This window comes from Dendrobates tinctorius, unplaced genomic scaffold (genome assembly GCF_039654945.1).
Source record: "Dendrobates tinctorius isolate UK_male_01 unplaced genomic scaffold, ASM3965494v1 ptg000158l, whole genome shotgun sequence".
NCBI lineage: Eukaryota > Metazoa > Chordata > Amphibia > Anura > Dendrobatidae > Dendrobates > Dendrobates tinctorius.
In genome coordinates, this window is record NW_027361825.1 from 38,014,996 (window position 1) to 38,087,084 (window position 72,089).

Sequence of the window (72,089 nt, forward strand, 5' to 3'; positions counted from 1 at the left end):
GCAAAAATAATTATTTTTTATATAAAATAGTTTTCATTGCATAAAACCGACAAAAACATAAAAAAACGACCTATATGAGGTATCGCTGTAACCGTACTGACCCGAAGAATAAAACCACTTTATCAATTTTACCGCATGCGGAACGGTGTAAACGCACCCCCCCAAAAGAAATTCATGAAACGCTGGTTTTTGTTCATTCTGCGTCCCAAAAATAGGAATAAAAAGCGATCAAAAAATGTCACGTGCCCAAAAATGGTACCAATAAAAACGTCAACTCGTCCCGCAAAAAATAAGACCTCACAAGACTCGGTGGGTCAAAATACGGAAAAATTATAGCTCTCAAAATGTGGTGATGCAAAAACTATTTTACAATAAAAAGCGTCTTTTAGCGTGTGACAGCTGCCAAAAATAAAAACCGCCATAAATAGTAAATCAAACCCCCCGTTATCACCCCCTTAGTTAGGGAAAAATAATAAAACTAAAAAAAAAGTATTTATCTCCATTTTCCCGTTAGGGTAAGGCTGTGTGCACACGCTGCGGATTAGGTGCGGATTCATCCGCGCGGATTTTGTAAAATCCGCAGGTCAAAAGACCTGCGGTTTTACCTGCAGATTGCTCTGCGGTTTTGTCCTGCGGTTTTTCATCTCCTCAATAGAGGAGATGGCAAACCGCAGGAGAATCCGCAGAAAGAATTGACATGTCAATTCTTTCTGCGGATTGAAAACCGCAGATAATCCGCACGGAAAATTCCGCACCGTCTGCACTGCGGTTTTTGATTCCCATAGGGAATCATGGTACTGGGGTCCGCAGCAGCCAAAACCGCTGCGGAACCGCAGCAAAATCCGCAGCGTGTGCACACAGCCTTAAGGTTAGGGCTAGGGTTAGGGCTAGGGTTAGGGCTAGGGTTAGGGCTAGGGTTAGGGTTAGGGCTAGGGCTCAGATTAGGGTTAGGGGTGTGTTGGGGTTAGGATTGGAGTTATAATTGGGGGTTTCCACTGTTTGGGCACATCAGGGGCTCTCCAAATGCAACATGGCGTCTGATCTCAATTCCAGCCAATTCTGAGTTGAAAAAGTCAAATGGTGCTCCTTCCCTTCCAAGCTCTGCCATGCGCCCAAACAGTGTTTTACCCCCACATGTAGGGTATCAGCCTACTCAGGACAAATTGCAAAACAATTTTTGGGGTCCAATTTCTCCTGTTACCCTTAGGAAAATAAAAAATTGGGGGCGAAAATATCATTTTTGTGGAAAAAAATGATTTTTTTATTTTCACGTCCGAGTGTTATAAACTTCTGTGAAGCACTTGGGGGTTCAAAGTGCTCACCACACATCTAGATAAGTTCCGTGGGGGGTCTAGTGTCCAAAATGGGGTCACTTGTGGGGAGTTTCAATAGTTTAGGTACATCAGGGGCTCTCCAAACGCACATGACACCCGCAGACCATTCCATCAAAGTCTGCATTCCAAAACGTCACTGCTTCCCTTCCGAGCCCCGACGTGTGTCCATACAGTAGTTTTGTCCCACATATGGGGCATCAGCGTACTCAGGACAAATTGGACAACAACTTTTGGGGTTCAATTTCTCCTGTTACCCTTGGGAAAATAAAAAAATTGGGGACTAATTGATCATGTTTGTGGAAAAAATACGATTTTTTTATTTAAATGCCCTGGCATTATAAACTTCTGTGAAGCCCTTGGGGGTTCAAAGTGCTCACCTCACATCTAGATAAGTTCCTTAGTGGGTCTAGTTTTCAAAATGGGGTCATTTGTGGGGGGTTTCCACTGTTTAGGTACATTAGGGGCTCTCCAAAGGCAACATGACACCCGCAGACCATTCCATCAAAGTCTGCATACCAAAACGTCACTACTTCCCTTCCGAGCCCCGACGTGTGCCCATACAGTAGTTTTCACCCACATTTGGGGTATCAGCATACTCAGGACAAATTGGACAACAACTTTTGGGGTCCAATTTCTCCTGGTACCCTTGGGAAAATAAAAAAATGGTGACTAAAAGATCATGTTTGTGGAAAAAATACGAATTTTTTATTTTCACGCCCGGGCGTTATAAACTTCTGTGAAGCACTGGAGGGTTCAAAGTGCTCACCACACATCTAGATAAGTTCCTTGGGGGGTCTAGTTTACAAAATGGTGTCATTTGTGGGGGGTTTCCACTGTTTAGGTACATTAGGGGCTCTCCAAAGGCAACATGACACCCGCAGACCATTCCATCAAAGTCTGCATTCCAAAACGTCACTACTTCCCTTCCGAGCCCCGACGTGTGCCCATACAGTAGTTTTCTCCCACATATGGGGTATCAGCATACTCAGGACAAATTGGACAACAACTTTTGGGGTCCAATTTCTCCTGGTACCCTTGGGAAAATAAAAAAATGGTGACTAAAAGATCATGTTTGTGGAAAAAATACGAATTATTTATTTTCACGCCCGGGCATTATAAACTTCTGTGAAGCACTGGGGGGGTCAAAGTGCTCACCACACATCTAGATAAGTTCCTTAGGGGGTCTAGTTTCCAAAATGGTGTCATTTGTGGGGGGTTTCCACTGTTTTGGTACATCAGGAGTTTTCCAAACGCGACATGGTGTCCGATCTCAATTCCAGCCAAAAACGTCAAATGGCGCTGCTTCCCTTCCGAGCTCTGCCATGCGCCCAAATAGTGGTTTACCCCCACATGTGGGGTATCAGCGTACTCAGGACAAATTGCACAATAACTTTTAGGGTCCTGTTACCCTTGGAAAAATAAGAATTGAGGGTGAAAAGATCATTTTTGTGGAAAAAATATGATTTTTTAATTGTATGGCTTTATGTTATAAACTTCTGTGAAGCCCATGGGGGTTCAAAGTTCTCACCACACATCTAGATAAGTTCCTTAGGGGGTCTAGTTTCCAAAATGGTGTCATTTGTGGGGGGTTTCCACTGTTTTGGTACATCAGGGGTTTTCCAAACGCGACATGGTGTCCGATCTCAATTCCAGCCAAAAACGTCAAATGGCATTGCTTCCCTTCCGAGCTCTGCCATGTGCCCAAATAGTGGTTTACCCCCACATGTGGGGTATCAGCGTACTCAGGACAAATTGCACAATAACTTTTAGGGTCCTGTTACCCTTGGGAAAATAAAAATTGGGGTGAAAAGATCATTTTTGTGGAAAAAATATGATTTTTTAATTGTACCGCTGTACGTTATAAACTTCTGTAAAGCCCTTGTGGGTTCAAAGTTCTCACCACATATCTAGATAAGTTCCTTGGGGGGTCTAGTTTCCAAAATGGGGTCACTTGTAGGGGGTTTCCACTGTTTAGGTACATCAGGGACTCTCCAAACGTGACATGGCGTCCGATCTGAATTCCAGCCAATTTTGCATTGAAAAAGTCAAACGGCGCTCCTTCCATTCTGAGCTCTGCCATGCGCCGAAACAGTCGTTCCCCCCACAAATCAGGTATCAGCGTACTCAGGACAAATTGCACAATAACTTTTGCAGTCCAATTTCTCCTGTTACCCTTGGTAAAATAAAAAAAATTGAAGCTGAAGTATTTTTTTTGTGAAAAAAAGTTAGATGTTCATTTCTTTTTAAATATTCAAAAAAATTCCTGTGACGCACCTAATGGGTTAATAAACTTCTTGAATGTGGTTTTGAGCACCTTAAGGGGTTCAGTTTTTAGAATGGTGTCACTTTTGGGTATTTTCTATCATATAGACTACTCAAAGTGGCTTCAAATGTGATGTGGTCCTAAAAATAAAATGGTGTTGTAAAAATGAGAAATCGCTGGTCAACTTTTAACCCTTATAACTTCCTAACAAAAAAAAATTTTGGTTCCAAAATTGTGCTGATGTAAAGTAAACATGTGGGAAATGTTACTTATCAAGTTTTTTGTGTGCCGTATCTCTGTGATTTAAGGGCATAAAAATTCAAAGTTGGAAAATTGCGAAATTTTCAAAATTTTTGCCAAATTTCCATTTTTTTCACAAATAAACGCAAGTTATTTGAATTAAATTTTACCACTAATATGAAGTACAATATGTCACGAGAAAACAATGTCAGAATCACCGGGATCAATGGAAGCGTTCCAGAGTTATGACCTCATAAAGGTACAGTGGTCAGAATTGTAAAAATTGGCCCGGTCATGAACGTGCAAACCACCCTTGGGGGTGAAGGGGTTAAACAAATTTTTCAGGAGGTTTGAAGTGGTGATGAAGAGGTTCGAAGTGGTTTTGAGAAACGTTTAATGTGTTTTTTGAAGAGGTTTAAAAGGATTTCAAATTTTTTTTTAAGTGATATTAAAAGGTTATGAAGCTTTTTTTGAGGAGGTATGAAGGGGTTTTAAAGATATTTTGATGTGTCTTTTGCGGTTTGAAGCAGTTTTGAAGAATTTTTGAGGTGATTTTAAGGAGGTTTGAAGCAATATTTTTTCATAAGGTATGAAGTGGCTTTTAAGAGTTTTTGAGACGTTTCAAGTGGTTTGGAAAAGTTGTTGAGCCACTTTTTGAGGTCATTTTTTTTTTTTTTGGTAAAGAGCGGTTTTGAAGAATCTTTGAGACTTTTTAAAGGAGGTTGGGAGTAGTATTATTGAGGCTTTTTTTTAATGGCTTGACATTGTTCAGAAACTTTTTTTGGGAGGTTTGGACTATGCACACACACTTTTTTTGAGGAGGTTTCGAAGCAGAACAGAAACTTTCCAAATCCTCACCGAAAACTTGGGGGATCTGCTTAGTTTCTGCTCTGAAAACTCAGCAAAAAGGACTGTGTGCACATAGCTTTGAAGAGTTCCTTTTAAGCATTCTTTTTCCTGACATTGCCTACTTTCCTAGTTTGAAGTGGATTACACTAGAAAACCACTTTAAAAACGGGAAAGGTCCCTCATTTTTGTTCCTATCCTGCGTATTTGAAAACCTCTTCAGCGATTTTTGAGGCATTTTTTTTCTTTCATATGGTTACGCTCAAAAAAATCTCCTAAAAACCCCCTCTGTGTGATTATAGCCTTACAGGGTAATAATAGGGGTATAGTGTAAATTCAAATGAGCATTAAAACATTAGCCCATAAAAAGGAAGCGCTCCTTGTATATTGTGAACATCCAAGAAGTACAAGGTAGCTCATAGATTAATAAACTAACCATCAGGGGTGTAATACATGCAGCACAACGTTTCCTGTTGAGCAATGCCAATAATAAAACATACTTTACATGGGAAAATCGCCCCCCAAAAAGAACTAAACATTTTTCATACATTTTCTCCATTCCCAGTTAGCAGACACGTCCAATAAGGAATCCGGAACCAAAGCTCGCTAACGTGTTTCTGGTCGTTAGTGGTTGCAAACGCACCCAGAGCGCAATGGGCAAATGACCGGATTATCCAAGCCTCGCTTTGGAAGACTAATCCGTGGAACGCAAACCCGGAAGTATGTGAGAGCTCGGAAGATTGCACGTGCACAGGTAAATAATATGATGCAGGAAGCGGAGTTTAGTGTTTGCAGGACTTTCTGTCAGATGCTGCACTCTGTGCAGATGATAATCTGGTCTAGTCGTAGTGAATTTTATGATATAGCCAAGCAAGTCCTTTCAGAAGTAGTGACATGTATCTGATTAACCTCTTAGTGACCTGCCTGTATCTATTTGCACGTCTACCTGCATTGCAACCATATTTTGCACCATCTTGCAGTGCTGTTCTGCATTTAGTGCAGCATTCACTATGAGCGCTGTCTCGAGAATGAGGGGGCTGCACAGTTGATGTTATGATTTTTGCAGGCACTCGGGTCTGCAGCGCAGAACTATCCAAGGGAATGGGCACAGGTGCAGACCCCCACTGATCATAAAATAAAGGCACAGGCTAGTGGATACTCACTTCACTGGGGAACCTTTATCATCGCGTTTGCACCCAAATTTTAGTGATATTTTATTGTTGTAAATGCTTAAGCCAAATTTATCAATTCTTTATGCCATTTACCAGTTTTTAGTACCTATGCCAACATTTAAAGAGAATCTGTCTCTGCAGTCATGCTGTCTGTGGTTCGGGTAGCATGAGTGAGAGCCTGGCTGCCTGATAGCAGCCATCTGTGTATTTCTCTGAAACGTTTCATAAAGCTATAAGATCCGGCAGGAAACTATAGGGATCAAAGAGACTAGTCCTGTGTAGCCCCAGGTCTCTTCCTATGTATACATGTGAGAATCCTGTCAATCAACAGGGGTGGAGAGGAGCCAGCAAGGAGCTCCTCAGATTTAGCCATGTCCCCTCCCTAAAGTCCCTGAATGGCTTTTCAAACATAACTAGTAGTGATGAGCCAAGTGCTCGGATAACATATCCCAGCATGCTCCGGTGCTTTCCAAGTGTCATTGGTGTGCTTGAATAATATGTTCGAGTCCCTGTGGCTGCGTGTCTTGTGGCTGTTAGACAGCTAAAACACATGCAGGAATTGGCTGTTTGTTAGAAAATCCCTGCATGTGTTGCGCCTGTCTAACAGCCGCGAGACTCGAACATATTATTCGAGCATGCCCAAGATATTCAGTGTAACACCCAAATATGAATTATGACATATTTAAGATTATAATTTCTACAAAAAAAGTTGCACGCTCTAGAAAGGTCTAGCTGTTGTAAAAATGCAGAGAGAAAATAAAAAAAGAGAGACTATTTGTTCTCTTGATATTTTTTTGTGTATAAGTTAGACTGACTTCTCCCATCTGACATTCGCGGTTCGAGTATGGAACATTTTTTTCATATTAATCGCAGGTCTCCTCCCCTGAACTTAGCAGTATCATAGGCATACATGAGGCTGTTGAGTTCAGGAGAACCATGGCTGCTTAATACATGACGATCTGCACTTGGAACGTGAATGTTGGAAACTGGGGCATACACTTGGATCCTAGTGTCTCTATATAGAAAATTTCGAGTCCTTTTTTGTGTGTATACTTTTAAAACAACCACCACTGTATTTTATTATTTACTTTTTTAGGGCATGGCCTAATAATTTCCTAGCCTGGATGAGATGATTTGGCCTCATGGAGAGGGACCAAAGAAATGATCAGTGGGACTGGGCTAACCCCCAGAATCGTACTCTTCTAGAGGAGCTATTCTTTGATCCTCGTGGCTACATCAAAGCTAATTCAGAAGAGAGTAAAGAATTTTGGTCATTTTTCGAACGTTTCCAAAGATTTCAAAGTCTTCAAAAACAAAAGCGTAAAACAAATGAACCGAGCCATCATGAAGGACAAAGACATGAGCTTATGGACCTTCCCAAGGAGTATGATGCAAGATATCGAATCAACCAGACCATTGTTCTGAGTAGGGATATTGAAAAAGTTCTGCAGGGACATCAGGACAAGGGACATAAATCTAGACATGTCAGTGGTGCGCCCAAAGAGAAGCTGCATGAATTTAAAAAAGCCATTCTTCACTACCTGGACTTCAGCCAGAGGCAGAGTTTCGGAAAGTTGGCCAAGCTTCGGAAGGAGAGGTCAAGCTTGCCCATCTTCCAGTACAGACAAAAAATAGTCCAGATGGTGAGAGCTCATCAGGTTGTGGTGGTTGCAGGAGACACCGGGTGTGGAAAGTCTACACAGGTTCCTCAGTACCTGTTGGCAGCAGGTTTTGGGCATATAGCTTGTACCCAGCCACGTAGAATTGCTTGTATTTCATTAGCTAAGAGAGTTGGGTTTGAGAGCCTCAACCAGTATGGATCTAAGGTAAGATCTAATTTTCATACTTAGACAACAATAGCAAAGCAATGTAGAACATAATGCTAATATTTTCATTGCTATCATCCATTAGGTTGGGTATCAGATCCGCTTCGAGAGCAGCCGTTCTCCAGCCACAAAAATAGTGTTTCTGACAGAAGGTCTGTTACTTCGTCAGATTCAGAGAGATCCAGAGGTTCCTCAGTACCATGTCCTTATAGTGGATGAAGTGCACGAACGACATCTTCACAGCGACTTCCTGCTGGGAGTCTTGCGTCAGCTTCTTGCTTTACGGTCAGATTTGAAGGTCATTCTCATGTCGGCCACCATAAACATTAAGCTCTTCTCTGGATACTTTGACCAGGCTCCAGTCCTACAAGTCCCAGGGAGACTTTTTCCTATACAGGTAGAAGACTTAAAGCGATATTCTAATCATAGACATGTATGACTTATCCTCGTATGTGCCATATGTATGTGATAGATGTAGGCCCCACCTCTTAAAACCCATGCCCTGACCCTCATCCTGTCCGGTGAGGTTTCTGCCATACCTATGCAATGAATGAATGGAAGTGAATTCACTTTTATGGAAGTCATGTAAACAGCCATGCATACTTGTTCAGTTATCTTACGTAGAAGTGAATGGAGAGCTCCTCAGACAAGAAATACAGCAAGCAGCTACCTATAAGCAATGATCGCGTTAAACATGGTGATGAAAAAAGGAGATAAAAATACCAGAATTACCATTTGTCAGTTACAACAAAAAATGCAATAGATTGTGATTAAATGTTGTTGATACCTCAAAATGGGGCTTATAAAATTATAACTCGGCTTGCAAATTACATGCTCTCAGACAACTCCAATGACAGAAAAACAAAGTAGTTAAAGGTCTTAGAAATTGGTGAAATCAATTTTCTTTTTTTATTTCACAAACGTCACATTTTTTTTTTCATCACTAAAAAAATAAATGATAAAAAGCAGATAAATTCGGTATAGCTGAGATTGTCCTTACTGGATGAATTATACCGCTACGTTCATTATTACCGCACAATGATTGCCTTTACAAAGACACTCAAAAATCAGTTTCAGCATAGCATTTTTTTTGTACCATTTCACTGCTCGTGAAATTGTTTCCCCCACTTTTTGGTGCATTTTTATATTTAAAACTACAATTCGTTCTGTAAAAAACAAGTCCTGATACACCTATGTTAGAGGAAAAATAGAAAAGCTAGGAAAAAGGGGAGGAAAAGCAAAAAACGCAAAAAAAATGAAAAATGGCTGCATCTTTAAGGCGTTAATTGCATATCCTAGGGGTGTACATAAATGTCTAAGATTGGAAAGCTCTTTTATACAAATGTATGTTATGCAAAATTCCAGATACTTAGTGGTCTTACTGAATTTCGTGTCCTAGGTAATCTACCAGCCAATCCCCCAGGAGGAAAAAGCATCAAAGTCCGAGAAGATGGACCCCAGACCTTACCTCCGTGTGCTACAAGGCATTGATCACAAGTATCCAGTGGATGAGCGCGGAGATTTGCTCATCTTTCTCAGTGGGGTGACAGAAATCAGTAGCGTGCAGGAAGCAGTACAGATATACGCCACCCATACCCAGCGCTGGATTGTACTTCCGTTGCACAGCACCCTGTCCATCGCCGAACAGGATAAGGTGAGTTTTCTGAGAAGGGTTTCTTGTAGTATTTCATGGTGCATCTCAACTCTCTCTGCAAATATGTGATATGATTCTCTTATATAAAGATCCGAAGACTGCCCTGCAGGTTAAATACAGGCAGACTTTAAGGGTGTGTTCACACATAGTGCAAACGCTGCAGATTTTTCTTATGGATTTGAGAGCAGCAAAGTGGATGAGATTTTCTTGTCGGAAAATATTCACACGTACATTTTCATGAGATGCGTCAATTTTTTGGTGCAGATTTTTATTTATGCATTGAAAGGGTAAAATCCACAACAGAACCTGCATGTAAAGCTGTTAAAGGAGATGTTCACTACTTAGGCAACCCCTTCTCAATCCCTATGCTTCCCTCTTGGAAAATAACTACATCTATACTTGCCTCTGGTGCTGGTGCCGTTCCACCTGTGTCGGCGCTAGTTCTGGGACAACAATGTCACACTATCCCTGTGGCCAATCAGCAGCTGCTTAATTTACCCCACCTTCAGACAAATTACATACATCCTGAGGATGTCAGAGCAGCCGCTGGGATTGCGTGACATAACAATGTCACGCAATCCCCGGGATAGCCAATGGCGATACCGCTGGGACAATGCCGACACCAGAGGTGAGTGTAGGCATTGATATTTTGCAAGATGGAAGTATAGTGATTGAAAAGGGGTTGTCCGAGAAGTGGACATCCCTTGTAATGATTGTTTTATGCTCTATATGGACTTGCTCTTAGACCTCATTCACGCATCAGTTTTCTTGTATGCAAAAAAAATGCAGATCAATTTTCACCATTCTGCCGGGTCTGATTTTCATCTGTGTCAGTTTTTATCACCCATGGGACGGTATAAGTGATTTTGATCTGTAAATCGTATTAAAATTATTTTTCAAACTGCGAGTCCACCAAAAAAAAGATGGTCACATGGAAAGGCTCACAGTCTACCACTTGTTTGTGTTTTATCTGCAACCCTTTCCCTAAAAATGGATCGAATATATATGGGGCTTTATGGTTAGGCCACCTTTGCAATCGCATTGTTTCTGTCAACCCAAATTTAAAAATGGCTTAAAAAACCTTATTAATTAAGCATTTGTGCCCATTTATGGCAAACTTTCTTTGATTACTCCCCATTTATACCCATAATGCAGGTATTTGACTTGGCTCCACCAGGTGTCCGGAAATGTATAATCGCCACCAACATTGCCGAAACCTCCGTGACTATTGATGGCGTCAGATTTGTGCTTGACTCTGGTAAGGAGTTTGCGCTACAATCCTCTTTTCTACAAGTAAACTGCTTTCCTAGGAAGTAGTGATGAGTGAACATGCTATGATAAGGTGTTATCTGAGCATGCTCGGGTGCTAACCAAGTGTCTTTGGCGTACTCGAAAAATATGTTCAAATCCCCACGGCTGCATGTCTCACAATTGTTCAACAGCAGCAACACATGCATGGATTTTTTTCGAATATGCCGAAGTCACTCGTTAGCACCCAAGCATGATAACACCTTATCCGCGCACATTCGCTCATTACTACTAGGAAGGATAGTGATATTACGATCTAAGTCCTCCACTTCGCATTTCCCCAGCACCATCACCACTAAACTAATGTTCTGTGCCCTCACTGCAGGAAAAGTCAAAGAGATGAGTTTTGACCCCAAAGCAAAGATGCAGCGACTGCAGGAATTTTGGATTAGTCGTGCGAGTGCCGAGCAGAGGAAAGGTCGTGCTGGTAGGACTGGCCCCGGGGTGTGTTATCGCCTCTATGCAGAATCTGACTATGATGCTTTTGCGCCGTACCCAGTGCCGGAGATTCAGCGTGTGGCTTTGGATGCATTAGTTTTGCAGGTACATGCGTTATTTTGTTATTTCTGCAGAAATGTTTTTTATCTCTTATTATAACATAACTAAGAACTGTGTATTTGTGTCACTGACAGATGAAGAGCATGGGTTTAGGAGATCCGCGCACCTTTCCTTTCATAGAGCAGCCCCCAATGTCAAGCATTGAGACTGCCATTTTTTACTTGCGAGACCAGGGTGCGCTTGATGGAAGTGAAGAAGTCACACCTATTGGAAATCTGCTGGCACAGCTACCAGTGGATGTTGTTATTGGTAAGACCTACAATTAAAGTAATTTGCCCAAGTTTATTTTTTTCCAGAAACAGTGCCACACTTGTTTATAGGCAATGACTGGTATTGCAGCTCATCTTAATTTAATGCAACCGGGACTGAGCTGCAATATCAGACAAAACTCATGTACAAGAAATTTGCTGATTCCGGAAAAAGAGCAGACACATTTCTCCTACGCCTCATTGGGTTACACAGGACCATGGGTGTTATGCTGCTTGCCACTAGCAGGACACCAAGTGAACACAGAAAATGTTAACTCCTCCTCTGCAGTATACACCCTCTCGCTGGCTGAGATTTCCCCAGTTCTTGCTTAGTGTCTGTAGGAGGCACTTGGCTCTGGTTTCAGACCCCATCGTTTTTATTTTCAATTTTTGAGTTGAAATTCTGTAAATTTTCATTTTTTAATTAACGGAATGAAGGGGGCGACGGTTCCTTTCAAGGGTCCGCTCTCCCCCGAACCAACAACAGGCAAGATCGCGGAGTATACCTCCCCGTACCCTCTCCTGCGACGACTGGGGCATACCTGAGTCCTCTGGGCCACGGTTCCTTCACAGTCCCGAAACTCCCCGCACGGATAAAAGGGCAAGCGCATGGAGCACACAGAGTGCACGGAGAAGACTTGAGGAGCGCTTCGGATGCCCTAAATCAGCCCCATGGCCTCTCCATCCCCCTGCCTATAGGGAGGATCGATTGAGGTATACCCCTTTAAGAACCCCTCCGGCTCTGCTGCATTGCCTGGGAGGATGAGATCTGCAGGCTGGGTCCTGGCCAGCGCAGCCTGCGTGAGCACCGGATTGGAGGCATGGGGTCGGGTCCTGGTCCCTTGGAGAAGCGCTGACCTAGTGTCAGCGGCGGTACTTAGGCACCCCGTCGCGGCCCCCCGTTCTCCCCTTCACCCGGCGCTCAGGTTGGCCAGAAATTTAGTCCCCGGCTTTTCGTCCGTACTAGGCCACAATTTACATAGCGCCGCCCACCGTTTAGCGCCGCCGCCCACGTCCTTGGGGCTTCTCGCTCTGAACGAGAAGCGCCCTGTTAGTCTCGGGGGCCATATTATTTACCTCAGCCTGCTCTGGGACGGCTGCGGGGGGCGCGCACTGACTGACAGCACCTGTCAACGCTGCAGGGCCACCGTTATTTCTCCTGGGGACACAGCATCAGGACCGTGGGTAAGCTGCTTCTGCCTTAGCAAGAAAGCTTAACCCCTTCTTTGCACTCACCTGATCTGCAGCCCAGGCTCTGCCTGTAACACTTTCAGGGGCACTATGTCTCAATCTAAGGAAGCCAAAAGGGCTACTAAAAAGCACACTGCGTTCTTTACCTCTTGTGCCACTTGCAAGACTGCCTTGCCCAGTGCCCAAACTAATCCGTTATGCATGGATTGTGACCCGGCTTGTGCTAGAACGGCATCTGCCACCGGGCCTCCCCGTATTTAGTCCCCCTGAGTAGGCTGCATCCCTGTCACGGTCTGTGGAGTCACTGACCAAGGCTATAGACTCCCTCCGGGAATCCTCTTTAAGTCAGAACGCGCCTTCGCCGACCGAGGAGGGCTCTGGCGACGGCCGGGAACTGTCCACCATCAGGGGACGTACTCGTTCCAGGGATGGACAGGTATCTAGAAAGCGGACCCGTGACGCTTCCCCCGGTCACGCCTGCGCTTTGGCATCTGCAAGCTCTGGCTCTGGCTCTCCCTCTCCTAATGTTCGCAGCGAACACGACTCTGCATACGAGTCTGACACGTCAGTACCTCAGAATCCCCCAAATGATCAAGAATCGCTTGAAGCGCTTGATTCTCATAGAATCAGTCAACAGGATTCTGAAGTTGGATGAGGAGAATACTCCCGCTCCAGAACACGTTGTTTCTTTTAAAAAGTATAAACATGTGCGCAGGGTTTTTGCCAGCCATTCAGAGTTTAAGAGCATTGTCCAGAGACATAGGGAGCGGCCACATAAACGGTTCTCAGGTGAAAAGCCTATTGAGGCTAAATACCCTTTTGCTCCAGACCTAATGAAGGATTGGTTACAGTCCCCTTCTGTGGATCCTCCTATATCGCATCTTGCTTCCAAAACGCTCCTATCCGTTTCTGAAGGTTCTTCAGTCAAAAACCCCTATGATCGTCAGATTGACTACCTTCCTCGCTCAGTCTTTGAAGCTTCGGGAGCTGCACTTTTTCCATCTTTCGCGGCGACTTAGGTGGCTAAGGCTATGGCCGCTTGGGCAGATGTGTTAGTTACTGCCATCCAGAATAGCAATCTTCCTCCGGAGGCAGTCAGCGTCGCCAGGCAGATAGATCACGCAGGAGAATTTGTGGTGGATGCTTCTTTAGATGCCGCCAATTGCACTGCACAGGCAGCTGCAAATGCAGTCTCCATTAGAAGGGCCCTATGGTTCCGCGACTGGCGGGCAGATTCCACCTCCAAAAGATCGTTGACTTCTCTGCCTTATCAAACTGGTCGCCTGTTTGGAGAGAAAGTGGACCAGCTCATTTCTGACACTACCGGGGGGAAGAGTAAATTCCTTCCCCAACAAAGGGCTGTCCGGCCATTTCGGAATCAACAGCCGACTCGTTTTCGGCCTTTTCGCAACAATTCCAGTTGGTCCTCCACAACCTTCTCTTCTGGATCAGGTCGGTCCCCGCGTGGAGACAGAGGTTCCCATGTCTCATACAGACCTGACTGCTCTTGGAAACCCAGGCCAAGGGCATCTGGATCTATGGGAGCCAGATCCCATAGATCCTCTACACAATGACTTGTTGCGGTATCCGGCGGACACCGACAAAGTAGGTGGTCATCTACTTTCATTCAGTCACACCTGGCTCACGGTTGTCCACGACGAGTGGGTCAGGGAGCTGGTGTCCTCCGGACACAAAATAGAATCCCCCCCCTCCGACACGTTTCTTCCGGTCCTCACCTCCCAAGACAAAGACAACAGCCTTCCTTCGGGCTGTTCATGTGCTGCAAAGGGACGGAGTCATCATTCCGGTCCCTCAAGACGAAAGGGTCAAGGGTTTTTATTCAAACCTTTTTGTGGTTCCAAAGAAGGACGGAACGATGCGACCCATACTGGACCTCAAGCTGTTAAATCAGTTTGTTAAGGTACGGCGATTCCGAATGGAATCTCTCCGTCCATGGAAAAAGGAGAGTTCCTAGCATCCATCGATATCAAGGATGCTTACCTTCACATCCCAATTTGTCTGTCCAACCAGCAGTTCCTGCGCTTTGCAATTCGCGAGGACCACTTCCAGTTCGTTGCCTTGCCTTTCGGACTCTCCACCGCTCCCATAGTCTTTACCAAGGTCATGGCGGCTCTCATGGCCATTCTTCACGCTCGGGGAGTGGTGGTAGTGCCGTATCTGGACGACCTACTAATCAAGGGTCCGTCCCTTCCAGCCTGCGTGGAATCCGTAGATATCACAGTAAATACACTTTCTCGCCTGGGTTGGAAGATAAACTTCGAGAAGTGCTCTCCAACATCGGCTCAACAGATTTCCTTTTTGGGAATGATCTTGGACACTTCCCGCGGGTTGGTCATTCTCGCTCCAGACAAAGCACGAGCCTTACAACAGGGAGCGCGGACTCTTTCCCGACCTGTTTCTCATGCCATACGTTTCAGCATGAGAGTTCTCGGAAGGATGGTAGCAGCGATGGAAGCGGTCCCATTCGCACAGTTCCATCTCCGCCCTTTATATCATGCGTTGCTGTTGACTTGGGACAAGAACCCATTCTCCCTGGACCGTCGGTTCCTTCTGTCCCTGCGAGTCAGACAAACCCTCAAGTGGTGGACACTGAAATCCTCCCTGAATCAGGGAAAGTCATTTCTCCCAGTACGATGGTCGGTGGTGACCACCGACGCAAGTCTTCTGAGCTGGGGTGCGGTTTTTCATCACCACACGGCACAGGGTCGCTGGTCAACTCGAGAGTCACGTCATCCCATCAATATCTTGAAGATACGAGCAACCAGACTAACCCTACTCAGTTTCCACCATCTCGCAGGTCATCCCATCAGGATCCAATCCGACAACGCCACGGCTGTGGCGTATATCAACCGTCAGGGGGGTACTCGGAGCAGGATGGCAAAGCACGAAGTGAGTCATATCCTCCATTGGGCCGAGGCCAACCATTCGCCCATCTCAGCAATCCACATCCCGGGGGTAGACAATTGGGCAGCAGATTTTCTCAGTCGCCAAGGCCTTGCCTAGGTAGAGTGGTCTCTTCATCCGGACGTTTTTCTGCAGATTTGCCATCGCTAGGGGACTCCGGATGTGGATCTCATGGCCTGACCTCAAGACTAAACAACAAGGTTCCTCGATTCATTGCCCGATCACGCGATCCACGCGCCATCGGAGAGGACGCCCTAGTTCTGCCGTGGCACCGGTTCCGGCTCCCGTACATTTTTCCCCCTCTTCCCTTGCTCCCAAGGGTCATCAAGAAAATCAGAGCAGAGGGAGTACCAGTGATCCTAGTCGTGCCAGATTGGCCACGCCAGGCATGGTATGCAGAACTAGTACAACTGGTCGCTGACGTTCCCTGGCGACTTCCAGATCGCATGGATCTACTTTCACAGGGCCCGATTTACCACCAGAACTCCGGGGCCTTGTCTTTGACGGCGTGCCCATTGAATCTTGGATTTTAGCACAGGCTGATTTCTCTCACAAGGTGATCTCCACCATTATTAGTGCTAGGAAGCCCGTGTCCATGCGCATTTATCACCGCACCTGGAAAACCTTCTTCTCGTGGTGCAAGGACCATGGACGATCCCCTCTGGTGTTCTCCATTCCTTCCATATTGTAATTCCTACAATCCAGATTAGAGTCTGGTCTCGAGCTTAGCTCGCTCAAGGGCCATATTTCAGCCTTGTCAGTTCTATTCCAACGAAAAATTGCCACCAAATTGCAGGTGAAGACATTCATTCAGGGAGTTTCCCATGTGTCGCCTCCCTATAAAAGGCCATTGGAATCATGGGACCTTAACTTGGTTCTCGGAGCCTTACAGGAGGCCCCTTTCGAACCACTGCAGGACGTACCACTTACTATTCTCTCTTGGAAGGTGGTCTTTCTAGTGGCAATTACATCAGTCAGACGAGTTTCGGAATTGGCGCCCTGTCCTGCCGTCCTCCGTTCTTGAATTTTCATCAGGAGAAGGCAGTTCCGAGAACATCCCTGTCTTTCCTGCCCAAAGTCATGTCTTCCTCCTTCCATCTCAATGAGGAAATTGTTTGGCCTTCCTTCTGTCCGGCACCAGTTCATCGCATTGAGAAGGCCCTCCACACCCTTGATGTGGTTAGGGCTCTTAGACGGTACATCTCGCGGACGGCTCCTTCCGCAAGTCAGATGCCCTGTTCGTACTTCCATAGGGTCATAGGAAGGGTCTAGCCGCTTCAAAAGCCAAGCTAGCCAGGTGGATTTGCTTGGCTATTCAGGAATCCTACAGTGTCGGGCACGTCTATTCCAGCACGAGGCGACGGCAGAACAGGTCTGCAAGGCTGCGACTTGGTCCAGTCTGCATACCTTTACAAAACATTACCAAATTCATTATCAGGCCTCTGCGGATGCAGCTCTTGGCAGACGCATCCTGCAATCAGCAGTACCACAGCGTTAAGCCTGTGGTACATTGGGTATTAGCAGTTGTATGCTCCCCACCCAGGGACTGCTTTAGGACGTCCCATGGTCCTGTGTCCCTCAATGAGGTGTAGGAGAAATAGGGATTTTTGTGTGTACTCACCGTAAAATCCTTTTCTCTAAGCCAATCATTGGGGGACACAGCACCCGGCCTGTTTAGCCTATTGGCTTACGTATCGTTGTTAGGTTTTGACATAGTTACTGTTATGTGTTTAATGCTCCTACTGCTTTTTCACCGAACTGGGGAAATCTCAGCCAGCGAGAGGATGTATACTGCAGAGGAGTTAATTTTTCTGTGTTCACTTAGTGTCCTCCTAGTAGCAAGCAGCATAACAACCACTGTCTGTGTCCCCAATGATTGGCTCGGAGAAAAGCATTTTATGGTGAGTACACACAAACATCCCTATTTTTCTGATCCCACACAAACATCCCTATTTTTCTGATCCCGGACAACCCTTCTAAGTTTTTTTTTTTTACGTACTAAACTGCAATGACTTTGATTCATTCCTGACACAAACTTTAATTGATTTATTGTTTTCCTATGTAGGAAAGATGCTGATATTAGGGTCGTTATTCAGCCTGGTGGAGCCAATGTTGACTGTTGCAGCGGCCCTTAGTGTGCAGTCGCCATTTGTCCGGAGCGCCACTAACAACCCAGAGAGCTCCACAGCAAGGAAACCTTTAGAGAGCGACCATGGAGACCCCTTCACTTTGCTCAATGTCTTCAATGAGTGGATCCAGGTGAGAAGGCTGAGGGTAACCTGTAGGTGGTCCTGAAAAAGGGAAATCTTAATGACTAAATTCACACCTGATATAGTACTGTATGTATGAAAATAAAACATTTTTCACAGTAATTCTTAGCCAAGATATCAAATATAGAACATTGGGAACTAAGTTTTTGCATGTTATAAGAGTTGGTTGTGTAATCTAATTCCATACAGGGGTGTTTCATAGGATTATAAAGGGTACTGGCTTCAGCGAGTCCTTGGCTGCCATCTTCAATTACGTCGCAGTGGGAGGAATAGGCAAACCTTCTGTCCATCCATCCAGCTAGCTTTTTATCTAGCCTTCCGTCGATCCTTCCATCATCCTACTAAAAAGTAAAGTGAAAAAAAAGTAAAAAAAAAAATTAAACAGAACCAAAAGATACATGGATTTTTATGAGAACTCACCGTAAAATCCTTTTCTCCGAGACGCTCATTGGGGGACACAGAGACTGTGGGTGTATGCTTCTGCCGCTAGGAGGCTGACACTAAGTGAAAAAAAGAGGTTACCTCCTCCTCCGCAGTATACACTCTCGCCCCTATTGCCGGCGGAAATCAGTTTGGTGCCAAAGCAGTAGGAGGACAACAAAATCAGCCTTAATACAGATACAACATGTCTATCGAAAAACACCACCCCTATATCAAATAAGTAAACATATATTAATTTAAACAAAACAAGAGCCAACTGGCTAATAGGGTGGGTGCTGTGTTTCCCAATGAGCATCTCGGAAAAAAGGATTTTACGGTGAGGTCTCACAAAAATCCATGTTTCTCCTTCGCCTCATTGGGGGACACAGAGACTGTGGGACGTCCAAAAGCAGTCCCTGGGTGGGAGATTGACTCACCAATCCAAGCTACATGCACCTCTTGTTTAAAGGTGTACCACCGCTGCTTGGAGAATCCTTCTACCCAGGCTCGCATCCGCTGAGGCCTGAGTATGGATATTGTAATGTTTGGCAAATGTGTGCAGGCTGGACCAGGTTGCTGCCTTGTAAACTTGTTCCATCGAAGCTTCATGCCAAAGCACCCAAGAGGCGCCCACAGCTCGAGTAGAATGCGCTCCGATCCCTGCTGAAATCGGCGTACCTCTAATGCGGTAGGACTCCTGAATAGTCAAACGAATCCATCTGGCTATGGTCGATTTTGAGGCAGCGAGTCCCTTCCTGCGCCCTTCGGGGAGCACGAACAGCGTGTCCGTCTGACGAAAGGACGCTGTCCTCGACACGTACCTCCGGAGGGCTCTTACCAGGTCTAACGTGTGAAGAGCCTTTTCCACACGGTGCACCGGTGCTGGACAAAAAGAAGGCAAGACAACATCCTCATTAATGTGAAATGAGGACACGACCTTTGGGAGAAAAGGAGGGGCTGGTCTGAGCACCACCTTATCCTTATGGAAAGTGAGGAACAGAGCTCGGCAGGATAGGGCCGCCAGCTCCGAGGCCCGCCTGATAGAAGTGATGGCCACCAGGAACACCACTTTCCAGGAAAGGTACCTCAAAGACACATCCTGCAGTGGTTCAAATGGAGCTTCCTGCAGAACACTTAGTACCAGGTTAAGGTCCCAGGCGTCCATAGGCGCCCTATAGGGAGGTACCAAATGGGAGACTCCCTTGATAAAAGTCTTCACCTGCAAATTGGTAGCAATTCTGCGCTGGAACAAAACGGATAAGGCCGATATTTGTCTCCTGAGGGAACTCAGGGGCCAAGCCTGAGTCTAGGCCCGACTGGAGAAAAGCCAAGATGTTCGGGATCGAGAATCTCAGCGGAGAAACACCACGGCCTCGACACCAAGCGAAGAACACCTTCCAGGTGTGGTGGTAAACTCGTGCTGAAGCAGGCTTCCGGGCGCTAATCATTGTAGCGACCACCTTGCTCCCGAACCCTCCCTGGGTTAGAATCCAAGATTCAACGGCCACGCCGTCAAACACATGGCCCCTGAGTTCGGGTGGCAAATCGGCCCTTGAGAAAGTAGATCCGGGCGCTCTGGTAGACGCCAAGGGACGTCGGCGAGTAGCAGCATTAGATCTGCGTTCCACGCTCGACGGGGCCAATCTGGGGCCGGAAGTAGTGGCAGCGGGGGAAAGAGATACGGGAGGCAAAACTGGTTCCATGGCAGAGCCAACGCATCCACCGAGATTGCCTGCGGGTCCCTGGCCCAAGCGACATTTGTGGGCACCTTAGCGTTCACTCTGGAAGCCATCAGGTCCACATCCGGTGTTCCCCACTGCTGACAAATCTTCTGGAAGACTTGGGGATATAGAGACCACTCTCCGGACGCAAGACCCTCCCGGCTGAGAAAGTCTGCTGCCCAGTTTTCCACTCCCGGGATGTGAACTGCTGAAATCACCGAGTGGTTTGCTTCAGCCCACTGAAGAACATGCCCTACCTCGCGCATGGTTGCTCTGCTGCGAGTGCCCCCTTGGTGATGTATGTAAGCCACCGCCGTGGCATTGTCCGATTGAGTTCGGACAGGGCGGCCTGCTAGGAGGTGATGAAACTTCTGGAGTGCCAGCCGAATTGCTCGTATCTCCAATAAATTGTTCGGGAGGCGTGCCTCCTGTGGCGGCCACCATCCCTGGGTTGTGTGGTGATCAAACACCGCTCCCCAGCCGAGGAGACTGGCGTCGGTTGTCACCACCAGCCAATGGTCTGGGGGAAATGGTTTCCCCTGTGTCAGAGAGGAACTGGTTATCCACCATCCGAGAGACTGTCTGACCTGAGAGGACAGACGACACTGCCGATCGAGCGTGAAAGGGCACTTGTCCCAAGCTGACAGGAGGGCATGCTGCAGGGGGCGAAGATGGAACTGAGTGAAAGGTATCGCTTCCATTGCTGCCACCATTTTTCCTAGAATCCTCATCCCAGATCGGATGGTATGAGGGACTGGTTGGTGAAGTGCCCGGACTCCCTGCCGGAGAGCCAGTACCTTTACCTGAGGGAGAATCACCAACCCTCGGCAAGTGTCAATCATTCCCAAGAAGGAGATCTTCTGAGCTGGCACAAGGGATGACTTCTTCGCATTGACCAACCACCCTAAGCAGGCAAGAGTATCCAGCGTGATGCTGACTTTTTCCTCGCATGCCCATATTGAAGGGCCTTTGACCAAGAGGTCGTCCAGATAAGGCAAGATGACTATGCCTCGAGAATGCAGTATGGCCATGACAACTGCCATAACCTTTGTGAACACTCTGGGAGCCGTGGCTAGCCCGAAGGGTAGCGCTACGAACTGAAAATGTTGATCGTTGATGGCAAAGCGTAGGAACCTCTGATGAGGAGGAAAAATGTGAATATGCAGATATGCATTTTGGATGTCTATTGAGGCCAAGTATTCTCCCTGCTCCATGGCGAATATGACTGAACGGAGACTCCATCCGAAAATGTCTGATCCTGACGAATCTGTTCAGAAGCTTCATGTCCAACACAGGCCTGGCCGACCCGTCCTTTTTGGGAACCGCAAAGAGGTTGGAATAGAATCCCTGAGCTCTTTCGTGTTCCGGCACTGGAATAATGACTCCGTTGTGCTGGAGCGATTTGATGGCTCCCAATAGAGCCCTTGCCTGGGCATCTACCCTGGGAAGCCGGGAAAGAAAAAACCATCTTGGAAGGCATCTGACATATTCTACCCATGCATCGTGAGAGGCGTTGGCCCAGACGTGGTGAAACCAGAGTAGGTGGCCGCCCACCCTGCTGGTGTCGTCTGGTAAAGGCCTCAAGTCATTTGGCTGATGATGTTTGGGATCTGGATCCTCTCGATCTGGCCTGTTGAGCACGCATTCTCCCTAATGGGTTGGCTCTATATGAGACCTGCCGCTCCCTATCCTGGGTGGGGGTGGCCTGAGGCGGCGGAATTGGGCCCTGTAGTCCACCCGGGGTTGCGAAAGGCCTGAACACGTGCCTGAAAAGGGTGACGAAAAAGCGGTTTGACCTTTTTGTTGAGGGAGAAACCCGCTCTTTCCTCCTGTGGAGTCGGAGATAAGTTGGTCCAACTTTTCCCCAAATAGGCCGCCGCACTGATAAGGCAGGGAAGTCAAGGACTTCTTAGAAGTAGAATCGGCTCTCCATGTCTTCAACCACAGGGCTCTTCTGATAGAGATTGCATTAGCGGCAGCAAATGCCGAACAATTGGCCGCATCCAAAGACGCATTAATTACATAGTCTCCGGCCATCGCCATCTGACCTGCGACCTCCGAAATCTCTGCAGGTAGATCCTGTTCCTGTGCGATCTTGTTTAATGTTTCTGACCATGATATCATGGCCTTAGTTACCCAAGTTGCTGCGAACGAGGGAGCGAGTGCAGACCCTGACGCCTCATATACTGACCGAGCTAATCTCTCAATAAGGTGGTCCGTGGGATCCTTAATCGAGGAAACACTAGAGACAGATAACAGGGTCTTAGTGGCCAGGCGTGAAACCGGCGGATCCACTATCAGGGATTCCATCCATTTTTTACGGAGGTCCGGAGCAAACGGATACCTTGTTTCAAGTGCCTTTTGACCCGAGAAACGCCGGTCTGGACGTTCTCTATTCCGGTGCACTATGTCCTCAAACTGAGGGTGAGAGGAAAAAATTCTGTGCGGGCGCTTCACTCGCTTAAATGCCACCTTATGCCCCGTAGCCGCTGCGGGATCATCAATCAACAGGGTTTGATTGACTGCTTCTATGAGGCTGTCCACTGATTCACGTGAATTCACGTGACTCTGGAGTATCCAGGTCAAGGGGCTCATCTGAGTCGCAATCCGAGGTCTGCTAGCTATCAACCACTGGTGACGGGGACCGAGAAGCAGAGCTTACGGATGCTAAGGCACCGGATGGACTGGGCGACACCGTGTGGATTTGTTTCCTCCGGATCTGCCTGGAGTGAGAGCGGCTATCTGGGGCTTGAAGGGACTCTATTGCTCTCGTAAGCAACGCCATGGATTGTGACAGTGATCGGGCCCACTCCGGGGGATTTGACACATTGGTCGCGGTCGCAGGGGAGGGCTCCTGGGCGCGTTCGGAATCGCAGGCTTCGCATAAACGCTTGCTCTGCTCCCGCGGAAACGCAGCCCGACAAGAGATGCATGCAGCGTAAAAGAACGTGTGCGTCTTTTCCTTCTCGGACATGCTGTTACTGTCCGCTTCTGGGTCTATGGGGAGGAGGAAGCACCTCGTTTTTCCCTGTAGCGTGGCCTCTCGGGCACTTACCCCAGTCCTGCGCCCCCCCAACGTGGGTCTTCCTTCAAATCGTGCGCCGACATCTGCGGTGCGCGCCAGCCTGTGAAAACGGGCTTAGGGGCGGTATTTCCACTTTGCGGCCTAGCCGCGCTCTGAAGCCGAGGCCGTCGCCCAGTGCAGGGTGGGTGGAAGTGATGCGCGGTCCTGTAGCGGGACTTCCGGCCGCGGCCTAGCTCCGGGGGGGGGGGGGGCGGCATGGCGCTAATGACTGGTGCGGCGTTCCAGGTTGCTGCCTGACGTATCCTCTGCATGGCTAGCGCTGTGGGCTCCAGCCCGAAGACTTCCAGGAGCCCTCCCAGACCCTCTCTCCGATGATCCTCTTCCGAGGAGAGGGACCGTCCGCCACCTTGCAGCACCGCAGTCTGATCATTGGTGGAGCAGTGGGGGCTGCACGGACTAGTCTTGTGCCTCTGTACAGCCCATGGTTTCAATACCTAGGGGTGGTCAGGGCTAAGTCCGGCATTGTGTCCTACGTCATGGGAGACGATACGTGGAGGCTACACTCTCACGTGCTCGCCCGTTGTTGGTTTGGGGAAATCGGACCCTTTCAATAGGATCCGTTGCCCCTGTCACATCTTCATGGGAAAAAGACGAAGAAAAGGTCTGGAGAAAAACCAGACGTGTGCCTCCATGGACACTAAGCAAAAAAACTGATTTCCGCCCGCAATAGGGGTGAGGGTGTATACTGCGGAGGAGGAGCTAACCTCTTTTTATCACTTTTTGTCAGCCTCCTAGAGGCAGAAGCATACACCCACAGTCTCTGTGTCCCCCAATGAGGTGAAGGAGAAAACAAAATTTTAAAGTACTATAAATGCCTTTGATGCAGAAAAAAAATTTAAATTCTAGAATTGTGTGAATTTCAAAAGTGTATCAATAGAAACATTAGCTCGCCGCCACATGTGAAAACAAGCCGTCACACAACTCTGTCAAAGGAAATTAGTTATGGATCTTGGAATTGGTGGAACAAATCCAAATTTAATTTATTTTATTTTTCTTTTACAAATTTCTTAATTTTTTTTTCTCACTAATGAAATAAATATATATTGCAAAGCAGTGGTAGCACCATACGTAGTGAAGAGGCAGTGACCCACAAAATTCAAACACAAAAGTCTCTTTAATGTGTTATCTTCACACACAAAAGTCCAATCCACACAAGTGCATATAACTTCAGTGCATATATTTAGTATCCATTTCACCATTTGCAGAATATATTATACGGCATCCTTCATTTTACAGACACTAAACACGCCAGTCTTCCTCTGACTAGTTCCCGTGGGTGTCTATGCGCCGTATCCAAGACTCTATTCACACAGCATTACATGTTGCAGGCACTACACACGCTAGTCCTCCTCTGACTAGTTCCCGTGGGTGTCTTGCACCGCTGCATCACAGTCTCTTTACTCACACAGCCGTACACAATCCAGGATATCCTCCGGATCACAGCCGGGCACCATATCCACCTGTTTTGCAATTGTTACACATGCCAGTCTTCTTCCGGGCACATGACATCCACCTCCGGTTCACCTTCGGGCACAGGACTGTCCACATCTGATACCAGTCACCATGGACGACTTGCATCTCTGCATACGCGGCGAGTTGCCAGGCCTCACTCAGGCCCTAACACACCTGAGACTCACTAAGCACTCACTCACTCCTCAGATCTCACTAACCCTTTCCTGCAGCTACAGCTACGCCCGTGACTGCCATGCACACCTATGGCCTTCATACACCTCCGTGCATATCCTTGGGAGACTACACAGCGACCCCCACCTGTGACATTGGTCACTGCTTCACCATTACAATCCCGGCTATGCCTGGGACCGCAATGCATTCCCAAAGCCTCACTATGCCTCTGTGCCTATCCATGGAAGAACATACAGCACCCCATGTAACAAGGGCCACTGCCTCACAATATATGTTTGGTATCGCTGTAATCATCCTGACACGAAGATTCATGATTCTGGGTCACTTTTTACTGTATAATGAACACTGTAAAAATCAATTTCGGAAATGCGTTGTTTTCACCACACTTGGAATTTTTTTCCCATTTTCCAGTACATTATGTAGTAAAGTGAATGGTGTCATTCAAAACTACAACTCACCCTGCAATAAACAAGCCTCATACAGTCATGTCCAATAATTCAGCAAATCCTTTATTGAACGTTACAAGTCTGGCTGTGCCTCCACGGTTGTGCTTTCTGATACACATGATTAGGAAACTACAAGTGCTTTAACGGCATTCTCACACAGGAAACAAGTGCAGATTACATGAAAACGTGCTTATCGCTTATAGTTAGACTTTGAATTGTCGAGCAAGAAGAGATTTATGTTCTGTTCTATCAGATATCTGCCATCTGGATTTTAATATCTGTCTGAGAAATCTTGTGTAATGGAAACATTTTGGCTACTAATGTATATAGAGGGGATGGATGCACTAATTACTTAAAGGGTGACCAGCGTTTTAATTTTTATTTTTTAAATCGATGATACACATGATAAAAAGTGATTTTGAAATATATCTTATCTGAGAAATCTGCTTTTGTCTTCCCTTGGACTGATCTTTCACTCTTAATTGATGGGAAGAATCTGTAAGAATTTGGTTTCCGTTACGACAGATTTTCAAATTACTGAGAAAGGAAATGACAGTTGGTGCTCATAAAATTCTATGGAAAGGGAGGAGCTAGAGGCTGACACTATCATTCTACAGCAAGTTCTGTTGTGTCGGCGAGACATTACACTATGTACGGCCAACGGGTGCGTTACGCCGAAGAAATGCTAAGAAGGCCATTGTGTTACATGTGTGTTCTTTACGCTATATGCTGTGAATACTCATATTATTTCCATCCACATTGGGAACCAGATAAAATCCAGTCGTTCCAGTAACTCCAGGAAGTGGTGTCGTCGGCGGGGATTGGAAGAACAACGGTTATATGAGATGACGAATCTGCGGCGGCAATTCAAAGTGAGTCTTGGGAAAAACTTATCCCTTCAATGAGATATCATCCTTTCCCACCGATATTGACTATCACATGACTACTGGTGGGTATGGTAATAATTAATGATGAGCGAAGGTGCTTGGATAAGGCGTTATCATGCCCGAGTGTTAACCAAGTGACTTTGGCATGCTCGAAAAATATATTCGAGTCCTTGCGGCTGCATGACTCGCAGCTGGTCGACAGCCCCAGCACACGCAGGGATTGCCTGTTTGTTAGACAATCCCTGCATGTGTTGTGGTTGTCAAACAGCCGTGAGACTTGCAGCTGCTGGGATTCAAACATATTATTCAAGCACGCCAAAGACACTCGGTTAGCACCCGAGCATGCTCAGATAACCCGTCCAAATAGAAATAGAAAGAAATAGCCAGCTCACCAGAGATCAAGCGCAGAAACTCGGAGCTCCGTGCGGACCAACGTCATAGACCATAGAAGGAAAGTTCTGCTCCAGCTGCTATTAAAATCTTCTTTAATGAAAAACCATTAAAACATACAATGGTGAAGACTCTCCATATAACCTCACCACAACAGAGATGACAGGCTACGCGTTTCGACCAGACGGTCTTTGACAAAGACCGTCTGGTCGAAACGCGTAGACTGTCATCTCTGTTGTGGTGAGGTTATATGGAGAGTCTTCACCATTGTATGTTTTAATGGTTTTTCATTAAAGAAAATTTTAATAGCAGCTGGAGCAGAACTTTCCTTCTATGCTCAGATAACACCTTATCAGAGGACATTCGCTCCTCACCAGTAATAATTCACATCTGTACCTTCTAGGCATTACTGCTTTAGGCCGGTTTCACACGTCAGTGGCTCCGGTACGTGTAGTGACAGTTTCCTCACGTACCGGAGACACTGACATGTAGACACATTAAAATGAATGTGTCTCTGCACATGTCAGCATGTTTTCACGGACACACAGTCCGTGTGCAAAGCACGGAGACATATCAGTGCTCGTGGGAGCGCACGGTCCGCAAAAGTGCTGAACATGTGCACACGAGAATAGTTCACACTGTCCTCCGTGTACACGGACGGCCGCCGGGGTAGAAACACTACTGTAAGCCGCTGTTCCCCGGCCGCTGGTGATGAACGCGGCTGTCATTCTCCTCTCTTGCTCTGCCGGCAACAGCAAGCAGGAGAGAAGAATGAATGAAAACCCACCCGACGTGGGGTCCCCCTCTGTTTGTGAACCAACTCAGCAAAACTATTAGCTGGGGGCTGCTATTTTCAGGCTGGTAAGGGGCCATTGCTCTTGCCCCCCACCAGCTTAAAAACAGCAGCTGCCCAGAAAAGGCGCATCTATTAGATGCCCCTATTCTGGAGCTTTATGGGGTTCTTCCCACTTGCCCTGTAGCGGTGGCAAGTGGGATCATAAGGGGGTTAATTTCACCTTTCAGTTGTAAGGTGACATTAAGCCCAGATTAGTAATGGAGAGGTGTCAATAAGACACCTATCCATTACTAATCCTAGAGTTATTCAAGGGTTAAATAAACACACGCGCACACAATAAGAGCGAAGCATTTTAATGAAAGAATACACTACACACATTGTTTAAAGCTTTATTATACTCCTAATTCCATATCGACACCATCGCTCTCCTGTAAAACCGGTATAAAATACTAAGCCAACAATTTCCATACCTGTCCGGTGATCAGTCACGTCCCACGGCGTAATCCATCTCAGGGGTTAATCAGTTTACAGTCGGAGCGCTGCTAATACAGCCGCTCCGACTGTAAACTACTGGGGAATGAATGGAAGCAGAGCGCAGTCTCAGTGATGAACGATAACGTCACCGCTAGTTACTGAGCATGCGCTGGCTGTTTCCATTCATTCCCCAATAGTTTACAGTCGGTGTGGTCACATTAGCAGCACTCCGCCTGTAAATTGATTAGCCCATGAGATGAATTACGCTGTGGGACACGTGATTGATTGCTGGACAGGTATGGATATTGTTGGTTTATTATTTTATACTTTTTTTACAGGAGAACAATGGCTCAATATGGAATTAGGAGTATAATAAAGCTTTAAACAATGTGTGTAGTGTATTCTTTCATTAAAATACTTTGTTCTTATTGTGAGTTTAATTAACCCTTGATTAACTCTTGGATTAGTAATGGATAGGTGTCTTATTGACACATCTTCATTACTAACCCGGGCTTAATGCCACCTTACTATAGAAAGGTGGCATTCACCCCTTAGTAACCCCACTTGCCACCGCTATAGGGCAAGTGGGAAGAACCTGACAAAGCTCCAGAATAGGCGCATCTAATATTTGCACCTTTTCTGGGCAGCTGGGGGTTGCTGTTTTTAGGCTGGGGGGGCCAATATCAATGGCCCCTTACCAGCCAGAAAATAGCAGCCCCCAGCTGTGAGTTTTGCCAGGTTGGTTCACAAACAGAGGGGGGACCCCACATCGGGGTTTCATTCATTCTTCTCTCCTGCTCGCTGTTGCTGGCAGAGCAGGAGAGAATAAAGACAGCAGCGTTCAGAACCAGCCACCGGGGAACAGCGCTTTCTGTAGCGCTTCTTCCCCGGCGGCCATACGTGTGGTCCTGATGCGGCACACGGAGGTACCACGTATCCACACGGACACAGATAGCTCCAGTACCGGCATTTTCTGGACGCATGAGACCGCTCTTAGGTGGATTTTCTCCAGTGGTGTAGACATATAGGAGAGGTCAAGTTAGCCTAGATTAAAATTACCCTCTAATATCCAGTTCAAGAATGGGTCATTTTCCCCCATTGATGATCAGACGCAATTTTTTTTTTTCTTAAGTTGATACATTTTTTCTTGTTTCGTTATGCAAAAAACTTTTTGTCTTCTTTGTGATATGCAGGTTATTATTCCTTCTGGCTTTTCTTTTAAGAAAAAAGTAAAAACATGTATATACTAGCTGAAGAGCCCTTTGCCTGGGCATAGTAACTGTGTTTGAAGTTTTAACCACTTACTGCCATTGGACGGAATAGTACGTCCAATGGCAGTACCCCCGCTTTGATGAGTGAGCCCGCATCAAAGCCCGCAATAGGCATAGGTGGAATCGCGATCCACCCACGCCTATTAACTAGTTAAACGCCGCTGTCAAACGCTGTCCAGCGCTTCCAGCTGCCGGGCCGGAAATACGTGCATCGCCGACCCCCGTCACGTGATTGGGGGTCAGTGATGGGTTGCCATCACAACCAGACGTCTCCTCGAGCTCATAGCAATGCTGTAATTCTGCTTTATATAGGCAATCTGCTCATCGCCTATATGTAGCAGAGCTGATGAAGTTGTGAATGCTTCTAGCCTCCGATGGAGGCTATTGAAGCATGCCAAAATTTAAAAAAAAAGTTTTAAAAAATATGAAAAAAATAAAAAAATATAAAAGTTTAAATCACACCAGAATTACATTTTTTTGGCGATATTGCATTAAAATGCAATAACAGGCGATAAAAAGATTGTATCTGCACATAAATTGTATCCTTAAAAACATCAGCTCGGTGCGCAAAAATAAGCCCTCACTCAACCCGAGATCACAAAAAATGGGAGCCGCTACGGGTATCGGAGAATTACACAAAATTGTTTTTTGTTTTTTTTAGCAAAGTTTGGAATTTTTTCCTCACCAGTTAGATAAAATTTTTTTCCCGTTTTCGAGTACACGACATGCTATAACCGATGATGTCGTTCAAAAGTACAACTTGCTCCGCAAAAAATAAGCCCTCACATGGCCATATTGACGAAAAACTAAAATAGTTTTGGCTCTGGGAAGAAGGGAAATGAAAACGCAAAAATGAAAAAAGCTCCGGTCATTAAGGGGTTAAGTTAATGAGATGCTGGTGCTCCGGGGCGTGCGTGCCGGTATGTGGATCTTTTTTGGTGCTCTGGCTTCATCATGATCATTCTGGGCTTAAATGCCAGGACACTGAACCTTCAGTGACGTGCTTTCAATTTTAAATACTGCGCCTGCGCATTTAATATTGTGGTCTTCAAAAAAGAAAAATTTTGCTTCAACAAAATGGTGCTGGCTCATGTTTAATAGCATCTATCGGCAAGCAATGCTCTCAAGTCTGCATATACGCAGCCCACTGTGTTTCGGGTTTTTTTTTAACACAATATTAACACCTTAACGACTGCCGATACGACTTTTAACAGTCACACGTGCACAGCAACTTGCTGTTATGAGCACAGCGGTGTAATCCATGAGGCTCCTCCCTTTCCCTTGACGTCAAGCCTCACAGGAGCAACTCCAGTCTAGACACGATGTAGCTAGATGTGGCCTGTGCCTGCCACACACTGATATTCTGAAGGCGGCGGTCCTGATTGTAGCTCGTAGCGGCTGGGACGTCGCAGCCAGTGAGTTTTGCAGGGTGGCTTTCGAGGCGAATGTGTCTCCGCCTGTGTGCGCTAACAACGTGGGCCGCGTGGATGAGGCTTTGCGTGTGGAGTAAGTGTGGCTATGCGAAGTGGGCGGGGCTATGTGGTGTGGGCGTGACTTGACACACACACACTCTCAGCTTTATATATATATAGATATATACTGTATATACATATTTTTAAACTAAAAAGGAATACATTTTAAATTGTTTTCCCTTTTAAACTTATGGTGTTTTTGTATGTTTGGGAGAAAATTAACAATGGCTTTTTTTAGTTTTTTTAAAAAAAAATTTCTTACCTTTTTTTGTAATATTTTTAATTTTTTTATTTATTTTACATATTTTGCCACCTGTAAAGTCATACATGATCTTTGTCAGGCATTTCAACATTTTAAATACATTTTTATTATTGATGATTTCTCCCTTAACCTTGTCTGGCATTAGAGCCCCAAGTATAGGGCAAATGTATCCTAGACTCCAGCAGCTCCTGCTCCCACCCAGTAACCCATCTGTCAGAGCTTCCTATATTTATAGACACAGATCTCCTTCAGCTCTGTCTATAGAGCGGTCAGGAAGGCCGAGGTGGTAATAAACCACCTCTGCCTTTTCTATGGGAAATCCTGATGTCTCTGACACCAGCTCCTGTTCTGCAGCGATATTTTAAAATGTCAATTAATTGTTTTTTTTCCATTCCAGGGTCTGCTGAAGGACCACGGGATATTGAATGAGATGGAGAACAGAGTAGGTGATCGGTACAGCCGCCAAAGGCATCACAAGGAGCGCAAAGAGCTTCATCAACTAAAGAGGGAACACGAACGATCAGAAAAACGCAAACGGAAAGTGTTGAAGCTCCATGACCAAGATGTGGGCTCTTCAAGTGACGATGATGAAAGATCTAATAAAGACAAGAAGGACAGCGTAGACATCCAGGTGTAGGACCGGTCTTATCACTGCCTGACTTTAGCTGGGGTTGATGTGGTGGTCCTTGGGCCATACCTGCCCATCTTGTAGTCAATCCTTCAGTTGTGTAACTGTAGATAATTCATGACCATTAACAACAGCATTTCTTGTCATCATGTATTTTGCAGGACGTGAAGTTTAAACTCCGTCACAATGTCGATGAGCTACGAAACTTATCTGGTGCTGGTGAGGAGTTGTCCTCAAAACGGCTGTCCTTGCTGAAACTGATTGTCTGCGACGGCCTGTACCCACAGGTGGCACTGCCAGACAGCTTCAACAGCTGCCGCAAAGATTCTGATCAGGTCTGTTCTTGTACTTCTAGAAGTGATAGAAGCTCCAAAATGAATTTCTGCATTATAGGGTGTATTAGGGAATGTTGGTGTCTACTCATCATCCATAATCAGCGGAGCGGGCTGTGCTATCCTGTCTACATTAATCCTATTGATTTTTATGGGAGTTACGGACACAGCGTAGCACCACTCTCTTGACTGTTTCCTAATCTCTTATCGCTTGTGACTGACACAAGCCATGAGACCCTACTACTATTAAACGAGATTTCTGCTACTTTTCAAACTTTACAGAATGTAGGTATCCATAAAAAAAGAAAGTAATAGTCATCACTGGAATCACCCGTCTCTTCCACGGTTTCCGTCGGGACCAGAAGTGATGATGTCCTGACCACCAGTCACTTGATCTCTGAGGTCAAAGATCAGTCTGGTGACTGATGGTGGGACGTTGTAACTTCCAGTCTTGGAGTGGCGCATTATTGATAGATATCTGACCTTCATTACTTCCACTGAATAATAGAAGCTGAGTGACACATCTGAGACCCATTTAAATGAACTGAGCCAGACTGCAATACCACACATAGCCACATGCACAGAGATAAGATGACCCTGCAATGATGAACATTCACTCAGTAGAAAATAAATATAGATGCGGTAACCTTAGTTTGTAATATGGAAAATATATATATATAAAAATTTTTTTAACTTTGTTGCAGGTTTTTCACACAAGGACTAAGCAGGGTATTGTTCTACACCCAACCTCAGTCTTCTCTAGTAATCCCGAGCTTCTTCACGTAGAGAGTGAGAGAGAAGAGGCCGCTCCAACAGGTCATATTTCAGTTTCAATATATTTTCATATATTTCATGCACTGTGTGAGTATTGTGGGTTAAAGAGACACAGAGTGAGTGAAAGAAAAGTTATGGGAAGAAAGAGAAGTCTTGTGTGCAGAAATAGTGAAAATTCAGATGAAGAAGGAAAAGACAGAGGATCTGTATAAGAAAACTTACAGATTTCAATGCTCCCCCCAAACACTGATATTTCCCTCTAGTGGAAAGGTTGTGTGATAGTCTTAGAAATCCTTCTGGAGCACAGATGCCTGGCCTTCCTGCCCACATTGTCAGACGGAACCAATTCTAAGGGATGCAATAAACCTTAAAGGGGTTTTCTAGTTTTGCAGATTATTTAGAAAAAAAAACTGTTTTATTCACTATCCCCGGGTTCAGCACTGAGTGTCCACTGCTGCTCCCGGTGTCTGTTATTGTCTGCAGCGCTGATGACGCTGCAGCCAATCAGTAAGTTCAGCAATTCTGAGCATTTTCTGCCATCAATATGAGCTCAATGATTGGATTTAATGCTGTTGACGATACCAGACATCAGGAGCGGCAGGGAAGATTAGACCTGGGTTGGGTGAGTAAAGCATATTTAAAAAACAAAAACTTGTAACTGGTCGTCAGGAGTTTTCTGAAACCGGAATACCCCTTTAAAGGGAATCTGTCACCCCTTTTTTGAGATATCATATAATGATTTAATTCAATTGTGTGTCACATAAGGATTCTCTTAGTACTTTTGCTTCCCCCTGACCCCGCACCTTTCATGCATAAATACCTTTTTTATATTGGTTCAGATGTATGTAAACTGTGGCTGTCCGGTCCGCTGGGCGGGGCTTATTTACCTGCTCCCCCCTCCCTGTCTTGCTCTACGCATTTCTTCTTGTGTAGAGCAAGACAGGGAGGGGGGAACAGTTGAATAAGCCCCGCCCATCGGACCGGACCGTGGCAGTTTACATACATCTGAACCGATATAAAAAAGGTATTTATGGATGAAAAGTGCGGGGTCAGGGGGAAGCAAAAGTACTAAGAGAATCCTTATGTGACACACAATTTAATGATATCACTATATGATATCTCAAAAAAGGGGTGACAGATTCCCTTTAAAGTACTAGTAGTTCCAATTATAATGCATTCATTTGTTTCCTTCCCACAGACTCAAGAAACAAGGGATGCAGCAGGAAGCACCAAATTGTGGGTTTTGTCTCACTTCTGGAGACAAACAAAGCGTATTTGGTGAACTGTGTGAGATTGCCAGCTCTGCAGGTCAGTCCTCCTGATGACGACGTCTGCATAGAAGCTGTAGACACAAAACAGTAGGAGTTTCTAAACCACGTCATTTTCATTTTTGCATCTAAGAAGTGGTTGTCTTTCTTTTATGGACTCAGGGTCTTCTGCTCTTGGCCCGCTCCTTGGACACGAATGCTGACTGCTGCCGCATTGTGTGTGACGGCTGGATAGAGGTAAACCTGGAAGATCCCGAAGGAGCCCTGCATCTCATCTCCGAGGCTGTCCGTGTCCGACTGGCATGGGAAAAAGTGCTGCGCTCCCAGCTGGAGAAAACATCTAGTAGGCGAGACTGTGAGGAGGATGAGAGTCGGAGAAGTAGGCGAGAGATCGATGATTTAGGCCAACGGCTCGTGGATTTTGTACGCAAAGAGGTGAGGTGGATCTGAGGATATCCTCTATTGTGTCGTGTGAGTACAGTAGACATTTCCTGCAGAGGTCGTGGTTGAACTCAGGTATTTGTAAAGCCAGTCATGTTCTTCCTAGCATGATGTGTCTGTCAGATCGCCAAGGTGAAATAAACCCCAAGATTTGCACTATTCGTTTCCCGAGTTGTACTTATCCAATTTAAGAAAATAAAACCTAAAAGAGCAACTAAACTTTCATTATTATAATTTTTTTTTTATAATTTTGCCCTGCATGGAAAGTCCTAAAACTTTTCTCATATCACTTTATTGTGGGATTTGCCTTCATTCCTGTAAAAAAAAAAAAAAAATAACATGTAAGTGGCTTCAAAGCCCCTACTTTATTCCAGGCTATTTGCCTTCAGCTGCATTGATATCAGAGCATACTCCTTTGGAGTACAGATGATGGCAGTGATTGGTCAACACCTGTGTCCTCTTCTGAGTGTTGTGTTTATCAGAATATTCTCTGGCAGCTTATCCCCAGTGTTAGTGATACAGGAGCTCAGCTGACCCTTTCACTGCCATCATCTGTACTCCAAATCAGTGCAGCTGAAAACCAGCAAACAGACTGGGAAATAGCAGAAATTTGGAAGCCAGGAAGCCACTTAAGCCCCCGTTACACACTGCGATATCGCTAGCAATATCGCTGTAAAGTCACCGATTTTGTGACGTTGCAGCGATATTGCTAGCGATATCGCTGCATGTGATACTTACCTCCGACCGGCTCCCCCGCTGGTTAACGCTGATCGCGCGAGAAGCTCCTGGACCGTTTCTCGTCGGCCACTTCCTGCTGGGCTTCCTGTGGCGCCGACGAGCGACGCGTGGAGCCGGGCGGGAGGACACAGGATCGCCGCGTCTGACAGGTAAGTAGCAACCGCCGACCCCTGCTATGTCGCTGGTGAGATCTGCCTGTGTGGCAGCTCACTAGCGACCACCTAGCGATGCACCAGCGATCCTGACCGCGTCATATCGCTAGTCGGGATCGCTGGTGCATCGCTAGGTGTATCGGTACCCTAAGTTTTATAACTTTTTCATGCTGGAAAAAATCATTTAAAAAAACAAAGCTTTAGTTACTCTTTAAAAGGAAATTTCAGAAACAAAAACATTTATGCAGCTACTGACTTAGGACGAATGTGATTCTATGTATCTCTCTGCTACCCGGACGTGAGACCAAAATGCAGGGTCACGTATAGATGCAGAATACAATAATTATAGACTCTGTTCATCTCCTTCAATGTATCTTCTTTGAAGCCAGATCAAAGAGAACACCTGACCCCTCTTCTCAGAAATCAATAGAGATTCCAGAAGTGTGACCCTTATTTATCAGACGCTTATGGCATACATTTTTTTAGCTAGACTATCCCTTTATCCCTCTTCCCGACATGGAGGTACATGTATATCACACATTAGAGTGGGCTCAGGAGCTGAATCTGCTCCTTACAAGGCAGGTATCAGCTGTGTTATACAGCCAGCACCTGCCTCTAACACCAGCGATCGGAGCTAGCATAAAAGTATAAGTGTATGAATTGCCCCGTCTTTCTACAATTCAGAAGTAAATAAATATATATAAAAAACACACACTTGGTATGGCCGCAACCATAAAAGTCTGATTTATGACAATATTAAATTAATGAACCAATAAGATAAGTAGTGTATAGAAGTAGAAAACTGAAGCAACAGAATTGCTGTTCTTCATACACCAGACCCCCCACCCCCCCAAAAAAAAAAAATACAGTGAGTACGGAAAGTATTCAGACCCCTTTAGATTTTTCTTTCTTTGTTTCATTGCAGTCATTTGGTAAATTCAAAAAAGTTCAGTTTATTTCTCATTAATGTACACTCTGCACCCCATCTTGACTGAAAAAAACAAATGTAGACATTTTTGCAAATTTTTATTAAGAAAGAAACTGAAGTATCACATGGTCATAAGCATTCAGACCCTTTGCTCAGTATTGAGTAGAAGCATCCTTTTGAGCTAGCACAGCCATGAGTCTTCTTGGGAATGATGCAACAAGATTTTCACACCTGGATTTGGGGATCCTCTGCCATTTTTCTTTGCAGATCCTCTCCAGTTCCGTCAGGTTGGATGGTGAACGTTGGTGGACAGCCATTTTCAGGCTCTCCAGAGATGCTCAATTGGGTTTAGGTCAGGGCTCTGGCTAAGCCAGTCAAGAATGATCGCAGAGTTGTTCTGAAGCCACTCCTTTGTTATTTTAGCTGTGTGCTTAGGGTCATTGCCTTGTTGGAATGTGAACCTTCGGCCAAGTCTGAGGTCCTAAGCACTGTGAAAGAGGTTTTCATCCAGGATCTCTCTGTACTTGGCCGCATTCATGTTTCCTTCAACTGCAACCAGTCGTCCTGTCCCTGCAGCTAGAAAACACCCCCATAGCATGATGTCCTCATTACCATTTCTCTATTGCTTCTTTGGGGGACACAGGAACCATGGGTGTATACTGCTGTCACTAGGAGGCTGACACTATGCACAAAAAAGTTAGCTCCTCCTCTGCAGTGTACACCCCATTGACTGGCACTAGGCTACTCAGTTTTAGCTTAGTGTCAGTAGGAGGTGGACACGGGTCTTTCATTAGACCCATATCTACCTCAGTGTGCGTTCGTTCCCTTTCAGGTACCTGGAGGGATACAGTGTGAATAGACACAACTGTACTCCCACGAAGGGACTATGAGTACGGTGTGTACTGCCACCCCATCACCCCATATCCTCATATGTCTTCCCGGCAGGACCCAAGAGCCCCTAACACAGAAGCGTGTTCAGGCGACCCAGATCTGGTCCTTGCCCCTGTCTCCTACCCACTCGCCCACTAGAGCCTGTTGGTATTCGGAGGCGTAGACGTCCTACAATGCAGCAAGTTCGGACGTCTTACATTTCCGGATGGAGAGGTACTTTTCTCCTCGTTCACCAAGGAAGAAGAAAGGAGAGGAGTTCAAGAAGAAGAGAGAAAAAAAAGGTAAAGAAGGAAGTTTTTACTTTTTATTGGGGTGATTTGGAGCGCTGGGGCATTTTTAGCGACACGTCCTTCCCTAGTTTCCAGGCAGAATAGGGCGCTGGGCTACCTGTTTGGCGATCCTTTGGTGGCCTCCGCGCCGCTCCCCCCTGCATCGGCAGTCAGGAGAATTAATCTAGGCCCCGGCTTTTCGGGCCTAGCTCTCCGCGTTGGCTCTGCCCCTTCTTCTCTACATCCGGCCGGTCTTTTCTCCTGCCTGTCTCGTCTCTTCTGGCCTTCCACTGTTAGCTCCGCCCACTTCCTCGACCACTGCTTGGGTGCAGATCTCCGCCATCTTCCTCCTCCCGGATATGGCGGCTGGCTCCGCCTCTTCCTCTGGTTCTTGAGAGTGGGTTTATCTATACAGAGTGTGTTCTTTTCCCCTGCTGCGGGCTCTTTTCACCAGCACCACAGGCTGTAGCCTTCATTTTGGACGCTCTGGAGACAGCTTAGTTCCTGCTGGGACTTGCATCGTCTTGCTCTGACATCAGCATTCAGCACAGGTAGTACTGTGAGTAGCCGCTCTGCAGCCTGACACTCTCCTCTGCATCTTCCTGTCCCCTAACCTTCTGGCCCCTGTTAGTGGTTCTGTTTCATCATGCCTAATAGTAAAGCAGAGCGTCCTTGCCCTCCTACCTCTTCCTCTTCTTCTTCTGCTCTGGTCAGACATTTTGTGTGCTCTTCGTGTAAGTGCAAGCTTCCTTCGGGTCAGTCCTCTCCCCTCTGTCAGGACTGCAGCAACCCCATCATGCTCACTGCCCAGGAGCCCCTTTTTGTCCTAGGTGACAGCGAAGCCCCTATTCCAGGCTGGGCTTCCTCTCTGTCACAGTCCGTGGCGGACCTCACCAAGGTGTCTCAAAACCTGGTGTCCGTGCTTGACAGGTTGCCCCTTCCTACGCCTGCAGCTGCTAGTGAGTTACATGAATCACAGTCCGGGCCTTCTAACACAGGCCACAAGAGATCCAGACATGAGCGCCGTTCTAGGTCCTCTTCCCGCTCCATCTCACCCCCGGGCTTTCCCGGCGGTCTACCTCTTCCCGATCTTCCTCTCCCAAGTCGGGCGAGACGTTTTCGGACGCACCATTAGAGGATGATTCGGATCTGGATTCGGACCAAACCTCTAACATGAGAGACATGGTCCAGAGCCTCATGGTGGTCAACCAGACCTTTAGCATCAAGGACACCTCTACGGAACCCACAGATCAGGCGGTTTCGTTTACACGGTCTCAACCATCTTCCAAGTTCTTCGCTCCTCATGGAGAATTTGAGGAGATTCTTACCAGGGAAAGAGAGAACCTGACCAGATGCTTTCAGAGAGGAAAGTGCCTCGGCGTCCTATATCCCTTTTCTCCTGAGCTCACCGCTAATTGGACAGCTTCTCCTACCGTGGCGTCCAGACTGTCCACCAGCACTTTGCTCCCACTTACTAATGGAGCATCCCTCAAGGACTCCAATGATAGGATCATAGAATCCTTTGCAAAGATAGCCTTCGAAATGGGCCAAACAACTCCTTCAGTGCATTCGTGCTGGAGCTCGTCCAGATAACCTGGCGGATCTCACCAACCAGATTTTGCATGCAGGGAAGTACTTGTTCTCTGCCTCCCTGGATGCCGCGTCTTGCAAAGCTCAAGCGTCTAGCAATATTGTGGCTATCCGGCGCACTGTCTGGCTTAAGGCCTGGCAGGCGGACTTTTCATCAAAGAAGTCACTTATCAGTTTGCCTTTCCAGGGATCTCATCTATTCGGCTCCATGCTGGACCAAATTATTGAGGATGCTACCGGGGGCACGAGTTCCCTTCTTCCCCAGTCCAAGCCTCGTCGGCCACCTCCGAAGCAGCAGTTTCAGTCCTTTCGTCCCTTTCGCCATTTTGCGGCAACAGAGGCTTTTTCCCACCAGCAAAGGCCGCAGGCTCGCCGGGATAGGAAGAAGGTTTCTTTTAAAGCCACCCCTCCCTGGCATTCCCGTTACACCCAAGGTAGATCCACCAGGCCTGGCAGATCTTCCTCGACATGACTCGTGTCAAGAGCCCAGCATATCTCCCAAGCTGGGCGGTCGTCTTTTCGTTTTGAGAGACGTTTGGCTCGACTCGATGGAGAACGCATGGGTCAGGGAGGTTGTATCCTTGTGATACAAAATAGATTTTGTTTTGTGGCCCCGAGATCGATTCTTTGAATCCCGTCCCCAAGGGATCCTTCTTTAGTCCCGGGTTTCTTTGCAGCCATTCCCTAACTTCTCAGTTCAGGGGTAATCGTCCCCATCCCGGAATGAAAATGCTTCACAGGTTTCTATTCAAACCTGTTTGTGGTGCCGAAGGAAGACGGCGCGGTTCGGCCCATCCTGGATCTCAAGTTGCTGAACAGGAGAGTCCGCCGGAGACAATTCAGGATGGAATCCCTTCATTCAGTAATTGCTTCTATGGAGTCGCAGGACGCCTATCTTCATGTCCCGATTTTCCCAGGGCATCAGAGATTCCTGCATTTTGCGGTACAACAGCATCATTTCCAGTTTGTCCCGACTCAGCGACTCATTTTTCTAGGCATGCTATTCAACACTCGTCAGACAAGGGTTTTTCTTCCCGAAGAGAAGAGAGCGATCCTCCAGCAGGGAGTTTGCGCTCTACAAAGCTCTCGGCTTCCTTCCTTCCACTCAGCCATGAAGGTTCTGGGGAGGATGGTGGCAGCTTCAGAAGCAATCCCTTTTGTCCAATTCCATTCAAGACTTCTTCTGCAGGCCATCCTTTCGCAGTGGGACAGGTCTGTTCTCTCCCTGGATCGTCCGTTTCGGCTCTCTTACCAAGTCAAATGATCTCTCAAATGGTGGCTGGAATCCCTTCTCATCTTCCAAGGCAGGTCCTTCCTTCCCGTCCACTAGCAGGTGGTGACGACAGATGCCAGCCTTCTCGGCTGGGGAGCGGTATTTCGTCATCTGCCAGGGACGTGGGTGGTTGGAGAAATCCTCTCTGCCGATCAACATCCTCGAGCTAAGAGCTATTCTTCTGTCCCTCCTCCACTGGGAAAGGCTTCTCAGGGGTCTGCCAATCCGAGTCCAGAAGAACAATGCCACAGCGGTGTCATATGTCAATCACCAGGGAGGGACCCAGAGTTCCTTGGCGATGGCCGAGGTAGCCAAGATTCTTCTCTAGGCAGAGGAGATGGTTCCGGCGATATCCGCAGTTTATATTCCCAGCGTGGACAACTGGGCCGCCGATTTTCTCAGTGGCGAGGGCCTCACGGCAGGAGAGTGGTCCCTGCATCAGGAGGTATTCCATCAGATCTGCATTCGATGGGGGACTCCGGATGTGGACCTCATGGCGTTCCGACTGAACAGGAAAGTCCCACGGTTTGTCTCCAGGTCCTGCAACCCACTCGCGGTGGGCGTCGACGCTCTGGCCTTTCCCTGGGCGCATTTTGCACTTCCCTGTTTCCTTCCCTCCCCCTCTTTCCCAGGCTGTTGAAGATCAAGGTGGAGGGGGTGCTGGTCATACTGATCGCACCGGATTGGCCCAGAAGGTCTTGGTTCGCATACATTGTCAATCTTCTCGCGGACGCCCCTTGGAGGCTGCCAGACAGACCGGATCTTCTGTCCCAGGGTCCAATCTGCCACCAGAATTCTCGGTTGCTCAATTTAACGGCGTGGCTGTTGAAACTGCGTTGCTAAGAGCGTCCGATCTTTCAGATCTGGTGATTCTCACTATGATCCAGGCTAGGAAGCCGTCATTTTCCAGGGTCTATTATCGCACCTGGAAAGCCTATTTCAATTGGTGTGAGTCTCAACACATTCCGCTTATGTCTTTTTTTCTTCCTTCCGTTTTGGCATTTCTCCAGGCAGGATTTGACGCTGGTCTTGCTTAAGTTCCTTAAAGGTCCAGGTGTCAGCACTTTCCATCCTTCTCCAGAAGAATCTATCCTCCTGTTCTCAGGTCAGAACTTTTCTTCAGGGGGTTGTGCATGCGGCTCCCCCCGTACAGGACACCTGTGGACCCCTGGGACCTTAATCTAGTTCTGGAGGCTATGAGGAGTCCTCCCTTTGAACCGCTCCGAGAGGTTCCCCTGTCCTTTCTGTCTTGGAGGGTGGCGTTTCTGGTGGCCATCACCTCCATTAGGCGCGTTTTGGAGTTGGCGGCCCTTTCCTGTCACCCTCCTTTTTTGGTTCTGCACCAGGATAAGGTGGTTTTGCTGCAAAAGTTCAATATTTCAGGAATTATCAATAACGAAAAGTGAACATATAATCCCTATAAAAGCAACTTTAATTGCATATAAAAATAAAACCACCCATTCCCAGTGAAAAAATGACAAATGGGATCCCGATTATTTGGCGCCCCCACTCAGCGAGGACTGTCCCTCACTGCCCTGTCAATCCCTGATAACATAGGTATGAAAACAATGGTTGATAGTATAGAGATGAACAATAAGAGTGCCCTAGAGCTTATGCAGACATCCCAGACAAATAAGACAAAAAATTACCACATCATGACAACATGGTCCACCATATTCCAAGACAGTGCCTTATAAGATGAGGCATAAATAGAAGTAAAGAGTCGTGGCCACTTATCATTTCTGGAGTCACCCCAACGCGTTTCCCCGCAAGAGCGGTTCATCAGGAGGCAAAGCAGATGTAGAAAGTGTCCATCATGTCAGATATCAAGAAGAGATGGCACCGAAGGTCAGAGAGGCTAACCTTATATAGCCCCAAATTACACCTCAAATAGGTGACGCCCACACAATCAGGCGTTCACATCACAAGGAACCATACACATGGACAGTTCCACACGTGTCGCAATTTACTCACATGGGCATGTCATACTTCCATGTCACCGGGTCCCAGCGTGCGCTCCACTCAGGAACGCAGACAAAGATGGCCGCGGCTACTTCCGGTCTCTGATAAACCTCCCCGGCCTAATGCGCATGCCCGAGAACAAGCCACAGGGCATGAAGCCAGGAACAAACATGGCCGCTGTACACAGACAGACTGAAACGCGCATGCTCCAATCTCAGTCAATGCTCACGATATTCACGCCACTTAAGTCCCAAAGCGCATCACAGATACAGCGCAGGACAACAGTCAGAGCCCAGAAAACAGGATGATCGTAGAATATCAGATCCAAATGGGACATGCTCATACACACGGCGATCATTTTCCTAGAACAGCGCAATACCTCAGAAAGCGACTACAGACCATTCAGTTATAACATATACATAAGGATTATATGTTCACTTTTCGTTATTGATAATTCCTGAAATATTGAACTTTTGCAACAAACTGAAATACTTGACATGGCCAGTTTTTTGTCTACCTCGATCAATACAGACTTGTGGGCACAGGACGCGAACCAGGTTTTTTCCATTAACCCTGTTGCAGATAATACCGATAACCCTTCTTTAAAAACTTTGTTCAAAGAACTTTATTTGGCATATAAAGAAAATATTAAGTCCTGGTGGGAAATACGAGGCCTAGAGAATTATATAAAAAATAGGATAGTACCTAAGGGCCTACGTATAAATATACAACCCTCACCTAGAACTGCAAACCCACAATTATTGGCAGTTTGGACAAAAGAGTCGATTGAATCATCGATTCGGTTTATGCAGCTTCTCCTTATTGAAGAGAAGAAGTTGTTTGAGGATTCGACAAAGAGACTAAACGGGTTGATTGAAAAAGTACAAAAACTTAAGTCAGACCCTGAGTTTGTTAAAAGGGAAACTGGTCTTCAAACATCAGTGGAAAAATTTCAGATTAATCTGAAGGATAGGAAGCATTCTCAATTTACCCGAGATCTTGCCGAATTTAAAGATAATAGAGCATACAAGTACCAAGGGGGTTATTCTACGGAAGTGTCATCTTCCGATATTGATACCTCTGATACTGAACGCACTGATAACTCCAATACATTGAGAGGTAGAAGGGGGCTTAATAGAACGAGATGGCGTTCATACAGAAATCAGTACAGGCAAAGAGGTGCCGGGAGGGGTCCTTACCAATCACCCTCTGGCTCCTCCTCTTCGGTGCAATCATCTTTTTTGGACAAAGGCCCAACAGTAGGGTACGATTTGAGGAAAAGACCTTAATAGATCAAGGCCAAATAATTAATTTGTCATCATATGTGCTATCAGGGGATGAGTACTGTGTTCTTCAGAAGGGATTGAATTTTGTACCTACGAATGTTTTTAATTGTTTCAATTGGGTAAAGGATATTAATCTTTTTGGATGTAATCTAAAATGGAAGCTTTTTTTCAAACAGTATGATCGAGAACAGTGTCTCCGGTTGGGGCTTTCTGAGGATGAATTGGAAGGTCTGGAAGCCTTAACGGGTCTCCTGAGGGAGAATGATCAACAGCGGGGGATAGGCCCGTTTACTACATTAAAAAATAGAAGCACTAGAGTACCACCCATCAAGGAGATAACAAGTATAGATATTTTCATCAAAATGGTGGAGGAGGACTTACGGAAAATTCCACATATTGATCCACATGGCCAATCTAACCTTAGATCTGGTGAAAAACTGGCCTTGGAGAAACTTGAAAAAAATGCTAACATCATTATAAAAGCCTCAGATAAGGGTGGTAATCTAGTGCTCCTGGATCATGATAAATATCGAGGGATGTGTTATTCCCTTTTAAATCATAGTGACACATATGAAATCTTGGGTGGAGATCCGACTGAGGATTTTAAGGGTGAATTGTTGTCAATTCTGAATGGAGAGAGAGATGGCAAATTAATCTCTGATAATGAATTTCATTTTTTGATGTCAAATTCACCAGTTATAGCAACATTTTATTCCCTTCCCAAGATACACAAGGGGCTAGAACCACTTAAGGGTCGCCCCATTGTCTCGGGAATTGATTCTCTGACCCAGAACAGCGGTATTTATCTGGATAAGATCCTGAGACCTTTTGTAAATTCTTTACCCTCATATGTGCGTGATACATCTCATCTATTAAGTCTTCTGGATGGGGTTACGATTGAGGATGGTACGCTGTTGGCATCTATTGATGTAGAGGCACTATATAGTTCAATCCCACATGAATGTGGTCTGAAAGCTGTGAACCATTTTTTGCAGACGAGAGCCGTGGAGTGTCAGGCGCACAATCAATTTGTCATAAAGCTGCTCACGTTTGTTCTAACGCGGAACTACTTCCTCTTTGATTCAAAGTACTTCCACCAGCTCAGGGGAACTGCGATGGGGAGCCCCTATGCCCCGTCGTATGCAAATGTCTTCCTGGGCTGGTGGGAGGAAACTTGTATCTTTGGGGAAGAGGAAGAATGGTGGAACCCGTATATTAGCCTCTGGGCCAGATATATTGATGATATTTTGATTTTATGGTCTGGCTAGAGGCTGACTTCCACCGCTTTATTGATCAGATTAACCATAACTCCATTGGTCTTAATTTTACATCTGAGTGTCAGATCACAACTATTAATTTTTTTTACCTTACTATATCTAAGAGACCCGATGGTAGTGTAGGTACATGCACCTTTAGGAAGCCTACTGCGACGAATAGTTTGTTAAGATGGACGAGTCACCATCCAGTTCCACTCGGGGATACCAAAGGGCCAGTTTCTCAGGATCAGGAGAAATTGCTCCGATATCGGTACCTTCAGAAAACAGGCTAGTGATCTTTTTGATAGATTTAGAACAAGGGGTTATCCTGTGCATATCCTAAGAGGACCATGGGTTGAAGCTTCTCAGGTTGAGAGATCGTCCCTTTTCTAGAAGAAGGGGATACGGAATAGTGCTAATGAAAATCTAGTGAGGTTAATCGGTACATACGATGGACAGTCGCATAGAGTATATAGAGTTATCAAGAAACATTGGGGAATTCTCCTGGCTGATCCTAACCTGAGAGGTTTTATCTCACAGAAACCTAGTGTCACATATAGAAACGGGAGGTCAATAGGAGACCGCCTGGTACATAGTTTGTATCAGAGACCGGTTAGAACTGGTACCTGGCTGGATAGAAAACCTATAGGTTTTTTTAGATGTGGTAACTGCACCAGATGTAACACAATGAATCAATGTAAAACATTCACGAGTGCAACCAATGGAAGAGTCTTCTGCATTAGGGATTTTGGGAATTGTAAATCTACAGGTTTAGTGTATAAAGCGACATGCACATGCCCCATGGACTATGTGGGTAAAACCACTAGAGAGTTGAGAGTGAGAGTGGGCGAACATTTGGGCGACATAAGAAATAAACGGGATACTCCGGTTGCCCGACATATGAATGGTGTCTATAACGGCCGCCTGAATGAGCTCGCTTTAAACATGATAGAACTAATAAAACCCAGGGTGAGGGGAGGGAATTTGGATAAAATCATTTTGAGGCAGGAATGTGAATGGATTTTTCGTCTACAATCCCTGTTCCCAGATGGGATGAACGAGTGCATGTCTTATACCTGTTTTATTTAACACTGACTATTTTACATTCTCTGGTTCGATAAATGTGCTATTTCAAGTGTATATGGGAGCATAATGGCATGTTTTAACACGTTTATTACGTGTACCATATTATTGATCTGATTAGTATATCATATTTTGTCTTATATTTCGTTTCAAATTATATTTATGAGTTCCACATATAGTCCATTCTGAAATTCATCATTTGGACTTGTATTATGGGCCTTATGTATATGTTATAACTGAATGGTCTGTAGTCGCTTTCTGAGGTATTGCGCTGTACTAGGAAAATGATCGCTGTGTGTATGAGCATGTCCCATTTGGATCTGATATTCTATGATCATCCTGTTTTCTGGGCTCTGACTGTTGTCCTGCGCTGTATCTGTGATGCGCTTTGGGACTTAAGTGGCGTGAATATCGTGAGCATTGACTGAGATTGGAGCATGCGCGGTTCAGTCTGTCTGTGTACAGCGGCCATGTTTGTTCCTGGCTTCATGCCCTGTGGCTTGTTCTCGGGCATACGCATTAGGCCGGGGAGGTTTATCAGAGACCGGAAGTAGCCGTGGCCATCTTTGTTTGCGTTCCTGAGTGGAGCGCATGCCGGGACCCGGTGACATGGAAGTCTGACATGCCCATGTGAGTAAATTGCGACACGTGTGGAACTGACCATGTGTATGGTTCCTTGTGATGTGAACGCCTGATTGTGTGGGCGTCACCTATTTGAGGAGTAATTTGGGGCTATATAAGGTTAGCCTCTCTGACCTTCGGTGCCATCTCATCTTGATATCTGACATGATGGACACGTTCTACATCTGCTTTGCCTCCTGATGAACCGCTCTTGCGGGGAAACGCGTTGGGGTGACTCCACAAATGATAAGTGGCCACGACTCTTTACTTCTATTTATGCCTCATCTTATAAGGCACTGTCTTGGAATATGGTGGACCTTGTTGTCATGATGTGGTAATTTTTTGTCTTATTTGTCTGGGATGTCTGCATAAGCCCTAGGGCACTCTTATTGTTCATCTCTATACTATCAACCATTGTTTTCATACCTATGTTATCAGGGATTGACAGGGCAGTGAGGGACAGTCCTCGCTAAGTGGGGGCGCCAAATCGGGATCCCTAGGGTGCCAACCTCCACGGACAGTAAGGTATCAGTTGAGTTTATTGTAGGGCCTTGCAGCATCTTAGTTTAGGTCTATATTGTGGCATTTGCCATTTTTTCACTGGGAATGGGTGGTTTTATTTTTATATGCAATTAAAGTTGCTTTTATAAGGTGGTTTTGCGGCTTCCTCCTTCCTTCCTTCCCAAAGTTGTGTCTGCCTTCCACCTAAATGAGGATATCGTCCTCCCTTCCTTTTGTCCTGCTTCGGCTCATCCTCTGGAGCGTTTGTTGAACAAGTTAGACCTGGTCAGGGCGGTGAGGGTCTATCTGGCTAGGACCGCCCCCTTTAGGAAGACGGACTCTCTTTTCATCATTCCTGATGGTGCTCGTAGAGGTCGTCTTGTCTCCATGGCTGCAATTGCTCGCTGGATCAGAACGGCGATTTTGGAGGCTTACCGGGTCAAGAACAGAGTTCCTCCCCCTGGGATCAGGGCTCACTCTAACCGGACAGTGGCCGCCTCCTGGGCAGTGCACCATAGGGCTTCCGCCCTACAAATTTGCAAAGCGACAACTTGGTCTTACATCCACACTTTTGCCAAATTTTATAAGGTTCATACCTACGCTTCAGCGGATGCCAGCCTAGGCAGAAGGATCTTGCAGGCGGCAGTGGTGAGTTCTCCGACCTCAACGAAGCTTCAGCTATTCCCTCCCCAGGGACTGCTTTGGGACGTCCCATGGTTCCTGCGTCCCCCAATGAAGCGATAGCGAAAACAGGATTTTTTGGTTGCTCACCGTAAAATCTGTTTCTCAGAGCCTTCATTGGGGGACACAGCACCCTCCCATGATTAACAACTTTTGTTCTTTCTTCTGTGTTATATTGTTCCAGTTAGAGTTGTCTGTTTGTTCCTTTCTATTTTGTTACTTCTCCTGCTTTCTCACTGAGTAGCCTAGTGCCAGTCGGTGGGGTGTACACTGCAGAGGAGGACCTTTTTTTTTTCATAGTGTCAGCCTCCTTGTGGCAGCAGTATACACCCATGGTTCCTGTGTCCCCCAATGAAGGCTCCAAGAAATAGATTTTACGGTAAGCAACCAAAAAATCCTGTTTTTTCACTGTTGGGTTTGTATTGGGCAGGTGATGAGCATTGCCTGGTTTTCTCCACACATATCGCTTAGAATTATCACCAAAAAGTATCAGACCACAGAATCTTATTTCTCATAGTCTGGGAGTCCTTCATGTGTTTTTTAGCAAACTCTATGCAGACTTTCATATGTCTGGCACTGAGGAGAGGCTTCCATCGGGCTACTCTGCCATAAAGGCCCGACTGGTGGAGGGCTGCAGTGATAGTTGACTTTGTGGCACTTTCTCCTATCTGCCTACTGCATCTGTGGAGCTCAGCCACAGTGATCTTGGGGCTCTTCTTTACCTCTCTCACAAAGGCTCTTCCACGATTGCGCAGTTTGGCTGGATGGCCACGTCTAGGAAAACATCTGGTGGTTCCAAACTTCTTTCATTTAAGGATTAGGGAGGCCATTGTGCTCTTAGGAACCTTGAGCACTGCAGAAATTCTTTTGTAACCTTGGCCAGATCTGTGCCTTGACACAATTCTGTCTCTGAGCTCCTTGGCCAGTTGCTTTGACCTCATGATTCTCATTTGATCTGACATGCACTGTGAGCTGTGAGGTCTTATATAGACAGGTTTGAGCCTGTACAAATCAAGTCCTATCAGTTTAATTAAACACAACTGGACTCCAATTAAGGAGTAGAACCATCTCAAGGAGGCTCACAAGGAAATGGACAGCATGTGACTTAAATATGAGTGTCCGAGCAAAGGGTCTGAATACTTATGACCATGTGATATTTCAGTTTTTCTGTTTTAATAAATTTGCAAAAATTTCTACATTTGTTTTTTTTTTTCAGTCAAGATGGGGTGCAGAGTGTACATTAATAAGAAAAAAATGAACTTTTTTGAATTTACCAAATGGCTGCAATGAAAGAGAGTGAAAAATTTAAAGGGGTCTGAATACTTTCCATACCCACTGTACAATAAAGTATGTTGTATGTTCTTCGAACTGACACCAATGAAATCTACATCTTGCGTTGCAAAAAAAAAAATAGGCCCTCACACGGCTTTATCCGCAGACAACTAAAAAAGCAAACCAAAGTTATGAATTTTTTAAATATTAACCCGTTTCTGACATCGGACGTAATATTCCATGTGCCCTGGGCCTATTTGACCATGGACGGAATATTGCGTCATCGCGATCACCCGCGCACACAGGGGGTGTAGATAAAAGTACTGCCAAGTGGAGTTGCTTGCTTTTGTTTTAGCATAATTATTTTGCCCAATTTTGCTTTAGTTTCTACTCCTTTCTGATTCCTCCGCAGATAATGTACAGCATGAGACGACTTGCAGTTTTAGAGGCCCAGAACCTTTATGTGGGGCCCCAGACAATTACCGACAGTCACAACTTAAAGGGCTTGTTCAGCACCGAGGAGATGAAGCCAGATCCTGAGAAAGGAGGATACGGCGTAACGAGCTTCCTGACGTATAATTGTCTGCGGGTAAGCGGGAAAAACATGTAAGCGGAATTCTCTATTAACATGGTGGGTTGTGGGCTCCAAAATAGATAAATCCTTCCTGGGTGTAGGCCGCACATAGGCTGCAATTGTGCCAATCTCTAATGTTCAGGGTCAGAGGTCCCTAGTCACTTATGGGAATAGCATTGTGTAAGTGCAGAGTTAATGTTAAAATTGCCAGCTTATTATAGGGGTTGTGCAGATAAAACAAGATAGGTGATAACTTGGTAGGTGTCTGACCACTTGGGCCAGCACCCATCTGCAAAATTGGGAACTTGGATGTCGACCACTGCTCCATTCATTCGCTATGGGATGTCCGGAGAAAGTGGAGCGGTGATTAGTGATTAGCGAACGTGCTCGGATAAGGTCTTTGTTGTGCTTGAAAACTATGTTCGTGTCCCCGTGGCTGCATGTCTCGCGGCTGTTTTAACACTGCAACACATGTAGGGATTGTCTAACAAACAGACAATCCCTGCATGTTGAACAGTCACGAGACACGCAGCTGCGGGGACTCGAACATATTATTCAAGCTTGCCAAAGACACTCTGATAACACCCAAGCATGCTCAGATAACGCCTTATCTGAGCACATTTGCTCAATACTAGCGGCAATCAAGCGTTAGTCTAAAAAAATGACCTATTCTGCCAAACGGTGCCATTCCCAGCAATCGGACCCCCCACCAATCTATAAGTTATTACCTATAGGATATGATAGGGGATACCATATTTTCACCGTACAAACCCATTAAGAGACTATTCCAAAGTGCACAATGGAGCCCAGCATTTTTTAGTTGTCCCTAGTTGTCGTTATGTTTGTAGTGGGTACACAGAAGTCCCCTGATGACCGTTCGGCCATACTGTGCAGCTCAACAAAAGTTTAACGCAAATATTCATAACGTAAAAGTAAAATGACGTGTCACCATAGGATGTGGTTGTTGTTTCTTTTTATATCTGTATATGTTAATGTGATTGATAATTATGTGTTTTTTTATTATTTTAGAGCGACACAGATTTCTACAGTGACTGCCTGCGCTCGTTCTGGACCTGTCCTCGCTGCGGTCTCTACATGCCATTCACCCCCTTGGAACGTATGGCCCATCAGAACAGCTGCGCAGAGGAGACAGCTCAGGGTACGTTACAAGCCACTGCCTGCAATATAGAAGGATGTACATGACATTTGTTAGTGATGTCAGGCACCCGATACTGTATAAGGTTTCTTTTTTTATTTTCTTTATTTTGTGTTTTTTTACGAAATGAAATCGCGATCAGCCATCATGTAAACAAAAACGTAATCCTGCATAAAAAACATTCCTTCAATATTTTGTTCCAAGATTTTAGTGTCAAAAAGTTGCTCGTTTTGTATTATGTAATTTTTATTCAAACATTTGCAATTTTTTTTTTTTTTTTTAACGTTGATCTCAACAATTTTCAAATGTGGTTAGGAGGAGTAAATGCAAATAGATCAAAGCAGGATATATCAATTATAACTTTAAAAGGTAGGGGCTAAAAATTGAAAAAACATTTAGACAAAAGTGTTAATTCTAAAGAACAAGAAACATAGGCCTACTCCTCTTACACCATTTTTGTGGATCCAGTACAGACCACGTCAGGTGTTTGTGCTGGCTTCGGGAGAAATGTCTGCGCTGTTCAAAAGTCTACAAGACCGCTGCAGTCTGTGATTAGTTGCAGTGGTCAGGTGATTAGAAGGGCACATCATTGGTTGTATTTCTGACGACGCGCTCTTCTAGTTAGTGGCTACAGCTGTCCTGTTGACTTCCAAATAGAAGCAGACATTACTTCTGGAGACTTCTAGAGTGGCTTAGGCTGGGCGGTGAGTGTACCTCCATTTAAATCTTATCTATGACTAGAAAAAAAAAATGATATTCGTATCATACAAACACTTTAATTTTGTAAAATACATTTTAAAAAATTAATAGTATGGAGTGAGCATTGTAATAATAATTGATTTTTTTTTTTGCCATAGAAGTGGAGGATGCAGAATCCAATGTGTCATCAGTGACCTCTCTGCACAAGACATATCACTGTAATGTGTGTGACAAGGACTTGGTTCTGACACCTACTGAGATCCTCAAACACAAGAGGCAGCATAGGAACTCTTAGGGTAAACACATTGTGGGAATGGACGCACCTGAATCCCCCTCCCCATCTAGACGCCTTATGTTTTCTATTCCAAATATTAACTTATAGCATGACCTCGGAGTCCGCATGTTATCCATATCATCCACAACCTTGGTCGACTCTTCAAACAGAAATGAAGTATATAAATGTGATAGATGCCATGTGGGCAGTCAGATTGGTGACTGTCACTACCATGAAGCTGCTCTGCTCTGTGCTCCTGGTGCCTTTCTTCTTCGTGGGGCTTCTGGCCGAGTGCCCCTCAGCAACTAACCTCGTAAATGAGGCGGGGGAGAAGCTCTGCACCCGTATGTTTGAACACAGCAATATTTACTTCGACCAGTCCTGTGGAGGTGACTTCCTCGATGCCAAGGATGGTGACGACTTCCCATACATGCCATCCGGATGGGGAAAGAAGATTTCATCCTTGGTGGTTGCAAACCGCTGCACCCTGAAAGTGTGGAGTAAATCCGGCAAGTCGGGCAACAACCGCAGCTTTAACTCCGGGGTAGTCTACCAGCTGAAGGACTACGCTAATGGACTTTTCGGAGACTGGAATGATGCCATCCAGTCTTATTATTGCACGTGCACATAATGTACCAGGTGACTTTTGGGCAATGCTAGACTGATGATGGTTGCAGAATAAATATCCATCTACCACGGCTTGTAGTTGTGTTTTTTTTATTAACTACAAATATTTGGGGAGGGGGAGTTCTCTAATGATTGGTATCATATTAATCAATTAATTATCCTACTTTTCTATATCAAAAAATGCTACAAAGTAAGAATGCTTTAAAAAAAAGTGTTAATTTTTTTTTTATCAATTTACCAAATCCAAAATTAATGAGCAAAAGAGAAATCTAAATCAAATCCATATTTGGTGACCACCCTTTGCCTTCATCAATTCCTCTAGGAACACTTGTACTTGCACACAGTTTTTGAAGCAACTTGGCAGGAGATTGTTCCAAACATCTTGGAGGACTAACCCCAGATCTTCTGTGGATGTCGGTTACACAAATCCTTCTGTCTCTTCTGTAATCTCAGACAGACTTGATGTTGAGATCAGGGCTCTGCAGACCGCCATCATAACTTCCAGGACTCCTTTACACTTAAGCTAGTTTCTTAATGACATTGGCTCTAATTTTATTGTGCAGCAGGGCAATGACCTCACACATACAGCATTGTCATTAAGAACTATCTTAAGCGTAAAGAAGAGGCAGGACTCCTGTAAGTGATGATCCGGCCTCCACGGAGCCCTGGGGCTCAAGTCTGTCTGAGATTTCATAAAGAGACAGGTGATCTGTGATTAGTTCTCCAAAATGTTTGGAACAACCTCCTGAGCTGAACTAAAGATTGTACTGGCTGAAGCCTTCAACAAGCTTGTTAAAGGGAACTTGACAGCAGGATTGTGCACAGTAACCTACAGACAGTGTCAGGTCGGCGCCGTTATACTAATTGCAATGATACCTGGTGATGAAATCCATCTTGTGGTTGTTGTTTAATCTTTATTTTCAGTTTTGAGTTAATGATATGCTCGTGCTCCGGGGCGGCCTGTGGGAGTCTTCATGTGGTGCTCTGCTTAGGTATTCATAGTGCAGACTGCTGACAGGTAACTAATCCCTCAGTGACCTGCCCCCTAGTTTACATAATGAATATATATACCTACTGAAAAAAAAACCCCTTCTGTAGGCAGGTGCCAGCGGTGGTACCTGTACTGCAGAATGATTGCATATCTATTGTGCATATAATTATTTTGGTTGATTTTATCCTTATGATCATAAAAAAAAATAAATCTGTTTGAATCTTGGCAGAAATTTTTTTTCTCTCTTGCAAGATGGCGCTGCCTGCACCTGTGCAGTGTCAGCTGTCGGATCACCTCTATACACCAATAGCTGCCCGTGCCAGTTTCAAACGGATTTTTTTTTTCTTATGAATATCAGATGAGTGAATGTGCTCAGGTGTAGGGCAAGAGAGGTTGGTGCAGTGCGACAGATAGGCAGGGACCCCAGAAATTCCAACATAAACAATGTTTTTATTTGCAAAATTCACACATGGGAGTGATGTTCTTCGGATCGCATCCAGATTTCCGTAAACACAGTCCAGAACTCAAAACCCCTTGCAGTGGACAATGGCACCGCCGTGTCTTTTGGGTGCGTAGCCGCCTGGAATACCCTGGCTCTGTGTTAGTTTCACACACTCCTAGGTTGCACAGAGACACCTGCTCTGCAGTTTGCAAACTCCAAACTGACGCCCCAACCCTTTTCTGCAGGGTTTTAAAAGGGATCTGTGGCCATGGGTCACTTGTAAGACCCGGCTGGATAGAGTGAACTGCCCCACTACCATCCTTTTTAGTTCACTCCAAAAATAAAAGCCCCTAATGGGTTTTCTTAAAAATCTGACTGGGTCAACTACTTGGACTCAATCCACACTTTCTTTTATTTTGCCTTGTGATTCCCAGGCGTCCTGCTGTGAAGACAAGCCACTCCAGCGGGTTTAATAAGCCTCTGTATGCATCCTGGAGGACACATATCGACCCTCGCATATGATTCCCCTCACTCCCTCACATATCCCCCCCCCTCTGTTCAAACTTGTGGGTTTGAACACTTGTCACCATACAGGGTGCCCGGGACAGGGCATCTGCATTCCCTTGCGCCTTCCCTGCACTATATTCCATGGTGAAATCGAAATTTTGCAGAAACAGGAAAAATCTGGTGACCCGAGCATTCCTCTCCTTGGCATTTCGTATCCAGACCAAGGGTGAATGATCTGTCACCAAGCGAAACTGTCAACTGAGCAAATAATAGCGTAGGGCCTCTAAGGCCCATTTAATGGCCATGCATCTTTCTCCACTACGTTAGAATTTTTCTCGGCCGGGGTGAGGTATCTACTTAGGTAGGAGACTGGATGTTCCTTTCTGTTCACCTGCTGCGACAGGACCGCTCCTAGGCCAACATTAGAGGCGTCTCTGTATGACGAAGTCTCTCTTGAAGTTGGGGCTGATGAGGACAGACTGTCTGCACAGTGCCACCTTCATAGACTGGTATGCTTTGTCTGCTTGAGGGTTCCACTGCACCATGGCCAATTTCTTTCCCTTTAGGAGATCGGTTAGGGGTATTGTTCTCCCAGAGAAAATAGGTATAAACCTCCGGTAATGCCCAATGATGCTGAGAAATGCTCTCACCTGTTTGGTGGTAACAGGTTGGGGTCAGTTCTGTATGGCCTCAATTTCATTTACTTGGGGTTTGATAACCCCATGGCTTATCACGCATCTTAAGTACCGAGCTTCCTCAAGCCCTATCGCACATTTCTTGGGATTCGTCGTCAAGCCCGCGGCTCTGAGCAAATTCACTACCACTTATACCCAGGAAAAGTGGGTATGCCTGTCCGTACTAAAAATTATGATGTCATCCAAGTACGCCGACTCATACTTCCGATGGGGTTCGAGCACTATGCCCATCAGCCTCTGGAACATGTCTGGTGCCCCATGTAGTCCAAAGGGCAAGACGACATAGTGGTACAGACCTTCCGGTGTTATAAAGGCGGTTTTCTCTTTTCCTGACTGTGAGAGGTACCTGCAAGTAACTCTTGATCAAATTGAGCGTGGTAAAGTAATGGGACTGCAAAAGTCGCTCAATCAGCTCTTCCACTGAGGGCATTGGATAAAGGTTGAACTTCAACATCTCATTCAATTTACGGAAGTCATTACAGAACCGTAATGTTCCGTCTGGCTTCAGGATTAGCACAATGGGGCTAGCTCAGTCACTTTGTAACTCCTCAATTACTCCTAGTTGGAGCATTTGTTTCACCTCACTCGTGATAGCCTGTCTCCGGGCCTCGGGCACATGGTATGGTTTCATTCGCACCCTTATGTGAAGCTCGGTGACAATGTCATGCTGGATGACAGGTATGACCGGGTAGTTCTGAGAATACATTTGTATTTTCTTGCACTAATTTCCGCACCTCTCGACACTGCTGTTTTGAGAGAGTGTCTCCTATCTTTACCTCTCTCTCGGTCTCCATCCTGGCCGATATCAGAGAGTCCCCAGATGACATGTCTGGAGTCGCAACCGTAAGCATACACTCATTCCATGATTTTAACTGATTAACATGACACACCTGTTCGGGATTTCTTTTCCTGGGCTGGTAAACTCGGTAGCCCACTTCCCCAAACTTCATATGGCCCTTGCCACTTGGCCATAAGCTTGCTTTCGACGGTGGGTACCAAGGCTAAAACTTGATCTCCTGCTTTAAAGGAGCGTACCGTGGCCTTTTTGTTATATACGCGGCTCTGCGCTGCCTGAGCATCCACAAAATGCTCTTTTACCATAGGCATGACTGCCGCAATCCGGTCGTGCATATTGGCCAAATGCTCAATGACACTTATGTGGCGTAGGTTCCTGCTCCCATTTATCTTTTGGCTACATCCAGCAGAACCCCAGGATGATTGCCATACAGTAGCTCAAAGGGTGAAAACCCCGTGGAAGTCTGCGGTACCTCCCGAATGGTGAACAACAAGTAGGGCAACAACATGCCCCAATCCCTTCCATCCTTGGAAACTATCTTCTTCAGCAAGGACTTGAGGGTTATGTTGAAGCGCTCAACTAATCCGTGAGTCTGGGGGTGGTACACCGACGTGCGCAACTGCTTTATCTTGAGGAGCTTACATAGTTCCTTCATCACATTGGACATAAAAGGAGTCCCCTGATCAGTACAGATCTCTTTCGGAAAGCCAAGGCGACAGAACATGGCAAATCAGCTTAGCCGAGGTGTGCCGAAGCGGAATGGCTTCCAGGTACCGGGTGGCATAGTTTACGACCACTAATATGTGTTGGTGGCCCTAGGCAGATTTTACTATCGGCTCTACCAGATCCATCGCAAGCCGCTCAAAAGGCACCTCCTATAATGGGTAGAGGTACCAACGGACTTCAGTAGTTTGCGATGGGTGAGGTTAGTTGGCACTCAGGACACGTTTCACAGAATCACTGCACCACTGCGTAGACCACAGGCCAAAAAAAAACGAAAAAGCTGCAATATGCGCTCCTGTGACTTTTTGGCCCCCAAGTGCTCTCCCATGATGTGGGTGTGAGCCATTTCAAGCACCGCCCGACAGTAAGATTGGGGCACCAGTTCTACCTCCTCGGCCCAGGTTTTATCAACCCTATAGAGTGACTCCTGGTTGATCGCCATACGTGGGAACACCGTCTCCGCACCTGGTTGTTGAGCCACCCCATTTACCTTGATTACTCTTTCCCGTGCCTGGGTCAGGATGGGATCTTGTACAGTTGTGGCCAAAAGTATTGACACCCCTGCAATTCTGTCAGATAATACTCAGTTTCTTCCTGAAAATGATTGCAAACACAAATTATTTGTTATTATCTTCATTTAATTTGTCTTAAATGAAAAAACACAAAAATAATTGTCCTAAGGCCAAATTGGATATAATTCCACACCAAACATAAAAAAGAGGGTGGACAAAAGTATTGGCACTGTTCGAAAAATCGTGATGATTCTCTAATTTGTGTAATTAACAGCACCTGTAACTTACCTGTGGCACCTAACAGGTGTTGGCAATAACTAAATCACACTTGCAGACAGTTGACATGGATTAAGGTTGACTCAACCTCTGTCCTGTGTACCACATTGAGCATGGAGAAAAGAAAGAAGACCAAAGAACTGTCTGAGGACTTGAGAAACCAAATTGTGAGGAAGCATGAGCAATCTCAAGGCTACAAGTCCATCTCCAAAGACATGAATGTTCCTGTGTCTACCGTGCGCAGTGTCATCAAGAAGTTTAAAGCCCATGGCACTGTGGCTAACCTCCCTAGATGTGGGCGGAAAAGAAAAATTGACAAGAGATTTCAACGCAAGATTGTGCGGATGTTGGATAGAGAACCTCGACTAACATCCAAACAAGTTCAAGCTGCCCTGCAGTCCGAGGGTACAACAGTGTCAACCCATACTATCCGTCGGCGTCTGAATGAAAAGGGACTGTATGGTAGGAGACCCAGGAAGACCCCACTTCTTACCCCGAGACATAAAAAAGCCAGGCTGGAGTTTGCCAAAACTTACCTGAAAAAGCCTAAAATGTTTTGGAAGAATGTTCTCTGGTCAGATGAGACAAAAGTAGAGCTTTTTGAGCAAAGGCATCAACATAGAGTTTACAGGAGAAAAAAAGAGGCATTCAAAGAAAAGAACACTGTCCCTACAGTCAAACATGGCGGAGGTTCCATGATGTTTTGGGGTTGCTTTGCTACCTCTGGCACTGGACTGCTTGACCGTGTGCATGGCTTTATGAAGTCTGAAGACTACCAACAAATTTTGCAGCATAATGTAGGACCCAGTGTGAGAAAGCTGGGTCTCCCTCAGAGGTCATGGGTCTTCCAGCAGGACAATGACCCAAAATACACTTCAAAAAGCACTAGAAAATGGTTTGAGAGAAAGCACTGGAGACTTCTAAGGTGGCCAGCAATGAGTCCAGACCTGAATCCCATAGAACACCTGTGGAGATATCTAAAAATTGCAGTTTGGAGAAGGCACCCTTCAAATATCAGGGACCTGGAGCAGTTTGCCAAAGAAGAATGGTCTACAATTCCAGCAGAGCATTGTAAGAAACTCATTGATGGTTCCCGGAAGCGTTTGGTCGCAGTTATTTTGGCTAAAGGTTGTGCAACCAAGTATTAGGCTGAGGGTGCCAATACTTTTGTCTGGCCCATTTTTGGAGTTTTGTGTGAAATGATCAATGTTTTGCTTTTTGCTTCATTCTCTTTTGTGTTTTTTCATTTAAGACAAATTAAATGAAGATAATAATACCAAAGAATTTGTGTTTGCAATCATTTTCAGGAAGAAACTGAGTATTATTTGACAGAATTGCAGGGGTGTCAATACTTTTGGCCACAACTGTAGCTGGGCTGTCCCAAAAGTTCCATGGGGCACTTCCAGATTGTTGGAGTCTCCTCGACCTCTCCTGCCATCTTCTCTAGGGGAAACATATCGGGTTCACACTCTTTCCCTATGGGGGGAGACCCCTACGGCAGGAATCCCTGTGTCTGGATCTTTGAGCTCTGCACCCAGAAAAATATTTGCCCGGAGAGGGTTAATTTTATTTTTCCACAGAGACTAGAAGAGGGGCAAATCCCTTCCCAAGACTGCCCCATAAGGAAAAAATGAGACCTCCATGGTACTCGCGTAGTTCACCATGAATACAAACGACAGCCACATTTTTCCCAGTGGGTTCTAAGCCCGAGATTAATGACCCATGCACAAGTGTTACTAGTCTCCCTCAGTCCAGGAGGGCCTCGGCCTGGTGTCTGTTGCCGTGCACATGGCACAGATGCCGTTCACCCACTGGGACGAACGGATCCCCGATGAAAATGGCCTGTGTGTATATCGACCTACGACGAGTATACCCACAATCCATGGGTTCGGCTGTCAGGGAGCAGTTGGCAACCACATGTCCTGTCCCTTGGCACTGCCATCAGGCTGACCATCTGGTCTAGGGTGCCGGGATCCCCTTGGCCCACCCAACGCTGAATTGCGGCTGGCATAGTTCTTATTAGCAGCTCGACCACTACATACACTCTCTACCATCTGGAAAGGGGTTAAGGTCTCAGGCTGAAGCCATTTCTTTACCAGCTGTAGCAAGTCATATGCCTGAGACCTGGCAGGTCAAGTCTCCACAAAGGACCACTGGAACACCCGTTGAGCCCATACATACGTATTGACCCCCAGTTGGGCAAGGATCTCACCTTTCAGTTTTTAATAGACCAGGGCATCGTCCCAACTGAGGTACAAGTAGGCCTTGTGGGCATCTCCCGTCACGAAGGGGGCCACCACTTCAGCCCACTGGGAAAAAGGCAAGCTCTCCCGCTCTGCTGTGCGCTCGAACACTGTGAAGAAAGCCTCCATATCATCCTCAGGACTTATCTTCCTCAGTGCTGACCGGACCTTGAACCGGGTCTCAGAACGGATCGGGGAAAAGGGTGAGAGCGCCTCTCGCAGTGCCACAATCTGTTGCAGGATCAAATTGTTGGTCTGCTGCTGCTGGTACAACTCCTGTTGCTGCCACTAAGGACCAATTGTTTCAACAGCTCCTCCATTTTGTTGGCCAGCTTGGGCTGCAGCATTGCAGGCCTAATAACCAACATGCAGTTGGCTTTGGGTATGTCTCAGTTTACACTGCCCACTTTCTCCACAATATGTAGTGCAGCGGGGTTGCTACAGTGTGACAGATAGGCAGGGACCATCATCATTTAGCTTTCCTAGAATTTCCATTGCCTTCTCTGTCTCTCATAAGGTTCTCTGCCAACTGATGCTCAGGGGACCCCCCACCCGGGTATTAGAATGTGCCCTTCCACCTGCATGGGCCCTGACTTTTAGCTCATCTGTATCTTAGACCTTGGGCACAATTGTGGAACTATTGTCTAGGGTCTCTAAAACCCTTTGTATTGTGACTGCTGCCCAATGCCATACCCATCAGCTGGACAGCATTTGCACGTCTAATTGTGGAGGCTGCCCAAGTGGCCTTGGACCAGTTTATCATCAGGGCTTCTGTCTGTGTCTCCTGTGATGCAGTCACAGTCTTGTTCCCCCTCTCCTGAGGCCTGCTCTCCACAGAGGTCAGAACCAGCCCTGCCTCTGTTCAGCCTCTCCAGGCCACCATCCAGTAATAGCTTGCGGCTCCACCTCATGCCGCTGCCCCACCACTTTCTGCTCGCAGCTATGTGAACACACCTTCCGGAAACAAGTAGGTGGTTGGTCAGCCAAGTGATCATCACTATAGGTGTCCTGGCAGTTCTATTGCGTCTATCTGATCCGAACCAAGGAAAGATTGTATTCACCAGACTGCCCTGGATTACCTTATCTAAGTGCAGATATTTAAAGGTTTAGTCCTTGGCAATTTACAGTTCTGGCACCGCCTGCAGCTTTGTTGTAGCTCATGTACTCCACTCCTAAATGGGCCATAGCCTTGTCTCAGCCAGGGTTGAGTTTGCAAGGGTGTAATTGTCCTGCTTTATGGTTGTAACCGATCCAACAATTTCTTCCCAGTTCTTGGTATGTTGACCACCTACTTGAGTGAGCCAGACCTTCCAACTGAGGCCATACAGCTGGGAAAAGCTCGCAAAGAACCCTGCAACCTACATGCTACTCTGTCTACTTTCCTGAGTAGGACAGACCCTCCTGCTGAGACTTCCCAATTGGGCAAATCCTGCATGTGACCCTGCAATCCAGAGGTAATTTTGACCATCTTTCAGAGTGCATCACACCCACCAGCTGAGACCTTACAGTCGGCAAATCCCACAGAGAACCCTGCTACACAGGTTAGTTGGTCCACTGTCTAGAGTGAGTCAAATCCTCTAGACAAGACCTCACAGCCACGCAGATTCCACAGGTGAACCTGCATCCTCCACAATATGTGGACCACCTACAACAACAGGTAAGGTGTTGCATCACGGAAATTATCCAGATTGCACTTTACATCCTTCCTGGGTGAGTCAGACCCTCTGGGGATTATTTATTTATAAGGAGCACCACACACTTAGAGATCTACAGACACTGCAACCACTTTGCTCAGTGGCAGAGACTTGTGTATAGGAGAACGTGATCCAGACAATGCTTGTGGTGCTGTACAGTGCTCTGGCTACTTTCCACAGTTGATAAGACCAACAAACAGATTTCTCTAAGAGGCGTGTATTGTTCAGGTGAGTCAGACAGTATCCCGACTATGATACTGTTTCCAAAGACCTCTAGAGCGGCCTTGGCTGGACGGTGAGTGCGCCTCTCTAAATTGTTCTAAAATTGTCTAAGCCTAGCAAAAAATTATTTTCATTTCAGACAAACCCCTTAATTCTTTAAAATACATTGTAAGTAGTGTTGAGCGATACCAGCCGATACTGAAAAATATCGTATCGGAATGTATCGGCCGATCTAAAAAAAAGTATCGGGTATCGCCGATTCTGATACCGGAAGTCCCATTCAAGTCTATGGGACTTCCGGTATCGGAATAAGAAAAACCCTTTTCTGTCCTTCTACAGCCTCTCGGGGGTGTGTACGGACCTTCCGGGGGTCTGTGCTGACTGCCCAGGGGTATGTGCGGACTGCCGGGGGTCTGTACCGGCCTGCCGGGGGGCTGTGCCGACTGTCCGGGTGTCTGTGCAGGCTGCGGGGGTCTGTGCAGGCATCGTCCGATGGGACTAAAAGTCCCATCGGGCTATGCCTGCTACCATGACGGTGATTGACACATTAGCCAATGATGGGAAAGTAGTAGTCCCATCATCCGGCTAATTTGTTGAATGTAAAAAAAAAACAAAAAAAAAAACCTACATACATACTACATATATACATACTACATATGTACATACAATACATACATACTACTTATATACATACTACATACATACTACATATATACATACTACATACATACTACATATATACATACTACATGCATACTACATACATACTACATATATACATACTACATACATACTACATATATACATACTACATACAGTGGGGCAAAAAAGTATTTAGTCAGTCAGCAATAGTGCAAGTTCCACCACTTAAAAAGATGAGAGGCGTCTGTAATTTACATCATAGGTAGACCTCAACTATGGGAGACAAACTGAGAAAAAAAAATCCAGAAAATCACATTGTCTGTTTTTTTTTCATTTTATTTGCATATTATGGTGGAAAATAAGTATTTGGTCAGAAACAAGCAATCAAGATTTCTGGCTCTCACAGACCTGTAACTTCTTCTTTAAGAGTCTCCTCTTTCCTCCACTCATTACCTGTAGTAATGGCACCTGTTTAAACTTGTTATCAGTATAAAAAGACACCTGTGCACACCCTCAAACAGTCTGACTCCAAACTCCACTATGGTGAAGACCAAAGAGCTGTCAAAGGACACCAGAAACAAAATTGTAGACCTGCACCAGGCTGGGAAGACTGAATCTGCAATAGCCAACCAGCTTGGAGTGAAGAAATCAACTGTGGGAGTAATAATTAGAAAATGGAAGACATACAAGACCACTGATAATCTCCCTTGATCTGGTGCTCCACGCAAAATCCCACCCCGTGGGGTCAGAATGATCACAAGAACGGTGAGCAAAAATCCCAGAACCACGCGGGGGGACCTAGTGAATGAACTGCAGAGAGCTGGGACCAATGTAACAAGGCCTACCATAAGTAACACACTACGCCACCATGGACTCAGATCCTTCAGTGCCAGACGTGTCCCACTGCTTAAGCCTGTACATGTCCGGGCCCGTCTGAAGTTTGCTAGAGAGCATTTGGATGATCCAGAGGAGTTTTGGGAGAATGTCCTATGGTCTGATGAAACCAAACTGGAACTGTTTGGTAGAAACACAACTTGTCGTGTTTGGAGGAAAAAGAATACTGAGTTGCATCCATCAAACACCATACCTACTGTAAAGCATGGTGGTGGAAACATCATGCTTTGGGGCTGTTTCTCTGCAAAGGGGCCAGGACGACTGATCCGGGTACATGAAAGAATGAATGGGGCCATGTATCGTGAGATTTTGAGTGCAAACCTCCTTCCATCAGCAAGGGCATTGAAGATGAAACGTGGCTGGGTCTTTCAACATGACAATGATCCAAAGCATACCGCCAGGGCAACGAAGGAGTGGCTTCGTAAGAAGCATTTCAAGGTCCTGGAGTGGCCTAGCCAGTCTCCAGATCTCAACCCTATAGAAAACCTTTGGAGGGAGTTGAAAGTCCGTGTTGCCAAGCGAAAAGCCAAAAACATCACTGCTCTAGAGGAGATCTGCATGGAGGAATGGGCCAACATACCAACAACAGTGTGTGGCAACCTTGTGCAGACTTACAGAAAACGTTTGACCTCTGTCATTGCCAACAAAGGATATATCACAAAGTATTGAGATGAAATTTTGTTTCTGACCAAATACTTATTTTCCACCATAATATGCAAATAAAATGAAAAAAAAACAGACAATGTGATTTTCTGGATTTTTTTTTCTCAGTTTGTCTCCCATAGTTGAGGTCTACCTATGATGTAAATTACAGACGCCTCTCATCTTTTTAAGTGGTGGAACTTGCACTATTGCTGACTGACTAAATACTTTTTTGCCCCACTGTATATACATACTACATACATACTACATATATACATACATACTACATACATACCACATATATACAAACTACATACATACTACATATATACTACATTCATACAACATACATATATACTAGATATACAACATGCTACAGACATACAACATACATACTGCATACAATACGTTCATACAATACATACATATAGACATACAGTACATATAACATAGAGAACATACTCACCGTTACTTGTCACTTTGATCCCCGAAGCCAGTGTCATCTAAGGAAAAATGTGAAAATATCAAACCACCAAATACTCCCTGATCCGCAGAAATCCGCGAGTGAGTGTCCCACGCCGATCTTCCGTGGAGAGCAGCAGCATCAGCTGATGCGACCGCTCTCTACGGGGCTCAGGAATCCAATGTCGGGAGGTAGGTATCCTTCCGCACTGTATTCCTCCGCCACTGTAAAAAAATAGTCCCTGGTCTCACTTTATGGCAAATGCTGCGTGGGAACTTTTTCACACAGCAATGCCAAAAGTGAGACTAGGGACTATTTTTTTTTACAGTGGCGGAGGAATACAGTGCGGAAGGAGTATTTACTCTGTGTTATATGTACTGTATGTCTATATGTACAGTCATATGTAAAAGTTTGGGCACCCCTATTAATGTTAACCTTTTTTCTTTATAACAATTTTGGTTTTTGCAACTGGTATTTCAGTTTCATATATCTAATAACTGATGGACTCCGTTATATTTTTGGATTCAAATGTGGTTTATTGTACTAACAGAAAATGTGCAATCTGCATTTAAACAAAATTTCACCGGTGCAAAAGTATGGGCACCCTTATCATTTTCTTGATTTGAACACTCCTAACTACTTTTTACTGACTTCCTGAAGCACTAAATTGATTTTGTAACCTCATTGAGCTTTGAACTTCATAGCCAGGTGTATCAAATCATGGGAAAAGGTATTTAAAGTGGCCACTTGCAAGTAGTTCTCCTATTTGATTCTCCTATGAAGAGTGGCATCATGGGCTCCTCAAAACAACTCTCAAATGATCTGAAAACACAGATTATTCAACATAGCTTTTCAGGGGAAGGATACAAAAAGTTGTCTCAGAGATTTAACCTGTCAGTTTCCACTGTGAGGAACATAGTAAGGAAATGGAAGAACACAGGTACAGTTCTTGTTAAGCCCAGAAGTGGCAGGCCAAGAAAAATATCAGAAAGGCAGAGAAGAAGAATGGTGAGAACAGTCAAGGACAATCCACAGACCACCACCAAAGACCTGCAGCATCATCTTGCTGCAGATGGTGTCACTGTGCATCGGTCAACAATACAGCGCACTTTGCACAAGGAGAAGCTGTATGGGAGAGTGATGCGAAAGAAGCCGTTTGTGACATCGGCGGTTATGCCCGCCGATGCCCCTTTCGCTGCGGCGGCCGCTGCGGCATCCTCTCACCTGCGCGCCCCCGCTCGGTCACGTGCCCGCCGTCAGTTCCTCTTCTCCTCGGCTCCTCCCCGCTCCCTGGTTCGCGCTCGCCGCCGTCTTTCCTCTCTCTCCCATGATGGGCGGCGCTGAGGGGCGGGCCTGGTCTCCCCTGCGATGGGCGGCGCTGAGGGGCGGGCCTGGTCTCCCCTGCGATGGGCGGCGCTGAGGGGCGGGCCTGGTCTCCCCTGCGAAGGGCGGCGCTGAGGGGCGGGCCTGGTCTCCCCTGCGATGGGCGGCGCTGAGGGGCGGGCCTGGTCTCCCCTGCGATGGGCGGCGCCGAAGGGCGGGTTTTGGTGACGAGCATCCGGGGGCTGCTGTACTTCAGGCGTCCTCGCAGTTAGGAGGACGCCTGACGATCGTGTAGTTTCCCTGCACTCTCTGGCCTCTACAGTTCTACTGTAGCTTTCCGCGTTCCGCCTGACACTCCCTGTGGCTCCCCTTCTCCTGCGTCCTTCCCTCCCAGCCTGCCTGTGCACTGTCTCCCATCTCGGTGCCGTCCTCCTCCTTCTGCCCGTCTAGGTCCTCCCACGTACCATTGCCTTCCCTCTCCTTCTGTCCGTGGAGCCGTCCCTCTTGGTTCCGGCTGTCGCGCCTCCGTCCTCTGTGGTCCTGCCCCAAACGATCCCTGTATAGGGGTCGGTCTTCACCTGGTGTGCTCGACCCTGGGGCTCCGGATCCGCGATCCAGAGGGTCCACTCTCTATCTTAGGTACCCCTAGCGTTACAGTATCGTCAGGCCATGGACCCCGCCGGTGCCGCGGCTGCCACTCAAAAGGAACTGCTCTTCCTTAGAGAAAATCAGAACCGTATCATGTCATTCATGAAGTCCATGGACACCCGGCTCTCCGCTCTTCAGACCGCAGACCCAGCACACGCACCCCTATTAGTCAGTCTCCAGCAGGAGCTCGCACAACAGCGCGATGCCCAGTCTCACATTTTGGGGTATATGGCCTCCGTGGATGATAGGCTGCTTTCTTTGCAGTCCTCCACGGCCGCTTCCACCCTAGCCCGGGACACCGTCTCTACTCCCCCTCCCCGTCTCGGTAAACCACCCAGGTACTGTGGGGACCCAAAATTGTGTAGGGGATTTTTAAATCAGTGCAGGTTGCACTTTGATCTTTCGCCCCAACAGTATCCTACGGACCGTGCTAAAGTGGCCTTTATAATCTCCCACCTTGAGGGGGAGGCGTTGGCTTGGGTGAATCCATTATGGGAGAGGGATGACCCGGTGGTGACCAACATCCAGTGTTTTTTGGAGACATTTCGCAAGGTTTTCGATGAACCTGGACGCCTTGCTTCCTCCACTGAGGCCCTTTTTAACCTCTGCCAGGGGTCCCTTACGGTAGGGCAATACGCCATCCGTTTTCGGACCTTGTCCTCGGAGCTGGGGTGGAATAATGAAGCCCTGGTTGGTGCGTTCTGGAGAGGACTTTCTGGTAAAATCAAAGACGAGTTGGCCGGGCGTGACCTCCCTACCACCCTGGAGGATCTCATCTCCTTGGCTACTCGTATTGATCTGCGTTTTCAGGAGCGCGCCCGAGAGTCGGCTAGGGAGAAGAGGTCCTTTAGGTTATACCAAGCTCCTATTCCGCGCACCGTTGCCCCTCCTAGTAACACCGCTCCTGAGCCCATGCAAGTTGATCGCATCAAGTTGTCTGAACAACGGCGTAGGGAGAGAATGTCCAAGGGACTCTGTCTCTATTGTGGAGGGGCCAACCACTTCATACGCATTTGTCCTGAGAGACCGGGAAACGCATCCGCCTAGGCCAGGTAGGAGAGGGCCCCCTAGGTGATTCTACCCCCTCTCTTCCACTTACTGTTTCAGCTCTGCTTATTTCAGGACGGGGGCGTAGCTCTGTGGAGGCGTATGTGGACTCGGGCGCGGCAGGCAACTTCATCCACCAGGAGGAGGTGGACAGGCTCCAGATTCCCGTGGTAGTCCTAAGTAATCCTCGAGCAATCACCTCCGTTGACGGCAAACCTCTTCCTGGGCTCGTCACCTCGGTAACCACTGAAGTAAACCTGCAAGTTGGCGCCCTCCACTCTGAAAGGATTGCCTTTTATGTCTTGCCTCAGTTGTCCCACGCCATTCTTTTGGGGCTACCTTGGCTCAGGCGGCATGAGCCTGTTATCGATTGGCGCTCCGGAGAGATCCTGCGCTGGGGGCACGCCTGCCATGCAAGCTGTTTACGTAACCTGGTTCGTCCCCAGCCTCAGCGCAAGCCTACAGACCTCCCTGGTCTTCCTGTGCCATATCACGCTTATGCTGATGTTTTCTGCAAAAGAGAGGCGGATTCCCTGCCACCGCACCGGTCTTATGACTGCCCCATCGACCTGATGCCTGGAGCGATTCCTCCCAGAGGTAGAACATACCCTCTCTCTCCAGCCGAGACCACTGCCATGACGGAATATATCCACGAAAACCTCTCCAAGGGGTTTATCCGAAAGTCTTCCTCTCCTGCAGGCGCAGGTTTTTTCTTCGTCCGGAAGAAAGATGGATCACTGCGGCCTTGCATTGATTACCGGGGCCTGAACAAAATCACCATCAAGAATCGTTACCCTCTTCCGTTGATTCCGGAGCTTTTTGACCGGTTGAGAGGAGCCCGGATCTTCACGAAGTTAGACCTGCGGGGAGCCTACAATTTGGTCCGAATCCGTGCTGGGGACGAGTGGAAAACGGCCTTCAATACTCGTGACGGGCATTATGAATATCTAGTCATGCCATTTGGCCTTTGCAATGCCCCCGCTGTGTTCCAAGAATTTATCAATGAGGTATTCCGGGATCTACTCTATTCTTGTGTTGTCATCTACCTGGACGACATCCTCGTTTTCTCCCCCGATCTGCCTTCTCATCGCAGGAGTGTACGCTTGGTCTTGCATCGTCTCCGAGAGAACCAACTCTACGCCAAGATCGAGAAATGCCTTTTTGAGCAGTCGTCACTACCCTTCTTGGGGTATGTCGTTTCCGACTCCGGTCTAAGCATGGATCCCGAAAAACTCGATGCGGTTCTCAAGTGGCCTCGTCCTGTGGGGATTAAGGCCATCCAGCGGTTTCTTGGGTTCGCAAACTATTACCGCCAGTTTGTGCCTCACTTTTCCACGGTTACCAAACCCATCACGAACCTGACCCGTAAAGGAACGAAGACCAACAGCTGGTCGCCTGAAGCGGAGGAAGCTTTCCAGACTCTGAAACGTTCTTTTGCCTCAGCACCCATTTTGCATCGGCCTGTGGCCAGCAGACCCTTTGTCCTGGAAGTGGATGCCTCCTCCACTGGAGCTGGGGCGGTCTTGTCCCAGCAGGCTTCGTCCGGACGGCTGGTTCCATGCGGTTTTTTCTCTAAAATCTTTTCACCGGCGGAGTGCAACTACTCCATTGGAGACCGTGAATTACTGGCCATTAAGATGGCCTTAACTGAATGGCGGTATTTACTCGAGGGAGCTGTACATCCCTTTACCATCCTCACAGACCACAAAAACCTGGCCTATCTGCAATCCGCCCAAAGGCTCAATGCCCGACAAGCCAGGTGGGCCTTGTTTTTTTCCCGCTTTGACTTCCAACTTCACTTTCGACCGGGTAATAGGAACATCAAGGCCGATGCCCTTTCCAGGTCGTTGCAGTCTTCAGAGAGGGACGAAATCCCATCCTGTATCATCGAGCCTTCCAGGATGATCACCGTGGCTCCTGTGAATTTTGCTACTCCTCCGCCCGGTAAGACCTTCGTCCCTCCAGGCAAACGTATAGAGGTGTTGTGCTGGGGACATTCCTCCAAAATTGCTGGACACGTGGGGACCAAGAAGACCCTCTTCCTGCTTTCCCGGTATTATTGGTGGCCTACGCTTCGCCAGGATGTGATGGACTACGTGGCCTCTTGCACAATCTGTGCCCAGAACAAGGTGGCTAGGACCTTGCCCGCCGGTCTTCTTCATCCGTTACCAGTTCCTGAAGCCCCCTGGCAACAGATCGCCATGGACTTTGTGACCGATTTGCCCCGCTCGGCCGGATGTACCACCATCTTAGTCGTGGCTGATCGCTTTTCTAAGATGGCCCATTTTATTCCCTTATCGGGACTACCGTCCGCCCCAAAATTGGCTGAGATCTTCATCCACCAGGTCTTCAGGCTGCATGGTCTTCCTCAGCGGATTCTGTCGGATCGGGGGGTCCAGTTCACCTCCCGCTTCTGGAGGGCACTTTGCCGGCTTATGGGTACATCTCTCGACTTTTCCTCCGCATATCATCCTCAGACCAACGGGCAAGTGGAACGAATTAATCAGGGGTTAACCACCTTCCTACGTCACTTTACCAACGCTCATCAAGACGACTGGGTTGCGCTCTTACCTTGGGCTGAATTCTCACACAATAATCATCCCAGTGAATCTACCACCAGGTCTCCTTTTTTTGTGGTAACCGGTCAGAACCCAAATATTCCATTGCCTTTTTCTACCTCTACCGAGGTACCCGCAGCTGATTCTCTTGCTAAAAAATTCTCGCAGATTTGGAGAGAGACCCGGGATGCGCTCAAAAGTGCCAACTACCGAATCAAGAAGCATGCAGACAAGAGACGGAAGGACGTACCCCCGTACCATCCTGGTGACAAAGTCTGGCTTTCAACTCGACATATCCGTCTGAGAGTTCCCTCTTACAAGCTGAGTCCTCGGTACATTGGACCGTTTGAGGTGATTGGACGTATTAATGCCGTGGCTTACAAACTAAAGTTGCCTGCTTCGCTCCGGGTGCCCAACGCCTTCCATGTCTCGCTCCTGAAACCCGTAGTCCTGAACCGGTTCCAACCGGTTTCCATCGTTCCTCCTCCAGCCATCTCTGATAACGTCTTCGAGGTCAAGGACATCTTGGCTATGAAAAAAGCCCGGGGTAAGACCCTTTTTCTTATCGATTGGGTGGGTTTTGGTCCCGAGGAGAGGTCCTGGGAGCCCCGGGAGAATATCAACGCCCCTCGCATTCTAAAAAAGTTTTTGGCCAATCTCGCTAAGGGACGCCGTAAGGGGGGAGGTACTGTGACATCGGCGGTTATGCCCGCCGATGCCCCTTTCGCTGCGGCGGCCGCTGCGGCATCCTCTCACCTGCGCGCCCCCGCTCGGTCACGTGCCCGCCGTCAGTTCCTCTTCTCCTCGGCTCCTCCCCGCTCCCTGGTTCGCGCTCGCCGCCGTCTTTCCTCTCTCTCCCATGATGGGCGGCGCTGAGGGGCGGGCCTGGTCTCCCCTGCGATGGGCGGCGCTGAGGGGCGGGCCTGGTCTCCCCTGCGATGGGCGGCGCTGAGGGGCGGGCCTGGTCTCCCCTGCGAAGGGCGGCGCTGAGGGGCGGGCCTGGTCTCCCCTGCGATGGGCGGCGCTGAGGGGCGGGCCTGGTCTCCCCTGCGATGGGCGGCGCCGAAGGGCGGGTTTTGGTGACGAGCATCCGGGGGCTGCTGTACTTCAGGCGTCCTCGCAGTTAGGAGGACGCCTGACGATCGTGTAGTTTCCCTGCACTCTCTGGCCTCTACAGTTCTACTGTAGCTTTCCGCGTTCCGCCTGACACTCCCTGTGGCTCCCCTTCTCCTGCGTCCTTCCCTCCCAGCCTGCCTGTGCACTGTCTCCCATCTCGGTGCCGTCCTCCTCCTTCTGCCCGTCTAGGTCCTCCCACGTACCATTGCCTTCCCTCTCCTTCTGTCCGTGGAGCCGTCCCTCTTGGTTCCGGCTGTCGCGCCTCCGTCCTCTGTGGTCCTGCCCCAAACGATCCCTGTATAGGGGTCGGTCTTCACCTGGTGTGCTCGACCCTGGGGCTCCGGATCCGCGATCCAGAGGGTCCACTCTCTATCTTAGGTACCCCTAGCGTTACACCGTTTCTGCCAGCACGCCACAAACAGAGTCGCCTGAGGTATGCAAAAGCACATTTGGACAAGCCAGTTACATTTTGGAAGAAGGTCCTGTGGACTGATGAAACAAAGATTGAGTTGTTTGGTCATACAAAAAGGCGTTATGCATGCGCTGTATTGTTGACCGATGCACAGTGACACCATCTGCAGCAAGATGATGCTGCAGGTCTTTGGAGGTGGTCTGTGGATTGTCCTTGACTGTTCTCACCATTCTTCTTCTCTGCCTTTCTGATATTTTTCTTGGCCTGCCACTTCTGGGCTTAACAAGAACTGTACCTGTGTTCTTCCATTTCCTTACTATGTTCCTCACAGTGGAAACTGACAGGCTAAATCTCTGAGACAACTTTTTGTATCCTTCCCCTGAAAAGCTATGTTGAATAATCTTTGTTTTCAGATCATTTGAGAGTTGTTTTGAGGAGCCCATGATGCCACTCTTCATAGGAGAATCAAATAGGAGAACTACTTGCAAGTGGCCACTTTAAATACCTTTTCTCATGATTTGATACACCTGGCTATGAAGTTCAAAGCTCAATGAGGTAACAAAACCAATTTAGTGCTTCAGGAAGTCAGTAAAAAGTAGTTAGGAGTGTTCAAATCAAGAAAATGATAAGGGTGCCCATACTTTTGCACCGGTCAAATTTTGTTTAAATGCAGATTGCACATTTTCTGTTAGTACAATAAACCTCATTTGAATCCAGAAATATAACTGAGTCCATCAGTTATTAGATATATAAAACTGAAATAGCTGTTGCAAAAACCAAAATTGTTATAAAGAAAAAAGGTTAACATTAATAGGGGTGCCCAAACGTTAACATATGACTGTATGTATTGTATGAATGTATTGTATTTAGCATGTATGTATTGTATGAATGTATGTATGTTGTATGTATGCAGTATGTAGTATGTATGTATGTTGTATGTCTGTAGCATGTTGTATGTATGTAGTATGTATGCAGCATGTATGTAGCATATATGTATGTTGTATGAATGTAGTATATATGTAGCATGTAAGTAGTATGTATGTATGTTGCATGAATGTAGTATATATGTAGCATGTATGTAGTATGTATGAATGTATGCTGTATGAATGTAGTATATATGTAGCATGTATGTAGTATGTATGTGTGTATGTTGTATGAATGTAGTATATATGCAGCATGTATGTAGTATGTATGTAGTATGTATGTACTATGTATGTATGTTGTATGTAGTATGTATGTTGTATGAATGTAGTATATATGAAGC

At 46.6% G+C, this 72,089-nt stretch overlaps 1 protein-coding gene and 1 pseudogene across 1 annotated transcript; both read left to right on the plus strand.

The window, feature by feature from the left end:
• The first annotated feature begins 5,287 nt into the window (after positions 1-5,287).
• DHX34 (DExH-box helicase 34) lies at positions 5,288-51,721 on the plus strand. The gene is made up of 17 exons (XM_073549341.1): positions 5,288-5,437; positions 6,952-7,681; positions 7,767-8,078; positions 9,081-9,335; positions 10,491-10,593; positions 10,969-11,186; positions 11,276-11,450; positions 17,631-17,824; positions 25,922-26,023; positions 31,101-31,334; positions 31,493-31,666; positions 32,368-32,479; positions 33,636-33,745; positions 33,868-34,140; positions 49,062-49,238; positions 50,253-50,382; positions 51,237-51,721. The coding sequence occupies exons 2-17, from the start codon at positions 6,998-7,000 to the stop codon at positions 51,371-51,373; spliced, it is 3,390 nt and encodes a 1,129-aa protein (XP_073405442.1). The 5' UTR covers positions 5,288-5,437; positions 6,952-6,997; the 3' UTR covers positions 51,374-51,721.
• On the plus strand, positions 51,585-51,983 carry LOC141051646 (syncollin pseudogene; annotated as a pseudogene).
• The last annotated feature ends 20,106 nt before the right edge of the window (positions 51,984-72,089 follow it).

Coding starts and splice junctions, on each gene's coding strand:
- DHX34 (XM_073549341.1), top strand. CDS start 6,998: ATGGAGAGGGACCAAAGAAATGATCAGTGGGACTGGGCTAACCCCCAG. Junction 7,682..7,766: donor TCAACCAGTATGGATCTAAG/GTAAGATCTAAT, acceptor ATCATCCATTAG/GTTGGGTATCAGATCCGCTT. Junction 31,667..32,367: donor GCCGCAAAGATTCTGATCAG/GTCTGTTCTTGT, acceptor ACTTTGTTGCAG/GTTTTTCACACAAGGACTAA.